This window comes from Lotus japonicus, chromosome 3 (assembly GCF_012489685.1).
Source record: "Lotus japonicus ecotype B-129 chromosome 3, LjGifu_v1.2".
Taxonomy (NCBI): Eukaryota; Viridiplantae; Streptophyta; class Magnoliopsida; order Fabales; family Fabaceae; genus Lotus; species Lotus japonicus.
Genome location: NC_080043.1, coordinates 9,747,116 through 9,808,063, shown reverse-complemented (window position 1 = coordinate 9,808,063; position 60,948 = coordinate 9,747,116). Strand labels below are relative to the sequence as shown.

The window sequence follows — 60,948 nt, the reverse complement described above, 5'->3', positions numbered from 1 at the left end:
TACGTAGGCATCCAGCCTTGGAAGCTATTTGTCGACGGTTCCAACCATAAAGATGGAACCGGAATTGGAATGTTCATAATATCCCCGCAGGGCATCCCCACGAAATTCAAATTTAGGATCAAGGATAATTGCTCAAACAATGAAGTTGAGTATGAGGCGTTGATATCAGGCCTCGAGATCTTGCTAGCTCTGGGGGCAAAGAACGTTGTCGTAAAAGGAGATTCTGAGTTGGTGATAAAGCAACTCACCAAGGAATACAAGTGTATTAGCGAGAATTTAGCCAGATATTATGTAAAAGCTAATAATTTGTTGGCTAAATTCGACGATGTTGGAATAGGTCACGTTCCTAGGATAGACAATCAAGAAGCCAATGAATTGGCGCAAATCGCATCAGGGTACATGGTTGATAAATCTAGACTAAAAGAACTAATTGAAGTCAAAGAAAAACTAAATCTCTCTGATCTCGACATCTTAGTCATCAACAATATGGCACCTAATGATTGGAGAAAGCCAATTGTCGATTATTTGCAAAACCCTGTGGGTACCACTGATAGAAAAGTCAAGTATAGGGTTATGAATTACGTCATCATGGGCAACGAACTATTCAAGAAAAATGTCGACGGAACCCTACTAAAGTGTTTAAGCGAAGATGAAGTGTTCATAGCAATCTCGGCTGTTCACGATGGGTTATGTGGTTCCCATCAGGCAGGAATCAAGATGAAGTGGATCCTATTTCGACAAGGAATGTATTGGCCTACTATCATCAAGGATTGCATGGAGTATGCAAAGGGATGCCAAGATTGCCAGAGACATGCAGGAATACAACATGTGCCAGCAAGTGAACTGCATTCGATCATTAAACCATGGCCATTCAGAGGGTGGGCTTTAGACTTAATCGGCGAGACTAACTCATCTTCTTCTAGGCAGCATAAGTATATAATAGTGGCCATAGACTACTTTACCAAGTGGGTAGAGGCAATTCCTCTACAAAACGTCACCCAAGACACGGTGATCGATTTCATTCAGAATCACATAGTATACCGTTTCGGGTTACCTGAATCACTCACTACAGGCCAAGGCACAGTATGTGTAGGTCAAAAAGTGGCATCATTCGCAGAATCTTGGGGTATAAAACTCCTAACCTCGACTCCTTATTATGCTCAGGCGAATGGCCAGGTAGAAGCGGCCAACAAAACATTAATCTCCTTAATTAAGAAACATGTTGGCCGAAAACCTAAAAGCTGGCATCAAACTTTGGGCCAAGTGCTTTGGGCTTACAGGAATTCACCTAAGGAAGCTACCGGGGCAAGACCATTTCGACTAGCGTATGGCCAAGAAGCAGTGCTGCCAGCAGAAGTGTATTTGCAGTCATGCAGAATTCAAAGGCAAGAGGAAATTCCAAGCGAAGACTATTGGAATATGATGCTTGATGAGTTAGTCAATCTCGATGAAGAAAGATTATTGGTGTTGGATACCCTTACCAGGCAAAAGGACCGCATTGCTAGAGCTTACAATAAAAAGGTTAGAGTTAAATCTTTTATGCCTGGTGATTACGTGTGGAAGGTTATTTTGCCGGTCGATAAAAAAGACAAACGTTATGGAAAATGGGCTCCAAACTGGGAAGGCCCTTTCAAAGTCGAGACAGTGCTTCACGGTAACGCTTATTCGATTAAAGAATTAGGGGGTAGAACTCGACAGATGACAATAAATGACAAGTACTTAAAAGCGTATAAGCCAATGTTGCATGAAGTAAACATCGAATAAGGAAAATAAGGAAAAGATTGCCAAAATCGAATGTTTTATTAATTAAAAATGAAACATTACAAATATGGCAAAAAATTCTAAAAAGGAGGGTTGGCCCTATAACTATTATATCTAGCCCTTAGAGGCTCCATGCGCCTCAGTACATCTTCTTGTTGGGTTTCCAGTCGCGATTTCCCCTGTCGAAGATCCAGCTCCTCGCGGGCAGCAATGGAAAGCTTGTCAACCAAGACTTTCAGAGCTCCCATACTCTCCTCAGGGTCCACTTGATCCAGAGCAGCCCTCAACTCGTCGAACTCCTCCATCTTCTCATTAATTTGGTGTTCAGCAAAGAACACTCGAGCAGTGAATTCCCGGTGTTCTTCATACAGAGGCACCGCTTCATTCAGGAGTTCCAGGAACTCCAGGAGAGGATTTTTCACGGAAGCAATGATATTCCGCTCCAGAAGTTGGTTGATGAGCCCAGTAAGCTCTTCAGCCAAGGAGAGAGAAGAATGTAGCTCCCAAAACAAATCCTGATCAAAGGCCAAACTCCGGATTTGATTAAGAAGACGACGGCTGGCCATAGTTGAAGGAGTTTGTGGAAACAGGAAGGAAATTCTGGAGAAGTTACTGAAAAGAAGTAAGGAGGAGTTTGAAGAAGTTACTGAAGGGAAGTAACAAAGAACGCTCTATTTATAGTATAACAACAAAGGATTACATTAATTAATGGCGATCAGTTGCCAACTCTTCATCTTATGGTTACAGGCCACGTAGATTACCACTACCATCGTAAATAACTTTGGCCTTTAATGGACAAAGACTTTCACTGAATCAAGAAAACGTGGTGAAAGACTGCAATAAATTGGCCTATTTCCCAGAAATCAAGCGACGACTACACAAAGAGTGCGATGGAGTTTGAACGGTGCAACGACAGTAAATAGCCGTCAGAAAATGAAACATAAATGCGTAGTGGAAACTGAAAAGACTTGGCAAATTAAATGTCAAATTATAGGGCCTAAGTGCCAAAAACATTGTCGAATAAGTACATGAGATTTGGCATCAAAGGCCATAATCAAAATGGTGCAATCATTACACATTGACAAAGGGAAATCTTAAAGCAGAGATTTAAAAGAATTCAAGCGGTCAGCAAAGGTAGCAATTTTGGCATCGAGATCTTTCTTCACAGCCTGGTCGATCTCCAAATCCTTGATAACCTCCTTCGTCGAGAAAAGCAGAGCTTTGGACTCCTTGGTCAGCGTATCCAGTTAGGTCTTCACAGCAGGTCCCTCCTCAACCAAATCAGCCCGTTTCTTCTCCAACCTAGCAACCTCTCGACGGAGCTCTTCGAGTTTGGTGTCGACATCAGATATGCCATCTGCAATTAAAACATTCCTGGTAGTGAATTTCTTGAAGTCTTCTTTCATCGCCGCAATCTGAGCTTTACCAGAAGATACTTTAGCTTCCTTGAGGCTAACAGCTTGGCCCACATCCTTGGCTTGATGAAAAGTGGCTAAAGCATCCATCAAAAAAGATTGAAGGTTGGCCAAAGCAGCAGTCTGGCGAGAATCAAGCTTTTGACCAAGCAGGAAGACGAGCAATTCCTTAGCAGTATGACCCATTTGAGAATCAGCTCGAATCTGGTCGAGGAATCCATTGTCGAAGACAATAGCTTTCAGCCGACCCAGGCTTTCCTCAATTTGCTGGAGATTGGCAAGTCCACTGGATTGAGCAGTCTCAGCAGTAACATCAGCTTGACGAGGCGGAGAATCCCATTCCAAAGTGCCATCGAGAAAGCCATCCAAAGCCGCTAGGGGGTCTTCTTCAAACAAGATGTCAAGCTTCTCGCTAGACACACGAGATGAAGAACCGCCCTTGGCCTGAGGCGAAAGTTGCACAATAGCGGTCGTTGACTTTGGGGGAGGCATGGGGCTAGCATCCTTGTCAGGAAGAACTTCTGCTCCACGAATGGGAGAAGTTGCACCTTGAGTTTCCTACAAAACAAAAAATCAGAAAAGTCAGCCAAGGCCTCTTTAGTGGCCCCTTTGGTAAAATAGGATGCCCATCCAAGGAACCACCAGAACGTGGAAAAGTTATAAGGGTGAATGATTACCTGGCGAGTAGACCCTTTGGAAGGGCTTGAGTTGGTAGAGCTCTTGGAATGGTGAGGAGATTTATGACCAGATTTGCTCCTAATCTTCCTCCTCCCCTCAGATGTCGAGGTCTTTTTAACTGAAGACGCAGCCTTAGGAGGCTTCTCGACGCCCCCAACTTTGGATTTTGCAAGATTGGAAGCTGGAGAATTTTCACGGGATGGAGGATTGGAAGTGGAATGCTCATGAACATCAGCCTGAGAAAAAGAACAAAACTCGATCTGATCAAGAAATCACAAACTAAAATGCTGCAAAGTATTCTTGAAAATAAGAAACATGCCTGAATGGCGGCGTCGCCACCACTTCCCTTGCCATAGATTTCAGGCTGAGCATCAGCCACCAATGTAGAAGCCTTGCTGGTTGTGGAAGCACCAGCCCCTTTGGCCTTCTTCTGGCTAACCGAAGCAGCAGGCTTAGCTTTCCTCTTTCGACCCTATCGAAGAAAATATTAGTCAATATTCCAAAAAAGTTAAAAGGAAAAGGAAGAGCCGCGAGGAAAATACCTTAAGTTTGTCAGCAAGGCTGACATCATCGTCCTCATTATCATCATCCTCAATCACGACTGGCTTGTCCTTAGAGGAGTGGGCCACCGGGGAAATAACTTGAGGAGCCGGTTGAGTAATGAATTCAGCTGCAAACGGAAAGAAAATTAAGAGGTAAAATAGCAAAGTCAAGGCCAAGTCGAAATATTACCTTGACCAATACGCATGTTCAGCGATATGTGGTTGAAGATTTCGACGGGCACATGATACGGAAAGTTCCATAAGTGGTACTTAGTCCAAGTCACTCGCTTTCGAGGAGGAAGAGCTTGATTGACTAACACATTTATATTTACATGGTCAACCCATTTGGGCAAGACCGGCGGAAAAGCCAATGCAAACCTACTCGTAGGCAAAGATGGGAACCTAAAGCCAGTTTTTCGAATAACAACAGATAGACCTTCCTCACCAGGAGGAATAACTAACTTGGATTTTTTGGCTTTGAATTCCCATTTTTGCCTTAATACTTGAGCTGCTTTCGCAACCGTATCTCGAAGGCGAAGAGTTGGATAATATACCACACCAAAGAACTCTTGAAAGGATCGGATTTCTGCCAGGTGCATACCTTTGGTCTTCTTGAGGTCCTGCTTCTGCAAAAGAAAAGCATCTGTCATGCATTGAAGACAATCTACGAGGGGCTTTGAAAGCATTAGTGGCATAGTACGAAGGAGCATAGTTGAAGGGGCTCAGGTTGAGAAGTTTCTTGTTATAAAAATGGACAGTCGTGTCAAAAGCAGGAGCCTTTTTGATAGCCCCGGGGTATAAGACAAGGCTCTTGTCAAACAAGGTGTTGGGCAAAGCTTGGCTAAGCCCAAACTGTCGAGAAACCAACTGAGGATTGTAGCCACACAAAGTGTAGTCACTGCTAGCAAAGCCTACAGTTAAAACCTTAGGCGAAAGGATGGTCCTCCAGAGTGTAACATGATGTTCCGTGGACAACGCAGAGTCACACGTGTTAGGGTAAGAATTCCTCAGCCAGAAGGGGCCACGAACAGCCTTGCTATAAGGAGAAAAACTAGAGCGATAATGCTTCAACTCGAGAAACATGGTGAAATATTTTCTGAAGTCAGCCTCAAAGCTCGACGCATCATAAACCGAAGTTAGGGTCTCGAGCCTGTGAGCATCAATCCTGGTGTTAGAAACAGCTGGGGGATCGTTTTGTACCGGCAGGAGAGGTTCGAAGACCGCGTTCAACCAAAGTTGAAACAACCAGAGAGGTCCAGCCGCATTCAAAGAAACAGTCTTGGTATTCCGAATATCCTCGACAGCTTCATTCAGCATTTGATAAAGGTTTCCAAGAACAAGCCTAGCCATGGCAAGTTGTCGACCCTCGTGGAGCAAGTTGGCTAAAGGTAAAAGCTTGGCAGGTATACGCAAAGGCTTGGTACAAAAAACATAAGCAGAAAGCAAATACAACAAGAACGCGACATGTTCAGCATTAGACACCTCACCACTCTCGACATAATGGTCCTTAATGAACCGACCAAATGAGATGTTGTCAGTGGGAATCGAAATGGGGTTGGCAGCTGCGGGCGCGGAGTGATAATCATCACCAATAGGCCATAATCCAGTGATGGCAGCAACATCCAGGAGGGTTGGGGTAATCATGCCAAAGGGAACATGAAGGCAATCAGTAGACCTCTCCCAAAAGTAAAGCGCACTCAGTAGCATAGCAGGGTTATACGAGATTTGGGATCTCGACAGTTGAATCAAGTCGAGAATCCCAACATCCTTCCAGTGTTGCCTCTTGTCTTTCGCAACCCTATCTAACCATTTGAGGTAGGCTTTGTCGTTAGCAGAGGGGTTAGGAGGAGCTGAACGAAAGGCCCGTTTCGGGTCATTGAGAAATGGCATGCGATAAGAAGGTTGGAAAGCCAAAATGAGCTCTTCTCCTCTAACACTAGGGTGAAAAGATTCGTGTTCCTCAGGAAGACTATTAGGCCTATCATGCTTCACTACTTTCAAAGGACCCAAAATGGCGCGTAAAGTACCATTAACAGAGAAAGGAATGAGTACCTGGGATTTCCAGATAGCTCTCTTCTCCGCTTCGTTGGGGGGTTCTGGGATTGCCACGAGTTTGGATTCATCCAGCTTAAGCTCGGTGGCCAACTGAATGGTCTGCTCAGGGTTGGAAGCCATGGAAGAAAATGGAAGGTGTTCTGAAGAAAACGGAGGAAGACGAAGTGAGAACTCTGGAGAAGAAAGTTGAAAGCTTTGTGAAGAAAGTAAAGCTTGAAGAAAAATGTTAATGGGGTATTTATAAGCAGAGATGCAAACGGACCTCAGGCCGCATTATGCCTCAATTTATAAAATTTGGAGTCCAAGTGATTATTTTATTAATTAAATCATGTCATTGCCCAGCTTTTTGACATAGACGAAATCATGGCCCTAAAAAGGCTATAACTGTCAGCTAGTGGAAAGTCATCAGACGTTATGACTACTGATTGGACCTAAGGATCGAACGGTCAAGGGCACAAAGTATTTGAATCGTTGAGATTGAACGGGTGTGATAAAAAATGCTTGGTGTCTTCAAGCTAAAGCAGTCGACAACCAACATTTTTGGGGGGCAACTATAGAGCCAAGATCTTTAACGCTACGATCCTCGACACCGGTGTCAGGAAGATGGTTTCTCGACAGAAAGGACCATGATGGGGCTTGAGGCTCATCAAGTAACATCCCCCAAAGTCAAGGAAGTAAGGGAAAATTCGACAATTCGACAAACTCAGCGAAGGAAGCAGTTACCGACTGGTGGGCAATTATCAAAAGGACCCTGAATCTAAACTTCCTTTAGTCGAACTAAGAGGATATTGGTTTACCAAAAACCACCGTAAACACTAGGGCAGGTAGATGATGTTATATTTATATTTTTTTAATTTTTTAGTACTTTAAATATTAAATAATTCGATACTTTCAAAAATAATAAATGTATTAATATTACATTTAATAGTTATTTATAACATTAGAATAATTAAAAAAAGTCAATTGTTACTTTTTTTAAAAATAATTATTGTATTAATTTGACAATTAATGGTTTTTAATGACATTAGAACAATTAATTAAAGTCAATAGTAATTTTTCTACCATTAAGATGTAGGCTGACAAAGTCTTTTTTTTAATGATTATGGTTATTTTTTATACTACACAAAATATAAAAATTTGAATGTAATATATTACGTATGATATAAAATATAGCATAAAAAATTGATATCAAATTGTCTTAAATGCATAGATTTGGAAATTAACTTCAAAATTTTATATTTTATATTTTTGTATATACATCTAGAAGATTAAAATGATTTTGGTATATTTATTCAAAGCATAACAAATTAGAAAAAAAAGAGGAATTAGAATGTAAATAGAATTCGAAAAACCTAAATAGGTGATATACGTATTTAAAAAAGAAAAAAAGAGAGGAAATATGAAAATGTCTGATTTATGCCAATAAAATACCCTTATTCCATCCGTACATTGCGTGATACTAATATTTATAAAATTCAATCAAAGTAGAAATATATACGTTTTACAATTATTAATTGATATAAAATTAATTTTTTTTGGATGACAATTTTAACCAAACTCATTGGTATCCGCCCGAATTCAATCCGATTTGACGGACAAAATCCGAGTTGACTGGATTTGAGTTTGGGTTTGAGTTTTGCCCGTTACTGTAGCAGTGTATGAGTTTGGGTTTGGTATTAGTTAAATTCGTGCCCATATCTGCCCGAACCCGAACTCAAAGATATTCGAATCATAAAATTACAAAAAAACCATCACACACACACATATATATATATATTTATAAACTTTGTTCTTAGTGTTTTATGATTAATTGTACTTTTATATGTTTGAGAAAGTAAATTCTAAGCTATTATTGTCTCACTTTGGTGATGGATGATGATGATGAATATTATTTATTTTTATTTTTTTCTATGAATTTCACTTTTTTTTATGAAATTAGGTTTTGGATCGGATTCTGGGACATATTGTTATTTCACGTAAGTAATAGCTTTGGGTTTGGGTTCCGGATTTACCCGAAACCCAATGGGTTTGAGCATGGATTACATTTTATCGCCCATAAGAGTTTGGGTTTGGATTCTGAGATTTGGGTTTGGATTTAGTAATAGTAAAACTCGTACCCGATCCTACCCGTTTTCATCCCTACTTAAAATATATTTTAGTGAAAAATAATAGTTTCATGCCAAATTGGTGCCGACAAGGAATCGTCTATATTTATTTTGTTGTCTTCTTCCGGAACTGCTTGCCATTGAAAATAATATTTTATGTAAATATTTTATAGTATAGCATCATTTCATAATTTTTTTTTGCTACAATTTTATAATATATTTTATATTTTATATATTTTATTATATTTTAATATTTCCATAAATTCTATTATTATTTATTCATATTGAGATAAATAAATATAAAATTGTGACATTCATTTCCAAATTTAAGAAATTTAATGCCACCCTATTAATATCATGACCTCAGCAACTAGTGCATGTTCTTTTGTTGTAAATCTCATCTCTATCTCTTCATCTTTCTCTAATCTTCACTATTGCTCTCTCAATTTATATCTCTGATACAAACGGCGTTTGAGTGATTTTTGGCTGAATACACAATGGGAACAAAGGGGGATTCTCCAATCATGAATGTGTTGATTGGATGGTTGAGGAAGCGGTCTAAGAGAGTGAAGATCATTTTGGGGGCATTGCTTTTTATTTTTGCGCTGTTGGCTCTGAAGTTCACTGTTGAAGATACAGTCCATCTCTACTTAGTCTCTCGAATAATTCATTTAGCAGGGATTATTGTTCTCATACACAAGCTCTTTTACCGCAAGACCTGCTCTGGTATGTTTTCTTTTCAAATAGCCACAATGGTTAATTATTTGAGGAGTTATTTACCTTTATGAATTTAATTACTTCAGTGTAATTTATGAACTTTTCTATTTTTTACATTTAGATAGTAGAGAAATTAAGCTCAACACATTATTTAAGTGTAATCAAGAAAATTGAAATTTATGTTGTTATAAATTTAGTGTACGTTAAGATTGTGTTTTAGGTTCATTACTCAACACATTAAGCGTGTTAAAAGTGTTCATTACAAATTTACAATGTCAGCTACGAGTTGATGGCCTTTAGCTTCATATTTTCATTTTATACTAGAATGTGGCGAGTCTAAAGAAAAATTATCTAATTGTGCTTTCAGGTTTATCACTTAAGACCCAAGAGATCACAGCTTTATACCTAGCTTCAAGAATAGGTTTGAGCTATTTGATGGTGGGAAACATCCACACTGTGCTAGATTTCATAACTCTTGTGTCCACATTACTTGTTATATGGGCGATAAGATTCAGGTTTAAGTCATCCTATGTCAAAGAGCTTGATAGCCTGAAACGATCATTAGTGGTAAATAAATAAAGTTTATTATACACTATATCATGGAATTTTATAGCTTAATAAAAATTCGTATCATCAATATATTATGTCTTATTTGAATATTCATAACATTTGAAGTTTGATTTATATTAGTTGTAAAGTTTGTTCTCATCAAATTTTCTCTATCAATAATATATCTTTTTGCTGTAAAAAAATATTCTTTAGATTCCTTTCTTTCTCTATAGACACGTCAAATGGATTTCTGTTTACTTTTTCTTGAGGTCTCAAGCTAGTGTGGGCATAATGTTTATCATTTTCATTGCATCTGCAGAGAATAGAAATAACACATATTGATTGTGCATTTTAGGTGGTTCCTTGTGCAATCCTTGCAGTCCTAATCCACCCATATACACCTCATCCTCGCTTATCTCGAATCTCATGGGCATTTAGTGGGTATTTGGAAGCTGTTTCAGTTCTTCCTCAACTTCACTTTCTGCAAAATGCAAAGGTATATCCTCTAGTCTTTTTTAGTCAATGAAAATTTCAATTCCTTAAAGAATATGTTGCATAATTCTGGTATTTGCCAGATAGTTGAAACACTCACTGGATATTATGTATTTGCTCTTGGGGTTTCAAGATTCTTGCAAATGGCTCATTGGATTATTCAGGTAATGTCAAAATTTTCTCTATATAGTTTCCTATAATTCCTCCTATATTAAGGTTGTCATAAGCATGGTAGTCAGTATCGTGCGTATCGTACGATACGTATCCCGATACGATACGAAAATCAACCAAATGATACGTATCTCATGAACGTATCTTTTTGTGTTCGTATCGTGACCTGTATCGCACGTATCGCATGAGTATCGCACGATACGTATCCCGATACGATACAAAAACAGTTTTTCAAATGTCGTTTCATCTTACTCTCCTGGAAATTAGGGAGTGGGCATTTAATTTCATTAAACATTAGTAAATTACCCTAAAAAGTGATGTTTTCTTTGATTCTTTCACCCTTTCACGTTCAACTTCAGCAGCCCTTTCACGTTTCACGTTCAACTTCAGCAGCCCTTTAATGGCTTGGAAGTGATGCTGATTGGGGTTCTGACCCTGATGACAGAAGGTCTACCTCGGGTTCTTGTGTCTTTCTAGGTCCTAACCTTATCTCTTGGGTGGCTAAGAAACAAACTTTAGTAGCTAGGTCCAGCACAGAGGCAGAGTACCGTAGCTTGGCTAACACTACTGCAGAACTCTTGTGGGTTCAATCTCTCTTGACAGAGCTGAAGATATCTTTCACTACTCCCACTGTTCTTTGTGATAACATGAGTACAGTTCTTCTGACTCATAATCCTATTTTGCATACGAGAACAAAGCACATGGAAATGGACATTTTTTTTGTGAGAGAGAAGGTTCAGAACAAGAGTCTTTTAGTGCAACACATCTCAGCTGAACATCAGAGGGCTGACATTCTTACCAAGGCACTTCTCCCTACTAGGTTTCTGGAATTGAGAGACAAACTGAATGTAGTTGACAAGTTACAACTAGTGTCACCTACTTCAGTTTGAGGGGGTGTATTGGAACTAGGGAGTGGGCATTTAATTTCATCTCTTTGATGTTTAGTACTTTAGTTTGGCTTATGGCTTGGAATTAGGTTAAACTTGAACTTTGCGAGACTATTTTTCTACTTATGACTTGGATCTTTGATTATTTTGAACTATATTTATATGATATATTAGTATATTATTTAACTTATGACTTAATTTTTTTTGTGTCCGTATCTTACGATACAAGTTACGATACGATACACAACACGGAATTAGGGTCTAGCGATACACGATACGTATCTCGATTTGACTACCTTGGTCATAAGCACACATTTATCAAAAGTGTCGTTTGCATTTTAAATAAAAATGAAACATCAACTTGTAATAGTGGTTTCATAAATTTTGTTATTTGTATCAATTCACTTTATACTTCTATAACTAACACAATATAAAAACTATTATGATTTGTTTAGAAAAAATGACAAAAAAATTAAAAATAAATATTAACTAATTATTTTTTAAATTGCCTTCATGCGTATGTGTGCTTGTATGAACTTATAGTTAGAATGTACGCAAAACAATGCAACAATGTTAGGGAAAGCGTTGATTGTGTTCTAGGGAGAACAAATGCATTCTGCATATTTTGTTTGTGAAGTTTGCTTGCAAAAAGAGTTGTACATGTCAAATAATAGCTTGTCCAAATACTTAATAAGAGAGTTAAAAAAAATACTCCATGATGACTTAAGGAGCTATATCTATTATAGACTGCAAGGATGACTTTTTTTTTTTTTTCATGAATCATATCTAATTATTTCTAGTTTTTTATTTTTAGAGCTATGAAAATCCAGGGTTATACTTTTTTATGATTGAGAATGGAAATTTCTGGTTCGCGGCAGCATTTATCGCGGAAATGGTTCAATCATTTATCTTGGCAGACTTTTGTTACTATTATATGAAAAGGTATTTACACCAATTTATTTTATAGACCAAGTCTTTCCTATTCAACATGTTTAAATATTAAAATTATTTGATTTTACATTTTTATTTTCTTAACATATCTTCACCCAAACTTAATTGCTTTTATTAGCATTCTTAAACGCTACTGTTAGGATAGCTCAAGTGGTAAGAGCTGAGAAACATAAGAGTTGGGTAGGGAGAGATTCAGGGATCAATTCTTAGGAGGTGCAATTTATCTTTCCGATGTATCATGAAGAAATATTGATTTAGTCGATTAGTTGATGGTTAGTTAGTGACCTGATTACTAAAAAGTAAGTTAGTTTCTTTACCCTATATTTACTCTTTTATAAAGTAAGTTAGTGGCCTCGGCTCTTGCCCTTGCCTTTGGTCCAATTGTTTGTTGGGGTGCGATTGAGGTGTGAGAGGCGAAGCACTGTGCGTACGGTTTATGGGTATTATTGTAATCTGAATTATTATTATCTTTATATATGTTTGTAACACTGTAATTCTAGGGTATTCTGAATCATAATCAGTAAACGGAACTATAACTACTCAATAATCACAGACATAGACAATTTGACCGAACTGCGTGATTAATATCTTATATTTTTCTCTCTATACTCTGATCGGGTCTGTATTCGTGCTACTGTTTCAACAATAACAATCATACTGTATTATATCTACATCTTTTTCAATCATCATGGATATTTCCCGAACCTTATTTTGTTGTCAAACCAACATTGTTAAGTGTTCAAGTGACAAGTAAATTTTTACATCACTGCCTCCATCTATCACCACTTGTCCTAGTGAATTCACTCTAATAAATATTTACATATTTTCTACCAACACCAGTCCATGCTAACTCCCTTCTTCAGAGGTCCCTTTGATGTTAGAACAGCAAGATATTGGCCCCTAAGTCTGATCAGGCTAGTAGAAACAACATCACATTACCAATTGCCATGATTCAAAACTTGACATCTCAAGCTAGCAGTAAACATCAGTTGCATTATTTTCTTCCTCAGGATCCTCAATCGTGTTCACTGCCACCGTTAGATTGCAGATGTGATTTCTCACCCTCTTTAATTTATCACCTTCCTTCAACGTCCTCACCCTTGATTTCTGCAGCCATTTTGCTTTTTCAGCCCTATAAGTCTATAACCATACCTTAACCTTCCCAAGATGTGTATTCGTTGTTGCCTCAATTGAGAAGTACTCGGTCCTTCTTCCTCCATTTTCACTAGCACCACTTGTAGTTCTTCCTCTAGCCCTTTGATTATTATATTTGTACCAGCACTATAATTTCCCATCCATGTCTTTATATGCCATTTCAATGTTTTTTCTCTGTGCTTCTTACTGTACCGTGACTCTGTTTCTACTCTGTATCCTGTTCGGCTTTCTGTTTTCCTTTTTCTTTGTTCTTGAGTGTCTGCATATGTAATTTTCTAAAAACAGTTTTTAAATAAAGTTTTCAAAAACTGCCATTAAACATTCCGTCCATTTTCAGTCTTTTGAAGAGTTTTTTGTGAGAGGCAAATGTTAGTTGATTGTTAGTAAATTAGTTCATTCATCAGGATTTGAACCCTGACTCTTAAATACTCTTCATTTCCCTTAGCTCACTTGCTACTTTCTTTCTTTGTCCCATATTATTTAGTAAGTTTATCTCCCTAAAATATAAGTCACTCTTCATTATTTATGAAACATTAATTACTTTTTGACATATTTACCCTGATATTTAATAATATGAAAAATATAATGTGATTTGAAAAAGTTTTTGACTTGAAGAGATAAATTTATGGTAATCTAGGAAAAACAATAAAAACTTTTATAAGTTAATCTCTTTTGTAGGATGATAAAATTGGAAGGTAGTGTATAAATTACTTGCCATCTACTTAATAGGCTCTATGCTTCTCTCGACTCTCTCGATAAAACCAACATCTTGATTAGATACTGAAGTGGAGATTGAGATGGATAAGAATAGGACTATGAGTAGGACAATAACGCAACACATGAACAAGGAGGAGGACTGAAAAAGACCTATGTATATGTCAAAATTATTAGAGGCATTGAAAGTAGAATTACCTTATAATTATTTGTTTCTATTGTTTGATTCTGAAAGTATAGTTGATTCATTTATGTCATGAGGTGACAAAATCGCATCAATAGGAGACTAAATGGAGAGAAAATGTTTGAATCTGAAAACAAGTGCACATAATGGACTTGTGGATGGGAAGAGAAAACGGAGAGAGTGAAAATGAAGAAATTAAGTAAAATATTATGTGAAGATAATGTAAAATGGAAATATTTTTGTGTTAGAAAACCATTACTCATATTGGCTTTGTTTTTTTTTTTCTCAGCTTCATACAGGGACAACTTTTAAGGAAAATGCCTATTTAAGGATATCGATTTGCTGGGGCACAATGTGCTAATTAGTAATTATGCACATAAAAAAAGTTAGAGGCTAGTTATCCTTCTATTTGCTAGTTATCTTCATATATGTAAGATTTTATTCTTTTTCCGTTTGAACTCTTTTTATTATATGCAACATAGATTATGTTTTATATATTGTTTTAAAATGGATTATTGACGGTGTTTTATATATGGTTTTTGTGGTGTATAACTCCAAATAACTGCTGGTAAGAAATATCTTCCGATTCGCTAAGAAAGTAAGAATTAGAAACACTCAAAATAGCACAATTTGGTATGGATTGAAGAGGTTCCCAAATTGTGTTTCTCTTATTGTTGTCTCATGTAATTCTCTCTATGGCCACTTAACTTTTTCTTAATATATACTCCAGTTAAAATAAATAAAAAACACTAATATTTGGGTCACTGGTTTCCCAACTAAAAGCATTTGTCCTAGAAATTGAACTCGTGAGGGAAAAACTTGTTTTAAGTAATGTTTTTAATTCCGAGTAGCATTATTGGCATTTATACTTTTGGGTGCAAGTAATAGTTCCAAAACACAACAAAATTTCTAAGGTCATGTAGCGCCGTCATTGTCACTGCCCCGACCACCTCAACGACCACCACGTCCACCTCCCACCTCCACCTACCACTGTCACCCTCTAACACTATCAATGTCGCCATTATCACCAAAACCACAATTTCCACCACTAGTCACCACTGCTGCCACCTCCACTTTTTTACTGCCCTCGCCACCACCACTGCAGCTACTATGTACCTCCACAGTCATCGCCGCCCTCCACCACTTCCACGGCTACAACTGTCACTACCGTGACCATCACCTCCACCACCATCACTATTGCCCCCAACACCATGACCGTCACCATGTGACATCCACCTCGACCACCATCGTCATCAACACCATAGTTGTGAAAGAGATTTTAAGTTAAATATGTGACTTATATGTAAATGATAAAATATAGCTATTAATGAAAATTATAAATTAATTTTTTTTGGTAGTTGTAAAATATAGAACTTAATTAATAGATTTCATAAATTTAAAATCTAAACAAATTACACATAAAGAAAAAAGTATATTCATGAAAGAGGCACATATATACAATCCTTTAATAAAGGAATAAAGACCCCACAAAAAGAAGGACAGCCAAATGAGTTAATGAGATTCAACCTAGCCAAACAACCACCAAAGAAGAGAACAATTCAACCCCTAAAGCCAACAAACCGGTTCAACTTCGAAGGAAAGCTAACTGTGACGTCCGTACTCGAGATGAAAGCTAGGGCCTATTAGTGTAGTACTTGACTAGAAATTTTAAACTTCTTCTTTATTATTCAAATCATTAAAATCAACATGTCTCTAAATTACGGCTCCAATAAAAAACTTTCTGTAAACATTTCAAGTACAATTAAGAACCAAACTCTATGGAACACAGATAGCTACCATAGCTTAATAACTTCAGCGCAAAACGTACAATACTCGACCTACACCCATGATCTTACCCTACGTCTCTGAGCAGCACAATCTTCATCAGTGTCCACTACTAATAAAAGAGGAGATAAACAACAAGACAAATAATATAACGGTGAGAGGCAATTTAACACAATCATTTCAGAGAATAATATAACATAAATGAGTCACACATAAGCAGACATATCATGATCAGTTCCACCTAAATATCCATATTGATCAGACATAAGAATTATATGGCTTTGCTCACAGAGCCAAAAAAAAAAAACCTTGTCCACGTGACCAAGGCAACACATTGGAATCATCCTTGCTAACAGAGCCAAGGAAATCAGTTGTGGAGCTAGGGAACATTTATCAAAACATGTCTCTGGTCACGGATCCAGAATGACACATAGTTCATAAGCTTGCCCACAGAGCCAAGGAAAATCCATAAGCATTACCTTGCTCAATGAGCCAAGGTAAATCTATAAGATATCAAGATAATTATTGAAACTCCACCACCGTCTCTGCTTCTCGCAAGCCATCCTCTTGACGGTCACTCTCTCATGGAAAAGAGAGTCCAGTTGAGCTTGTAGATGCTCGTTGTGACGCTGAATATCATAAATATTGTTTATCATCTTCACTCTATCCTCCTAGGTCCCCACTAGAGGTGGTGGTGGCGGTAGAGGAAGTGGGGAGGAGGTTAATGAGGCGAAGAAGGTGGAGGCGACGGTGGTGGCGGTGGCAAAGGTCTCCGAGGTTGCTGCACCCCCAGAACTGGCCTAGCATGGCCCAGATTTGCTTAAACGGGGTCGCGTTGCACCGGTTGCACACCTACCACCAAGTCTCTATGGATTTGAGGACGCAGCTGTGAAACGCGCCGCTGCACCGCATCTGACATGATCATATTCACGTGATTAAGGAGTCGTTTTACCAATCTCCGCAGACGATGTCAATTGTTTTGCATAGAAACAATAGTGACGGTAATAGACCGAAAACCCTAGCGGAGGTAGGGTTATGTAATAGCTTATCCGCCTATGTCATAAAGGGTAAAAGTCGCCCCTCGAGATACAAGTATTCCCTTATATAGAGGTGTACAAAACTATATAAATAATTAACCTAATTTGGCTATTGGGCCTCATCATTATAAATAGGGGTGTATAAAACTCTATAAATAACTCTATAAACAACCCTTACAAAACTATACCTGCCATCGAACGGTCCTTGTCTAATTCTTACATTCCGGCCCATTCACCCACCCCCTATATGCCTCGTCATCTTTGCGATCTAGTTCAGCAAATAAACAATATAGGCGGGACCTCTATTATGACGAGGGGTCTTGTTCATATATATATATATATATGAGAATGTTAACTTACTCCCACTTGATTTTATGAAGGAGTAAGTTAGCAAGCAACACCTTTTTATTTGGACAAAAAACTTCAACCTCCTCTTCTTTAAACCAAATTCAAATGAAGGTTAAATTTGTAATTTAATATTAAATATTTTAAATTAAAATCTTATTTTCTCTCTCATCATTTAATTTTGTCAATCCCTCTTCGTCTCCACCTAGTTTTTCTCTGATTCCCAATTCATAATTTCTCCATGCTTTCCCATACACATCTGAAGAAACAAAAATGGTGCATCAAATTAACCCCATTAAATCCATGTTATACTTCTCCATGTTATATATTTCCTTCCATTCATTCTTTGAATGTATGACCTCATTGTTGTTTAGAAATGATTAATCACTTATAAATTTTAGTTTTTTTTTTTCAAATCTCGGCCGTTTTACATTAAAAATAATTTTTAAAAAATACTTTAGCTAAAATATGTTGTCTCATTAAAATTAAACTAATTAAACTCGCAAATATTTTCTTTTAAATATTTTAAATTCATAAATACTTTTTTAAAAAGGTTGGAACTTTTTTCTCTATTTTACGTTAACCGTAATCTATTTTATTTCGAAATACAGATTTAATTTAAATCTTTTAGAAGTCACTCTCAAAATAATCAAGAATTTGAATATTTTCATATTTTCTAAAAATACAAAAAATTAATTAATTTCTAAAAATTAATTCATAAATGTAGTTTTTTTATAAATTTTAAAATTAGGTTTTTTTACAAATATAGATATAATTATTAATTAATATATAACTATTTTTGTTTTGATATTTAAATAATAAACTCTAATTGAGAAGAGTGTTCACATCTCCTTTTATCCTATCAATAATATTTTTTTTGAAAAAAAATAATGTTCTTAAAATAATTTAATATATATTATTTTGATCTTTTCTCTTAATAAATATTGAAGTCATGTTATTGTTAAATTGATTATATGTAATTATATTTATATTTATAATTACTTATTTTCTTATTATTCTAAAAATTTAATCACTTATCTTAGAAATTGTACTCTTTAAGTATTTTTATAATATTCAATAAATGTAAAAATATTTACATTTACCAATATATATTTTATATTAGAAAACCTAACATTCATTTCCAAATATTAGATATTTTATTCCACCCCATTAATATAACCTCATCCTCTAGTGCATAACGCCTCTCTATCTCTTCAATAAAAATATTTTTCTAATCTTTAGTTCTTTACTAGTGCTCTCTCAATCTAAATAACTGATACAAACTGTGTTTGAGTGAATTTTTGCTGAATACACAATGGGAACAAAGAAGGATTCTCCAATGATGAATGTTTTGTTTGAATGGTTGAGGAAGGGATCTAAGAGAGTGAAGATCATTTTGGGGGCATTTCTTTTGGTTTTTGCAATTGTGGCTCTAAAGTTAATTTATAATCCGATCTATTTCTTCATAGCTTCTCGATCAATTCATTTTGTTGGGATTATTGTTCTCATACACAAGCTCTTTTCCCGCAAGACCTGCTCAGGTACGTTTTCTTTCCAATTTGTCAAAATGGTTAATTGCGATTGTTAATTATTTTGCTAGATAAACCTCATATTCATGTGCATATGAAAGCCTAGGATTTTTATTTTAAGTTATGGGATAGGCTGCTTAGTTTTTATCTCCCTTTCACCATTTGAAGGAGAGTTATTTACCTTTTAAAATTCAATTATGTTAGCAATGGGTAACGTGTGGAGGATACATAGTTATATACTCATGAACGCAATTGTGAGGTTAGCATTCGTAATTGGTTTGATTTAATTGAGTCAATAAATCAAAATAATTGATTTGATCTGATTTAGTTAGTGAATCAAACTTTGTTCTATAAGAATTATTATTTTGATATGAATAAACTATCCATCTATTTTACATATATTTAATTATTTATGGACTTGATGGAAAAACACCTAGCAGGTTTTTTTTGTTGGGTAAGCCAAATTGAATTAAAAGGCACAAGGGGTGCCACCCAAGTACAACATAAAAACAGAGGGGGAATACAGAAGAAACAGAGAAGTAATAAAACAAAACAAACCTAGCAGGTTATTTGATTGTGTTCGCCCATCTAAATTGATGTCCAAAAGTAAGACGTAGTTTTCTCTTTAACCCTTCTCCAACATCTCAGTCTAAGAGGACACGGAGTCTTCACATTTAGTTGCACCACATTTAGATTCAAAGTTGTAGTCAAACCAAGCACTATCCAATTTAATAACATTACCACTCCTAAGAGAGTTGTAGTCTTCAACCATGTCATCATCAGGACCACCACTGCTATTAGTATCAACTACTTCTTTAGTTGAACTATTATCAATTGGAAGTTCATTTTCCTCATTTCCAATATCTTTTATTGCATATCCCTTATAATATTTTGGAAGAGGTACAAGATCCATATTGATTCGAAATTCTCTATAGCTAACTGGCTTATCACCCTTCTGAATATGTTCAATAACTTCAAAGAAGACAACATCATCCATGCTTCTAATAATCTTTTTTTCAACAAGATCCCATAGTTGTCCGAATTTTTTGTTTCCATTTCTTAATAAGATGGTTCCTTTCGATTTCGAGTTGATTTTTATCTCTTATCTTTCGGAACATGAGCAAATGCTCTATATCCTAGCACCTTCAAATGGTTGTAGGATACATTCTTACCTGTCCGAAAGTCCTTTGGAACGTCACTATTCAACAGAGCCAAAGGGAAAAATTTAAGCCTCTGAGTGTCTTCTACATGTACACCCATCTTTAATTTGTGTCACTGCAACTCTGTCCTGCAAGCTGAGCCATCCAAGGCTATGCACCACCACCAAAGGCAACAAGATGATAGAAATCTAATTTCAATATGAACAATAAATGTCATGATAAATGAAATTTTTTTAAAGAAATAATAAATCAATAAACAAAAAATAATACAAATTACACTAAATATTCTAACACATGTGAGTCAACGCGGAGCTTATTTTGTTGAGAAATATAAGTGTCTTATTTTTTTTGAAAGTCAAAAAATATATATAAATATAGATAAAGTTGAGATACATCATCTCTCAACATAGATACATTAATCAAGTCAAATAATACTGACAAAAATCTGGTCACTACAGTAAAGTAAAGACCCTCCAAACACCTCTAGAGAAACTACAAGCAAACAACTCGTAACGATTACACCCTTAGGAGAGGTGCTATTAAAGCCGAACACAACGATAGGTACAGTCATATATTTCACACGATACTTACAAGAGAGAACCACCTAGGTAGTGCAAACCACAGGACCCACAAAGAAAGACCCACAACGTAACGCCATAAAGAATATTACTCCCTCCGTTCCAGAAAGTTTGTTGTTTTGCACCATTTTTTAATATACCAAAATATTTGTTGTTTTAGAAAACCAATGCATTTTTTGCTAATTTTTTCCACCTCTACCCTCATTTAATACATTTTCTCTCACTTATCACCTTTCATATTAACCAACCACAAGTCTTCTCTATTAATTACATTATTCTCTATCTAAGTATAATTTAATAGTTGCACATCATACTAGTAAAATTAAATAAGAGCAATCTAGTCAAATTATGCTATCAATAATTGTTTTTTTACTCTTTGTGCCACAACCTTAAACTACAAACTTTCTGATGGAGTATATATTTACTATTTAGTATGAGTTGAGAATGGTTTTTAATTTGAAGTGTTCATTGAAATGTCAACAGTTACTTGATGACCTTTAACTTGTTATTTTCGTTTTATACTTGCAACTGACGAGTCCTAAGAAAAATTGTCTAATTCTATTTTTCAGGTTTATCACTTAAGACCCAAGAGATCACAGCTTTATCCCTATTAACGAGATTAAGCTTTGACTTGTTGATGGTGGGTAACATCTACGCTTTGCTAGATTTCATTACTCTCGTGGCCACGTTACTTGTAATATGGGCAATAAGGTTCAAGTTGAAGTCATCCTATGCCAAAGAGTTTGATAGCTTGAGACGATCGTTTGTTGTAAGTAAAATTTTGTGATATAAGAGCATAATATAAAATTTTGCATCATGAATATGTTAGGTTAGGTCTAACTTTACTACCCATGATCCGAAGTTTGATTTATAATTATAAATTTAGGGTGAGAGGGATGGAGCCTCAATACAAGGCAGGAAAAATTTTAGGCTTAAAGAGAATTTACAACAGACTTAATTTTACCTTACCTTAAGGGGATTATTGGAGGCTCAAACCTACAATATGTTTGATACAAAATCCAATCATTATATATGTTATATAAGTTTCTTTAAAAAAACAAAATCCAATCATACTCCACCAACCCTTGGGGTTAATCAAGTTATCTTCAAACCTTATGTAATAACTTCTCTGTTTTAATATTTTGAGTGAAATTTATAGTTTCATACTTGTAGTTATTATTATGGTTGTCAATCTCTAGATATTACCTAATCTCGTGGAGGGGAGGTAATCTCGTAACCTAATCTCGTAAGAGATTACCTCGTGCAAAAATAATACTTTTAAAACTATAATAATAATTAAGTCACACTAATAGCACTAAAAATTATCCAAATTATCCAATAATGACAATTAAAACCATGCATAAAATTACCAAATGTCAAAATCTAAGGTACATAAGTCATAACAAGTTAACAAAACATCAATACAAGTTAGGATAAACATAAAACAAGAACAAATAAGTCACCAATCATCCAAATTTAAAATCCTATAACACCACCGACTTTAGGACAACTAGAATCATCATCTCCATCATCACAATCAAGTTCTTCCTCAGATGAGATAGACTTAGACCCTCCAACATTAGGATCAAGGATCAAATTCTCATTGTTGTCTTGAACTAATTCAATGACATCCAAAGTATCATCATGACCATTAATCTCATTCTCCTCTACATTTACCTCTTTAGTTATCCATTCATCATCAGATTGGATTTGATCAAAAGGAGGAGGAAGCCGCGTCGGAGGAGGACGAAGTTGCGCCGGAGGAGGAAGTTGTGCTGGTGTTCGCGCGAGAGGATGAGTGAAGGCTCGCAGAGATGAGAGAAGAAGGGGAGAGAACGACAGAGTTGAGTGGCAAGAACGACATAGATGAGTGAAAACCCTAATTAAAATTTGTGGGATAAATGACTGAAATATTTTTTTTTGACATAATAAATGACTGAAATAGCACTTAACAAAACATTTTTTGACATTTTTGACAAAATAAGCTAACCTCTTGGTAATCTCGTTATATTACACGAGATTAAGAGATATCTCGAGGTATCAGCTGAGATTTGAGAAAACAGTTACTACGCCCCCGTTAGTCTCGTTTTTTGTACGTGTGATAAAGGTTTTTTCCTCGTTGTTTGTACTACTTTTGGCTAAACCTTTATGATTCAATCATAGTAAAGCAGATACGGGTTTATCGTCCTCAGGGATTGTGTGAACATTAGTTCCACCAGTTAAACATTGATCTGAGCGGATACAAAGATGTTGGATAAATTGTTTTTATGGTTTTGAATATAAGGAAAGCGGTAAAAGAAGGTTTACTGAGGTAACAAAGAAGAAAAGATATTTAGAATGCATTCTCATAATCCTCTAATTGCTTTCAACTCAAACACTTTTGCAATGGTTCATTTCATTTACGATGCCGAGAGTTATCCACCTAACTATCCCTAGCCTAGGTGAATCTATCAATTGGAATTCCTAGATGTAATCCCTTACCATCTAGACAGCCCAAAAGGAACAATACAACTCGAATTCTCTCTCAAAGACATTCTCAATGACCAATTTTTCCTAGAACAAGGTACCATAGGCTTGCAAATCTCCGTTGTCACCCCGGAAACTCCTGTTAGAACTCAGAACCCCACCTGTCACGTGGAAATCCACTATTGCTCCTACCCAAGATATTCTTATTCTATGACAACTAGTTCACTAAGTGGTTTCTCTCTTAAACCAGACCCACAATTATCTCCCGATCTCATGCTAGTGCATAGAAATCTAACCCAAATAATCAATACTTGAAGCGAAGAAAGCAAAAACCTAAGACATAGGTGTCTACTTTCATTGATCTAAGCATACACAACCTCATATCAACCTCTCGATCTATTTATAAACTAGTGCAACTCTTTTGATTATCAATTGATTGGTTAGAAACATGAAGTACAAAGAGAAACACCATACATGAAAGACTTCCACTTACATCAATGAACGAACTTAGAACAATCAAAGAGTCAAGTAATACAATCTAAATACACAAATAGAAAACAAAAGCTACAAGGGAAAGGGAAGAAAGAACCGAAACCCAAGAGGATACGAAGGATCCACGGCGATAGAAGCTTTCCCAAGCTTTCCATCGCCTCCGAGAGGTTGTCACGGTCCTTCGGCGGTCGCCGCCATGCTCCGGAGCTTCAATCCATCAATCCTAAACCCAGGGACCTCTCCTCCATGAAGCCCAGCTCCCTTGCTCTGTTATGGTGCCAAGATGGGAGAAATTCGAAGAGGAAATGGAGAGATACCCACAAAAACGTGTTCTGGCCCTTAAATAAAAGTTGAATCCGTCAGAATGGTGCTAAGTGCCATTTTCTGGTGCTAAGCGCCCTTGTTACTTCCCCCTTGGGTTTTCTCCACCGCCTTTGGTGCTAAGCGCCACTTTTTGGCGCTAAGCGCCATGGTCTTTTTGCCATAATGGTGCTAAGCACCATTTCCTCGTGCTAAGCATCAAGCCTTCAAATCTTCATTTTCTTAATTCCAACTTGGCTCTTCCTTGAATTTCTTCCCTACATCAAAACTCCAAGTTAGAACATGAAATTATTGATATTTTCTCTATATTTATGCTAAAGCTTAATAGGTACTAAGTTAACTCGTTTGGGGAGTATAATGATAAAAAATGCAAGCATACAAGTCAAATAAGTGCTTAAAATGATATCTAAACATACGTAAAATGAGCACTTATCAACATGATATCGTAATCTCGTAAGAGATTAATTAAGATATATCTTTAGAGATTGCCAACCATGATTATTACTAAACAACAATATTTTTGGATATTGTTTGGTGGTTATTATAAGATTGGGAGTGTTATGATAAATAATTTGATAAAGATATAATACATTAAGAACCCTATCATGAGAGAACTTGGGTAAATAATTTAAAGGGGCCGTCAAATTAATTGGCTACTACGAAGTGATAAATAATATATTTATGGAAATTAATATTTAACATAACATAGTATTTTTTTTATTCATCGGAAAACATAATATAGTATTTTTAATATTATAAGAGTATAATAATAAAATAATTTTAATTTGGGTTGAATATGAAAAAATAGAAAATTATTGTCCTATTCTAGTGAATTCTAAAACTAAACTTGGCCTTTATGACATGTTTTACACATAATGCTGGATAGGATAATGGATAAGGTTTCTTTGTCATATTATTTGTGGGAAGTTTATAAATTTATAACTTATACTAAACAAATATATACAAAGATTTTGAATTATTAGTTTTTCTACAAAATTATCATTTGGTAAACAATTTATCTGACTATTTTTTTATAGGCAAATTTTAGATGTGAGTAATGTTAATAAATTAGTCATCGTCACGGTTCGAACTCTAAACTCTTCATCTTTCATCCCACGCAACCCTTATGTCGTCCCTAACTCTTATCACTTGAGCTATCTTTTGGGGACAGTTTATCTGACTAATAAAAGCATAGGTTATTGTCTAGGTTTCAACAAAAGCAGCGGTTAATTTAAAAATCTTCTCGATGACGTTTGGGGTGAAAATATTATGTACTCTAATTATGATTTTTATTTTTTGCTTTCTGTATAGACATGCCAAAAGAATTATCTGGTTTTTTCTCTTAAGGTCTCAAGCTAGCGGTGGGCATAATGTATATCATTTTTCATCGCATGCATATAGAATATCTATAACATCTACTAATTGTGTATGCTAGGTGGTTCCTTGTGCAATCCTTGCGGTCTTAATCCACCCTTATTCATACCATTATCACTTAAATCGAATCTCTTGGGCATTCAGCTCGTATTTGAGAGCTGTTTCAGTTCTTCCTCAACTTCATTATTTGCAAAATGCAAAGGTATGTCTTCAAGTATTATTTTTTTTTATAAGAAGTTTTAATCCTGAAAGAGTATGTTGTAAAATTTTGTTATTTTTAGATGGTTGAAACACTTACGGGATACTATGTATTTGCTCTTGGGATTTCAAGATTCTTGTTATTTGCTCATTGGGTTATTCAGGTAATATCATTTTCCTCTATTTAGTTTTCTAAAATTTCTTATATATTAATATTTATAAGCACACATTTATCAAAAGTACCGCGAGAATTTTAAATAAAAATGGAACATCAATTTGATAAAATGATTTCACATATTTATTATTTAGGTCAATGCTTAGCATCCCCTGTTTTGTCTCTGTTTGTTTTTTCCTCTTTTCTGTGTTGCCCCTGTTTTCTCCTCTCTTCTTGTTTTCTCTCTTCTTGTACTATACGCGCGGCACACCTTTTGCCTATTAATATAATTGTGGTGTATAAAAAAAATAAAACATATTTACTATATATATTTAGGTCAATTTATTTTATATTTATGTAATTAAAACATATATACCTAATAACTAAAAGGATTTATTTAGCAAAAGTTATAAATGTTGTGTATCAAGTGTGAGTAAGTCTCACATTAGAAGATAAAGATAAGTTTGAGTGTTTTATAAGTGTGAAGACCCATACACTTATTGCCTTAAGGTTTTGGGTGAAAGATGTGGTGTCTGGTCCACATATGGTTTGCTCTTTAGCCCCAATGTGGAGTTTTATCCCTCAATTTTAAACCATCTTCTTTCTGTGGCCCAACAATGGTTTCAGAGCCGATGGTTGTTTGACCATGGGCCTAGGCCTCTAAGACTAAAGAGCACAAGCCCAGAATGACGGCCTCTGAGGTTCTGGATGAGTATAAGCCCAACTTTCGTTTGAGATAAACTCACACTTGAGGGGGAGAATGTTGTGTATCAAGTGAGTAAGTCCACATTGGAAGATAATGATAAGTTTGAGTGGTTTATAAGTGTGAGAACCCATACACATATTCTTAAGATTTTTGGTGAAAGATGTGGTGTCTGGTCCACTTATGATTTGCTCTTTAGCCCCAATATTGAGTTTTATCTCCCAATTTCAAGCTATCTCCTTTCTTTGGCCTTTTCTTTGGCCCAACAACAAAAAACATAACAGATAAATGTTCACTAATTAATTGTTTACTTGTTTACATGTGCATGCGTGCTTGTATTAAGTTGTAATCAGAAGGCTTATAAAAAAAGTTGTAATCAGAAATATACTAAAAAAAAAAATAACCATTCTATTCTACATATTTTACAAGTGATGTTAGCTTGCAAAAATAATTGCACTACATTTGTAGTTATTCTCCTATATATCATTGCATTCTTAAGGAATAAAATTATAGAAAAAGCAATTTTTAGACATGGTGTAGCGATCATGATTTACTTTGTACTCTTTGTTAAATAATAGCTTGTCCAGATACTGAACAAGGGTCTCAAAATATGCTATACACTATATATGTGTGTGTATTGTAGACTCCAAAGATTGGTTTTTGTTTTTGTTCAATGACATTCGCATTTCCTACAAATAGCAATACATAAAATCATGTCTTATTATCTCTAATTTTTGTAGTGTTATGAGAATCCAAGGTCATATCTTCGTCTTGTTGAGAATGGAAGCTTATGGCTCATCATATCTCTTTTGTCCGAGTTGGTTCAAACATTCATCTTGGCAGACTTTTGTTACTATTACATGAAAAGGTATGTAAACCAATTTTGTTTCCACTCCTAGACCCAACTAACTAGTTTCAATTTTTTCAATCTATGAATATATATTATTCTGTTCTGAATTTGAAATTTTCTATCAAATTTTACACACTTAATTGCGTTATTATTATTCTCAGACGCTAGTGTCAAATAAACTTTGTTATGTTTTGGTACTGATAAATTTTCACATCAATGTCTCCATCTATCACCACTTGTCCTAATTAATGGAATTCACCTCGAAATTATTTACACGTTTTCCAGTTTCCACCAACATCATGCCAAATCCCTTCTTTAGGGGTCCCTTTGATATTAGAACGAGATGTTTGCTTTAGTTAGATCGGGTCATCATCGATTTATATTATTAGAGGAATGGAAATTTTATTTTAGAGAGAAATCAACATATTTAGTGAAATTAAGGTTGATGTAAGATAAGAAAGTATGCCTGCAAGTTTTATCCATATTGATAAATATTGGATACTACAGTTGAGATTGAAAGTGGATAAAAGAATAAGAGTAGTGGGAATATAATACAACACATGAGCAAGGAGTATGATTGAATTACCTTATGTACATGACAAAAATGTAGAGGTTTAAAAATAGAGATACCTTTTTTTAAATTTGATTCTGAAAGTATAATTCATTCATTTATAGCGAGGTGAAAAAGTTGAATCAATTGTGACTAATTGGAGAGAAAATGTATAAAAAGAAAAATGGATAGGAATGGTGGCGAGGATCACAAGAGATGATTATGTGGTGTCGACCTGAATATTTCAGTGATTATAAGGTGATATTAAGGATATGTGCCCTGAATAAAATTGATATAATATAAAGGACTAAGTAATCTAATTAATGTTGGATTATGTAAAGATGAAAGGAGAAAAAAAATATAGGATTAAAAACAAATAAAAGAGTTTTATGAGGTAATAAAATCATAAGTATGTTATTTAAGATTTCTGTTAGGATATATACTATTTTCTTAAGTCAAAAAGTTACACAATTAAAAAAAAAACAGGTGCACATAATGGAGTTGTTGATGGAAGGAGAACAGTCAGAGTGAAAATGAAGAAATATTAAGTAAAAAATTATCACAAAATAATTTAAAATGAAAACCTTTTTTATTTTGAATCATTACTCATATTTTCTTTGGCTTATAAAAAAAATAATATTTTCTTTGCTTTGTTTCTTTTTTTCCAGCTTCATACAAGGACAACTTTTAAGGAAAATGCCTATTTAAGGATCTCAATTTTCTAGTGTACAACGTGCTTCTAAGAATTAAGAACTATAAATCTTGAGGCTAGCTATTCTATTATTTGTAGCTCATATGTATAAGCTATTACTCTTGTAAAACCGAGGTATTTTTGGAACTAAATTATTAGTTATGTTATCAGTTTAATCATGATAAATGTTATTAAGTATGGGTTGATGTAATTATTATGCCTTATGTGTTTTATATGTTTTTTTTTGTCAGCTTCTGTGTTTTATATGTAAGATTATATGCTCATGACTAATTTTAAATCAGAATATCATACCATGGTATGATTTAGAACGATATCGTTAGATTCGTTCACTTTTCTGAAAGAAGTTCGAAAATGACGTTTCATCATAGGAACATCACAAAAACCCGATTTAAGTTAGAGCGGGAATCTGAATTTTTCTATATCGATGACGTATTTGTGATTTGGAGAAGATTGACTATAATATCAATATGCATTCGTTTCGAAGCCTAGGAAAGTTTTTGGCACGCCACATAAGTTTTGTAGAAACCTCGACGTGAGGAAAAAGGGTTAACCGAGTCCTTTTTAGAGATTATATGAACAAGATATGATTTCTTAAAATGTCGAGTCATTTTTAAATTGTTAGAGTTCTCTTTAATTAAATAAAGGATAATACTTAAAAAATTTAATAATTAATAGTTAGCATTCGAGTAATTTTTACAACTTGGTTTGAAACCTATTCAATCCATTTATACTCTTTTTTTGGTCGTTCAAAAAAAAACTCTTTTTTGGAGTTAATTGTTATGGTTTCGGTTGTGGAATGGCGTGATTTACCATATATCTGGTTGTAAAAAATGATACTCACTTAGGAGAATATTGTTTCTCATATGTTATATTGTTATTTAATCATATCTTATCATTTAATTATTTTTCTTAATGATTTATTAATAAATATTATTTTTATATTTAATTAATTTAAATTTTCAATATTGTTTACATATAAATATATTTCTTTGTTTTGTTTTAACAAAAAATTTATGTCTTAATTTATTATTTATTATTAAAATTCTAAATATTTTAATTAATACTTAATAAATTAATTTTTTATAAGAAACTCAAAAGTTGATAATTAATATTTCAAGTTTTTTTTCTGATAAACAAAAGAATTGTATTAAAAGGGGACACAAGGGGTGCTCCAACCCTTAAAATAAGAGAAGATAGGGAATGAAGAAGAAAAGAGTAGGAGGGAAAGGTATATACAAAATGAAAGACCACACACTACTACAACTGCAAAAAACAGAATGAGCACCAGCTTACAGAACGCAAGCCTTCAAATAACCTCCAAGCAAGCAAGAGGCTGCGTTTTCCATTCAATCAGGGTAAGAGAATTCAAGTGTAAGTGTTTTTTCTTATTTTTTATAAGAAACTCAAAAGTTGATAATTAATTTATATAATCGTATTAATTTTTAATATTTTAAGAAAATTACTAGCTTTAGATAATACTAGTACTGATCTCGCCTCATGCACGAATCTAATGGAACAGGAGTACTTTGTAGGCATACATCAGACATTTTCATATTTCCTCTCTCGTTTTATTTAAATACGTATATCACTTATTTAATTAAGTTTTTTTTTCCTAATCCGAGTTACATTCTAATTCATTTTTTTTCTTTCTAATTTGCTATGTTTTGAAACAATATACCAAAATCATTTTAATCTTTCAGATGTATATACGAAAACATAAAATACAAAACTTTCGAGTTAATTTCCAAGTCAATCCTTTAAAACTATTTAATATTAATTTTTTATGACATTTTTTATATCATTTTGAACGTAAGATATTACATGGAATTTTTTGTTCTTTTTTATATAAAAAATAATCATAATCATTTAAAAAAAGACTTTGTCAGCATATATATTAATGGTAGAAAATTCACAATTGACTTTTATTATTTATTTTAATGTCATTAAAAACCATTGAATATCAATTAATGCAGTAGTTATTTTCAAAAAAAGTCACAATTGACTTTTGTTAATAATTCTAATATTATTAATATCCATTAAATGCAATATTAATACATTATTTATTTACAAAAATCTGAAATTATTTAATATTTGAATTACTAAAAAATTAGAAAATACAAATATGACATTATCTATCTACTAATGAGGGAGTGATATTTGTCGGAGTTGACTCTTTTTGTTTCAAAATAGTACAAAGTATAACATTTTATCTATTTAATATATATAGAGAGAGAGAAAGTTAAATTAATATGAAATCGTAACATTCATTTCCAAATATAAGATATTTAATGTCACCGATTAATATAACATCATCACCGTAAAAAAAAAAAAAAAAAAACCTCATCCTCTAGTGCATGTTCTCTTGTTGTGAAACATCTCTCTATTTCTTCAGCAAAAATATTTCTCTAATCTTTACTATTGCTCTCTCTCGATCTATATAACTGATACAAACTGTGTTTGAGTGAATTTTTGCTGAATACACAATGGGTACAAAGAGGGATTCTCCAATGATGAATGTTTTGTTTGAATGGTTGAGGAAGGGATCTAAGAGAGTGAAGATCATTTTGGGGGCATTGCTTTTGGTTTTTGCGATTGTGGCTCTAAAGTTCACTATCTATAATCCGTTGCATTTCTACATAGCCTCTCGAGTAATTCATTTTGCTGGGATTGTTGTTCTTATACAGAAGCTCTTTTCCCGCAAGACCTGCTCTGGTACGTTTTCTTTCCAGTTTGTCAAAATTGTTAATTGCGATTGTTAATTATTTTCTAGATAAATCTCATCTTCATGTGGATATGAAAACCTAGGAATTTAAATTTAAATTATGGAACAGGCTGCCTAGTTTTTTATCTCCCTCCACCCCTATCACTATTTGGAAGGAGCTATTTACCTTTTTAAATTCAATTATGTTAGAAATGGGTAATGTGTGGAGAATATATAGTTGTATTCTCATGAACACAATCGTGAGGTTAGAATTCATAATTGATTTAATTTTATTATATTGAGTCAATAAATCAATATAATCGATTTGATCTGATTTAGTTAGCGAATAAAAAATTGTCAGTTTGATTCATTCTATAAGAAATATCATTTTGATATGAATAAACTATCCACCATTGGACTAGATGGGAACACTCCTAGCAGGTTATTTGATTGTGTTCGCCATATACCGACGGCTACGAGAACATGGATTAAGCTTTTTGCTTATGACCACGCTTGATGACCATGCATGTGTTTATATCTGAATTCTTTATTTCCATTTCTTAAGAAGATGGTTCCTTTGGATTTGGAGTCGATTTTTAATCATTCACCTTTTGAGAACATGAGCAAACGCTCTATATCCTAGCACCTTCAAATGGTTGTAGGATACATTCAATTCATACCTGTCCGAAAATCGTTTGGAATGTGACCATTAGACAAAGCTAAAGGAGAAAATTTAAGTCTCCGAGTGTCTTCTACAAGTACACCCCTCAATGTGTTAATGTAGCTCTATCCTGTTAGCTAAGCCATCCAAGGCCATGCACCACCACCGAAGGCAACATGATGAGAGAAACTTCATTTCAAGAAGAACAATATATGTCAAATAAATGACAACGTTTTAATGAAATAATAAAATAATAAAGGAAAAAATATGAACTACACTGAAAAATCTAGGACAAGTGGGTCAACCCCAAGCTTATTTTGTTGAGAAATATAAGTGTCTTATATATTTAGTATAAGATGAGAATGGTTTTTTGCTTCCTTACTCATACATTAAGTGGTTCAACTTTTGATCATACATAAATTGAAGTGTTCATTGCAATGGCAACTAACGAGTCCAAAGAAAAATTGTCTAATTCTATTTTTCAGGATTATCAGTTAAGACCCAAGAGATCACAGCTTTATCCCTATTATCGAGATTAAACTTTAGGTTGTTGATGGTGGGTAGCATCTACGTTGTGCTAGATTTCATATCTCTCGTGGCTACGTTACTTGTTATATGGGCAATGAGGTTCAAGTTGAAGTCATCCTATGTCAAAGAGCTTGATACCTTGAGACGATCGTTTGTGGTAAGTAAAATTAATATAAATGCATTATTTAAAATGTCGCATCATAGTTTTCGTTTATTGTTTGTGCGTCGGTCCAGAAACTCTGTAGCTAATCACTTAGCTAAGAACTCCTCAAAGTATCTCAATAATGTTTGGATTGAGGAGGTTCCCCCGGATTGTGTCGGTTTGGTTGGTTCTGATGTAACTGCCTCTATGACTTCTTGATTTTAATGCATTGGTTCCACGTTCAAAAAAAAATGTCGCATCATGAATATGTTATGTCAATTTGAATACCCATAACATTTGAAGTTTGATTTATAATAATAAACTAATTAGGACAGGATAAGAAAAAATTTCATGCTTAAAGAAAATTAGAACAGACTTAGATTTACCTTATCTTAAGGGGAATAGTGGAGGCTTGAACCTACACTATGTTAGATATGAGATGCAATCATACTCCATTCAGTTGGCCCCTTGGGTTTAATCAAGTTATACATCAAACCTTATGTAATAATTTTTTTTTTAATATTTTGAGTGAAATTTTTAGTTTCATAGTTGTAGTTATTACTAAACAATATCTTTAGATATTCTCATGCACATAGAATATCTATAACATCTATTAATTGTGTATACTATAGGTGGTTCCTTGTGCAATCCTTGCGATCCTAATCCACCCTTATACAATTCATTCTCGCTTAAATCGAATCTCTTGGGCATTCGGCACGTATTTAGAAGCTATTTCAGTTCTTCCTCAACTTCATTATTTGCAAAATGCAAAGGTATGTCCTCAAGTATTTTTTTTATATAAATATTTTAATTCCTGAAAGAGTATATTGTAAAATCGTGGTATTTGTAGATGGTTGAAACATTTACGGGATATTATGTATTTGCTCTTGGGGTTTCAAGATTCTTCCTATTTGCTCATTGGCTTATTCAGGTAATACTGTCATTTTTCTCTATTTAGTTTCCTATAATTTCTTATATATTAAGATTTATAAGCACACATTTATCAAAATTGCCGCTAGAATTTCAAAAAAAAATGGAATATCAATTTGTTAAAATGATTTCATATTTTTTTTATTTGGGTCAATTCACTTTACATTTATGTAATTAAAAAATGTATATCTGAAAACTATAAGGATCTATTTAGCCAAAGTTACAAAAACACAACCCTTTTTTGAAGTTGCCTTACCTTGACTCTGTTTTTGTAGCGTGTGGCTCTGTTTTGTTGCTCTACTGTAGGCTGTGTTTAGTTCGTGCTTTCTTTATCTTTTTGCTTCTTCTAATTTTCTGTTTGCTGTATTCTGGGCTTAATATATAGGGAGAGCTTTTGTTCCCTAGGTGCTTTTAATTCAATATTCTTTTTTCAAAAGAAAAAATGTTCACTAATTTTTGCATATGCATGTGTGCTTGTATTAAGTTGTAATAAGAATATACTCAAAATTACTTAAATCACCATTTTATAGGATTTAGGGAAAGGGTTTGATTGTGTACTACACTAGTTATTCTCCTATACATCTCTCTGTATTCTATTAAAAGTCATTTTTTATGAGTTTTTTATCCAAAAATAGAAGTCACTTTACAATATATATCTATGCATCATTAAAAAAATTCTTCATGTTTACCCTTATAGCATTTAATGAGTTTTTCTACTTTCCAATATTTTTCATTATTTTTAAGGTCATTTTCATTTATATCTACTCCAAAAACCTTTCGAAACTTATATTTTACTGGTGGAAGGAGGTTTTCAAGATAGTGGAACATTAAAATGGAGAGAGAAGTATATGAGATTAATTGAATTGAAATTGCTATACTTTTAAGTTTTAAATGAAAGTAATTTAGGAAAAAAGATACAAATTTATTGTGACTAACTAATTCAGTAATTTTTTATCCACAAAAATTAGGTAAAAGTGAGTTATAATAGACGACGCATGGAGTAGCAAAAAGTCATTCGCATTTGCTACAAAGCCTGGATACCAGTACATTAAATCATGTCTAATTATCTCTAATTTTTGTAGAGTTATGAGAATCCAAGGTTATATTTTCTTCTAGTTGAGAATGGCAACGTGTGGCTCATTCTAGCTCTTTTGTCAGAGTTGGTTCAAACATTCATCTTGGCAGACTTTTGTTACTATTACATGAAAAGGTATGTACACCAATTTGTTTCCACTCCTAGATCTAGTCCTTCCTAATTAACTAGTTTCAATTTTTTTCAATCTTTGAATATATATATATATGAGGTAATAAAATCATAAGTATGTTATTTATATACTATTTTCTTAAGAAAAAAAGTTACACAATTAAAGAAAAAACAAGTGCACATAGTGGAGTTATTGATGGGAGGAGAACACAAAATGAAGAAATTAAGAAAAAATCATGACAAGTAAGGTTTTAATGAGACACACACTTTAGTCTCAAAGAGCTTGGGTAGGGTTGGTTTTCTCATTGATTATTGTACTCTTGGAGGTTTCTCTATTAATAAAGATATATATCTTTTTTTGTTGTAAATATAATGAAAACTTTTTTTGCTTTTGAATCACTTACTCATATTTTCTTTGCTTTGTTTCTTTTTCCCCAGCTTTATACAAGGACAACTTCTAAGGAAAATGCCTATTTAATTAAGATCTCAATTTTCTGGTGTACAATGTGCTTACTAAGAATTAAGCACATAATATAAATCTCGAGGCTAGCTATTCTACTATTTACAGCTCATATGTATGAGTTATTACTCTTGAAAGATCCAATTATTTTATGGAATTAATTTATTAGTTATGCTATCAGTTTAAGCATGACAATATAGCATAACAAATGCTATTAAGTGTGAGTTGATGTGATTACTGTTTCTTGTGTGTTTTATATGTAGAAATATGTTCATGACAAATTTTAAATCAAAATATCATGCCATCGTATGATTTAGAACGACAGCGTTAGATTCTTTCACTTTTATGAAAAGTTCAAAAACGACGTTTCGTCGTAGGAACATCCCAAAACCCTGACTAAAGTTAGAGCGTGGATTTGAATTTTTTTTTTATATTCGTATGATGATGTATGTATGATTGGGAGAAAATTGACGGTAATATCAATATGCATTCGTTTCAAACCTTGAGAAAGTTTTTGGCCCGCCACATAAGTTTTGTAGAAACCTCGGCGTGAGGAAAAAGGGCTAAACGAGACCTTTTTATAGATTATCAACGAGATGTTATCTCTTAAAATGTCGAGAGGAATCCATTTATGTGTTTAAGTGTTTTAGGCAAAAAATGTTTTTGGGTCAGAGCTGAGTCGGACCTCTAGGAAAATGTTCAATATATTTTCATGACTCAAGCTCGAGATTAGCAAGCAACTGATCTAAGATGAACGAGTGACCAACACGAGTCGCAAAAAATTGATTTGCGACTTGACGTTACATAAAGTCAGGTGAATTGACTAATTAGCAATATTACCCCAATTCCCTTACTAAATCACGGGTCTTAAGGAGGTATAATGAAGAAGAATGTAAAGATTTGATGAAACCATATTAAAGAAGTTTAAGGATATTGTTCGTAGATAAACCATATAAATAGAGGAGTGTATGAATAATATTGTTTGCAGAAGAGTGTATGAACTTACATGGTTGTTGGTCATGACATCTAGCTTGTTGCGATACCACGTGATTGGATACTTATTTGAACTCCACTTGTTCAAAGGATAGTCATTATATATATTCGTTTAAATGACAGAAGTGTTGAAATATGTTATTATGAATACATTCATACCTTCCTTCAAGAGGGAAACCGTTTTTAAGAGGTGGCTCTTTCAGGCCTATACACAAATTCTCGCTCATGCCCATAACCGAAGTAGAAATGTACATCCATTAAGTTCAGCACAATCATAGTTCATCGTCATACACATTGATCAATTCAGATATGTCAACACTACTAATCCCCAGCTATAGATCCACATGTAGCTAACTCTTATAATAATGGCAAGTACCTCAACGATACTTCGCAACCAGTGCTACCATTAATTAGCATACGTCCCAAGAAACGAAATATGTATGCACAAATGAACCGCAACAACGACTCGTCAACATTAAGTTTTTTTATAAGTTCGTCATCATCAAGTTATATCATGTGCATCGTGAAAATTGTCATTTAAATAACTCATTTTCATCTGATTCCCGCGTCTTCTCTAGTAAATGGTAAATCGTTGGCTTCTGATGATTGTATGCAACCCCAATAATTGCTCTTAGGTCGATCTTAGGCCAAGCTGCAATGCAACACCTTCAAAGGTGATGGTGCACCTATGAAAAAGTTAATCACGTTCTCTCGAGTCATTTAACATCACCGTCCCAGTTGGCACAAAACACCCCACTTTGACAAATATTTTTCAAAATGAATTCTAGAGGCCAGCATGCATTACACGAGCATATTTCATGTGTTACTCTCTCGGGCTCTAGAATTCCCATACACGTCGACGTGTCGCTTTCGTCAACGAGTCCCGCCCCACCGCAAGTACAAACCAATCAATCAGCTACCCAAACGTCGTCGTGTCACCATCACTCTCTCCTCGGCAAAACCTTCCCACCCTCCACGTTTCACTTTCTCCAAACCCCACCTTCAGCAGAAAATGTAGGCCCCACCCCCACACGTGTCAACCTCTCCCACACGAGTCTCGAGATTCAAGCAAAAACTAGAGATTCGCGGTGTGACAGTAACGCTTCCCACCCACGTGTCACAAAACCCAACCCTCTTCTGCTTCCGCCACGTGTCCCCTCTTCACCCCTTCCCATCAGAAAACGACACGTGGCAACACTCAGAACCTTCCAAGAACACCAGCATTAACGGTGTGAATGCAACAACGTTACAGCTTTCAAATTAACGTGACCTTACGTGTCACAAACCGCCAACCCCTATCTTCTCGCCTTCCGCCACGTGTCCCACGCTTTTCCTTTTTCTACCCCGCGAAAAAAATAAAGAAATTCAGATTACGTTACAATTTCTCAGCAAGAAAAAAAAACATTACCTAGTGTGTGTCATATATGAACCTGTAGCGTGGAGTTTCAAGGTAAAGTGTAACAACTAACAACATAACAAACGATGGTGGAAGTTGAAGAGATTGAGCTGGATTTGGGATTGTCCATAGGCGGAACTTTCAGAAAACCTATAGATAATCCCAATTCCAAACCGGTTTTGTTTGATTTGGATCCACGCAACGATCATCGCGTGGATTCAGCTCATGCAAAACCGGTTTTGCGTGAGGCTGCGTTGCGGAGGATGGAGGAGGTGAAGAAGAAGCTAGAGCAGAAGAGGGGAGTTGGAGAGTCCGAACCGGAATGCGAACCGGCGTGTAAGAAGGGAAAGACAACCGGTTTTCTCGACGGCGGCGTGACGGTTTCATGGACGACGCCGTTTTGCGTGCAGCAGCAGCCGTACGCGGCGACGGTGCAGTACGTGCCGTTAAGTAACGGCTTGGCGTTGCCGTGTTGGGTTGCGAACGAGAAGAATGTGGGTGGAGGGGTTGACGGCGTTAAAGGTGGAGATGGGAAAGCGAAGTCTAATGGGTCTTCTAGGTGCAGTTCCTCTGCGGTTTCGGATTACCAATGTTCTTCTCGTGAAGGTGAATATTTTTTCTTTCATTTATTATATTCAAAAAAAATTCTCCTTATTTAATTATTGTTTTTTTTTTCTTGAAATTTTAAATATTATGTCCAGTAATTTTAATAATTTTTTTGAGGTCATTTTCATGAATGCATGCTGAGAGGGTTCATAATCCCTGTAATTTTAGCGAAAGTAGCTATTTCTCTCACAATTTCTTTGAATTAAGATTCCAGTTATTCAATTTCAATGGATGAAAAGAGAAAGATATAAATTTTAACATGAAATTGAAAAGGTCATGTGAAGGTTTCACATGATCAGCAGTATTCATTCTATGATGAAAAGCAAAGCATAATTAAATTGAAAAGCACAGGCTGTTTCTTTTCTGGAATTACCGTAGCCATCAGATTATTCTACTTTATAGGCATACTTCATGCTTTTGAGATTCTATTGCAAGCTTTTATTGTTCTTTGTTGAGGTTTCATATCCATCAAAGCCTTTAATTTTCAACACTTAAAAGTTATTTCGCTCAATTATTTAATTGCACTCTTCAATCTTGATTTTCAACCTGTAAGCAAATGTTAAGGACTAAACAATTGTGTATTTTCTGATCCATATAGTGAATGTTATTCTTTTCAATAATATTTTGTTTAATTCCTTAATCAGTATACTTTAGGACATTCATTATCAGGACAATTTATAACAATAGCCATTTGTTTTTTCAGATGGTGGAAGCACAGACAGCCACAGCCATTCAGCTAATTCTTTGGCAGAACCAACTCAATTGAACAGTTCCAAGGAAGCTAACATCAGAAACCAACCTGAAGAAAGTGATTCATCTCCTCCGGTAAAATCCCAACAATATGGCAACAATGTACAAGAAGAAAAGCAATCTGTGAGGCAAACTCAATCAAACGTCGTCACGCGACCCGAGCCAGTGAAACTCAGGGAAGAAAATGCAGAAAACAGAAAGACACTTTCAATGCCTAATAGTAAGCCTCTTTCTAATGAAAATTCAAGCAATGGCACCTTGAAGGAGAGCAAAGATGAGATATTGGGAAAGCCACCATTACCAAAGCCTCTGTCTCAGGCTTCTTCCCTTCCTCAAATGCCTTATGTATCAACTAAAGGGAATGGACCAAATGGGAGAACAGTTAATGGGTTTCTATACAGATATACAAATTCTGAAGTTAGCATTGTTTGTGTCTGCCATGGAAGCACATTTTCACCTGCTGAGTTTGTGCAGCATGCAGGGGGCACAGACATCACTCACCCTCTAAAACACATTACTGTAATTCCTTCTGCTTTTGGGTGATCTGTTTTAATTTGTCTACAGCTTTGTGTCTCAAGAGTCAAGACAATTGGAGAATAATTTGATAGCGGGTCAGTTAGCTATGTTATTGTTATGTTTAGGCAGAGAAGAGTATATATTTTGGTTATAGGAGAGTTTCCTTGTCTACTACTACTCTAATTGTATTAATAACTAATCTAACTCCATTGGTTACACGTTTGATGTTATGATTTTTGCTGGATTCAATTTGGTGTTCTTTTATTTTTTTCCCTGGGGGAAAGAAAAACTATTTTCTTGTTCTAGACTACCTGTTGCGTTTTCTACTTTTCTTTTCTATATAACCTTTTTTACTTCCTTTTTTTTTTTTGGAAAGCTCGTAATACTTTAATCTAAGAAAACAAAGTCTACAAATAGAGCTGCATGCACTTTTTTTTTTTTTGGTCAAAGGTGAACATTTCATTGATAACATGGGCCAGACCCATAATCCAAAAGGGTAGTACAACTGCTTGGGCAAGCCCACAGAGAATTACAAATCAGTTTCTTACAAATAGAGCTGCATGCACTTGGATGTCCCGTTTTGATAAATTAGCCCTACAAGGAAGAGAGTGTGGTACGGAGCCCACCTCCACAAGGCCCAAGAGAACCATCATTAAGCCAATAAGGTTCAGGGACTAGTAGTATTTTTATTTCTGTTATTCCTAAATAAATGGGCCATTAATTCTATTAGCCCAAGTTTTGCCAAGTATTTTATAATTAGGTTAATTGGTGCACCAGCACACTATAGAGGTGCAACCTCCTTATTTACTTAGGGTTTCCTTATTTATTTAATTGCCTAGACCTTATAAGTAGCACGTTATAGCTGCTGAGAATAATAACCAGAATATTGAATTTGCCTTCTTCTTCTTCTCTTTTATTTTCTGTTTATGCTAGGTAAGAGGATAACCTCTTACCATCTGGTGCTTTCATTCTTTTGATGGCTCCCTCCCCAGAAGACTTTGCTGGGATGTTTGCTACCATCACGGAGCAACTCTCCTCGATGCTCCTTCGGCTAGACCAGAATGATACCACTGTCCACCAGTTATCTTCACAGGTTGCACAACTGTCTTCTGAGCAACCCGCTGCACTGGCGCATAATCCTACTCGCACCGCATTCACCAACCGTGCGGATCACACCAGAGCCTTGAAGCTCCAACTTAATCAATTTGAGGGCACCGACCCGGTGTCTTGGGTTTTCCAGGCTGAGCAGTACTTTCAGTTTCTCCAAATTCCCGGGGATCAACGTTTGCATTTGGCGGCTTTTTACATGAAAGGAGAGACTCTTGTATGGTATCGCTGGATGCATACAAACCGCCAACTGCTTTCCTGGGATGAGTTTGTTCGCAATCTCACACTCCGTTTTGGCCCCTCGGATTTTGAGAATCCTCAACAATCCCTATTCAAGTTGCAGCAAACTACCACCGTCGCTGTCTACCAGACCCGTTTTGAAAAGCTTTGCAATCAGGTTGTCGGTCTTTCTCCTGAGATGTTGCTTAACTGTTTTATTTCAGGTCTGCGGGATGATATCAAGAATGATTTGAAGCCTTTGCGCCCGTACTCTGTATCTGATGCCATCGGTTTGGCCAAAATGTTGGAAGAGAAAGTTGCGTCCGCCAAACAACTTCCATCACGCTTCTCTCGGCCGGCGACGGGACACAACACATTTACTCCTGGCGCCCGTCCGCAGTCTCAGCCCCAAACCGGTGCCACCTCCACCGTGAAGGCGACACCGCCCTTGCTGCCACCCCCTTCACTTCCCATCAAGCGGTTAACCGGTGCCCAAATGCAGGAACGACGTGCGCTGGGGTTGTGTTACAACTGCGACGAGAAGTTTGTTGTCGGCCATCGTTGTCAACCACGACTTTTCTTGTTGATGTGCACTGACCCGGAGGACGATGCCTCACTTCCTGAGGACATCCCTGCTGATCCGACACCTCCGACGTTCTTGCACTTGTCCGCTCATGCTTTCCAAGGTCTTCCGAACCCCAAGACGCTGACTTTTCAGGGTGCTGTACTTGGTCATGCGGTTTCCGTGCTTTTTGGCATTCCATCTCATTAAATTTATCATACTGCTTTAATGTAATGCACAACAATATTTATCATTAATTTATTTTCATGACATTATTAGTGGGAATTTCTTCTCGAGCACAAACCTAACATCACTCTTAAGATCAACCAATCATAAAATGGAATACACATTTTTTTTTTGGTAAAAAATATACACATTTCAAAATTATGAAAAACAGGGTCAAAAGGTTTTTTGGGTCATATCTCCTTTTCTCCACATTTCTTTTCCTCCTTACTTTATTTTTGTTCTTCTTCTTCTTCATACTAGTCCATGACCTGTTATAGACTAGTATTTGTACCTCTAGTCCATTGCAATCCTTTGGGTATTTGTACCCGGCTTTTGGGCTTGTTTTGTTGGCTCTCACTAAAACCCATATCAAACCTTTCAACATGCAATAAATACTCCTCTGATCTCATTATAAAAAGACTGATTGAACGTCTTTACTCATTTCATACAATAATAATATGAAAACTACAATTGCTCATATTACCATGTATGAAACAAGTATGAACTTTGACAAAAAAAAAACAGGTATGAAACAAGTAAAGAGGGTAAGCTATGGGTACCGACTACCGAATTTTGTCCGAGTCCAATCTTTTTAATGTCAATTTTAATCCTTGTATTTTAATTCTTGGGTATTTTAGTTTGCATTGCTGGGTTGGTCTCTCTTTCAGGTGTTGTGCGGTTTGATATAGGATCCTTGGGTGAACTTGTCGCTGTTTTTGATTAAGGACCTCTTTCCGTTAGTGTAGACGTTAGGGATTGTGGGTTTGTTTGTTTGCTTGTGGGGGGTTTTTAAGGTTTTGGAAGGTTTTTACTGTCATGGCCGAGCTTGGTTACTGTACCCATGTGAAGAGGGGTTGTTTCTCAACATTATCTTTATAGGTGAACCTAATATGCACCAGTTTTAGGTGGTGTAATTTTACACCACATACTTTAACTGAGTATAGCAGGTCAACACATTATTTTTTTTAAGAAAAAATATCATTAAAAATTTGTCATATATTAAATATCTTTAAAAAAAATGCCTGTTATAGCAGGTTAAAAAAAGTGGTCTAAAATTAGACCACTTTAAAAGTGGTCCACATTAGGGGTCACCCATCTTTATATATATATTCATATGTCGTTTTCGAAAAAAAAAATGCATTTAAGGCCATAATACATTACTTGACATATAACAAAAATAATTAAGGCTGAAGTTGAAGATTTGTAGAAAATGTAGATAATGGAAGTCAATATATTGTAAATTATGAATAATTCCAAACATCACACAAACAATGAGAGAGAAAATACATATATTGTATATTTGGTGCAATTAGCTATAAATTCGTGATACAATGATAAACTCCAGTAACACCATCAGCATATAAATTCTTTTGATTATCCATCATCAATCACAGTCCTCGACATCTGTGAATTGGGGAGCATCCACGATTGTAAGGATTAGCTGGTATTCTCTTATTACTATTGCCTTCAGATATTATTTTACGTCCAGTTATCTTATCCATATCTATATATTTTGTTTCACCGCCATGAACGCTATGGTTGAGAACAGCCACACTAAGAAGAAGAAAGCAAAAAAACCAAGCTTTCATGATGGGGTTTGGTGAAGGAGCCTAAAAGTGTGATGGGTTCCTCCTAATTGTGTTGTATTTCTCGTCTTGTGTTTGCAATTTTGTTCAATACATCGAGAACATTTATACTTTCTCTTTTACTCTTGGCTGTCACAATGAAGATAGTTTAGTTTAAATTAGTGGTGGAAAAGAGTTTGTTTTTTTTTTTGCAATATACTTATAGAAAAAAATGGTTATAATTTCCTCATTTTTATGGTTAAATCTAAAATTCAATTAAAATTGGTTTTGAAGCGCTCTGTTTTGTTTATTGTTGGTCTACAACTGAAATCTCCTCATGAAATTGGTGGCCCTAAAGCAAAGAGAACAACAAAGTCCCAACCTAAATGAGTTAATTAGCTGTTTTCTCAGGAAAAAAATGGTAAAACTTTGTTATGACACATCTTATTTCTTGAATGATAATATTTGTCATATATAACCCAAACTTAAGCAATCATATGATCCATACGTAGCTTAGAGCTTAATTACTACCTTCCTTCCTATAACACTCTTTAGAGATATTTTAGTGTCTCTTTATATAAAAGATCCCTACTAAATATTTAGAAAATACTATTAATAATTTATACTGTTGTATTTTGTAATGAGATTAGTTTAATTTTATGCACTGACGGTATAAAAAAATTTACACAGTCATTCAATCACATCCTTCTATTTCCTATTTTAAATATCATTAAATTCAATCATATCCTTAAGTAGGAGGTACAATTATTTATCACTAACCTGTTTTCTATTGACTCGCAGATTAACCGAAACTATATAATGGAACTTCGATTCTTTCTTTTCTTTAGAACTTCACTTTCTCCTGAACTTGCGGGTGATGCTGACTTGATCCGAGGTAAGCGTTAGCTTTCGCATGGAGAACTGGACGCCTACCATTTCCGAGTAGGATATTCTTGAGTTAGTACTTCTCGCTTCCTTCCATGAAGTCTGTAGTGCCACATAATTCCCATGCACTCCTTTAAGGCTCTTGGTGCATATAGGTTTCAAGAGTTCTTCTATAAAAAAAATATTGGCATACTTTGGGGCATGAACTCCACTACATGGTGGCTGACGCTTTTCTGGAATTGCAAGGCAGATCCAACTCTTCTATGAGCCTTTGTAATGTGGCATAACAAATTATAACTAAGGTGTTGGTGAACAGGTTCAAACCTCTCGTAGCCGAACTTGTGGGCCCTCTCCAAGGAAGCTTCATACCGTCAGGACGGGGTACGAAGGACAACTTTATTCATCCTCAGGAGGTTATGCACACTACTCATACTCACAAATGAGGTAGAGGGCTCGTGGCTTTGAAAATTTACTTGGAGAAGACCTATGATCGAGTTAACTAGGACTTCCTTCAGGTTACCTAGTTGTTGACCTGATCATGTAGGAAGTACACTCTGCTAATATATCTATGGGAAAGAATGCAGGACACAAGAAAATGGGAGTTTGAACTGTGTCTTTGAAAACAACCTTTTTGAAACAAATATTCGTTCTTTAGAACATTTTCAAAAGAGTGATTGTGCAACATAAAAGATATGAGTGAATATAAACTAAAGCATGTAAAGCACACAAGAGATTTATCCTGGTTCACCATAAACAAATGGGCTACGTTCAGACTTGGTATCCACCAAGATTACTCACTACTTCAGCCAAATTTTAAGGAATTCTCCTTCACAAGTATTATCAAGGACTTTTAATTTCCTTCACAAGTATTCTACAAGACTTCTCCTAAATCCAAGAAATGGTTTTTCTTCTACTTAGATTCTCTTCAAAAAGAGAGATGTAGAAAGATTAAGATCTAGAAACTCTTTAATATTGATACAAGAGATGACTCTAAAGGAATACTAAGAGTAATTCAGTGAGTTGATATTTAACGTGTAAGTTCTTTGAAGATGAGAGTATTTTTTATTTTGAGACTTTTTCTCACTTTTCAAATCTGACTTCGTTGGTCTTATTTTCTTCAAATATTCAAAGAATAAAGTTTATTTCACACCTCTAAACACCTCCACCTTGTTAAAATAAGAAGAAAAGAGATAGGGATGAACGATAAGTTGTGTCATGTGATAGGAAAAGATGAGAGGGATAGGAAGATTGACTTGTATTAATGACAATATTAATTATTTTATATATATATATATATATTTTTTTTTTACTTTACAATTTTTTATTATACATACAATTATAATATGAAAGATTAAATTTAGTAATTGTTGAGAAGTCTCACATTTACTAGAGATATAGACAAGATAGAAAAATTTAAGATACTTGTTGTGAAGCCAATCCTAACCTCTTGAGCTACGCTTTGGAGTACAGTTAGACCTCTCAAATTCTAATTGTAATTATAAACATAATTGAAAATAAATACAAAAAAAAATAAAATGAAACAAAGTAATATTTAATAAATAAAAAATATTCAAAAGTATTAAATAAAAATATTTAAAATTTATTTTTGTTAATTTTTTAATATATATTTAATGATTTTTTTTTCGAAAGCATAAAGATATATATTAAGCAAAAGCTTTGGGAACAAAGCTCAAAAGAGTACAGGGTAACAAAAGTGATTAGTATAGCAAAAAGCTAATCACCTAAAATAGAAACGCCAACCCCAACCCAAAGACCTGAGATAGAACGCCCCACAAAAAGAAGCCTCGTTCAAGAATATACAATGGAAATTCCCAAAATATAAGCACCAACCTAAAAGCTAACCTAAAAGAGATGATCAACCTACCAAAAAAGATAAACTCTGATAGACTCCAAAAGGTCCTATCCCAATCTGCGCGAGCTAATTTGAGCCACAAGACCTTGAAGAGCACACTCGTCAGAGCAATCATAAACCATTCCACACCTTTTCCCCATAAGTAAAGCGCACCTCGCCCTAGTCAAAACGCCTTTAGGGTCACTACCCTCAGGCTCCAAAAGCGCCAATTCATTACCCATGACGGCAAAATCTTCCACACTATCCAAACCCTAAACCCTATATTTAATGATTAATAAATTAAGAAATTATTTTTATTTAAAAAGTAAAAATTCAAGAGCTTTTATTATAATATTATACAAATTAATTATTAAATAAATATTTATATATGATAAAAATATTTATTAAATTTTTTCTATATCCATTTGTATATATATGTATATATACATATATATATATATATATATATATACTAAATAAGATTTTACTTAGATAGTATTGATGAGTATTTATGTCAAAGAATCAAAATATACAATTAATGATATTAATATGTATATTGTTGGTAATAATAATTAATAAATAATAAAATATCAAATAATGAATTTGTTTCTATTTGAATTATAAATTTATATAAAATTAATTATTAATTATTTAGATAAATTTTCAAATATATTAAATGATTGTTATTCTTATCAAATAATGAAATTACTTATTTTTTTTTTGGAAGCTTTCAATTAAAATATTTAGTAATGAAAGAAACTTTGAAAAAAATTTAATTCCTTTAATGATAATTCTAATTGTATTAATTATATTCATACGAAAAAATTCACAAGTTTCAAATAATTAATAAAAATATTAATACTGAGCCATATAATTAATATTAAGTCATTAATATTATAATTTTTGGTTATTTGAGATTGTGAATACTTTGAATCCGTATATATTTATTTATTAATTATTTATTACTTTTGTTTATGTGCCCCTTATTTCTTCTTCACACTATATAAGCAAAGGTTGTCACCATAAGAGAAGAGTGAAAACACATAGACATCTTCAGAGGTCAGAATCTAATTAGTCTTGCCATTTGATCAGAGACACAGACAATTTAGTCATACCTTTTACAAGAGATTGAGATCAAAATGGTATGTAGGTTCACCTTGATACTTGTAATTTAGTACTTTCCTAGGTTTTAAGTTGTTGTAAAGATCATGGATGCATTACATAATTACTAACAAATGTGGGTTAATGTCATAGAAGTTGCAGTCCCCATGTCAATGCAGGACACGTCTAATTCCATTTAAGTTGTTGTCACAATTATGGTTGCTGACCGCAATTTAAACCCTAGTTTTGACACAGTTCATGACATGAGGTTTAGATCAGGTTTTAATTTTTTTCACTAAAAAGAGTTCCATTTTATCTCTTTCATTGCAGGACATGTATTGGGTTTGAATGTTGTGGTCTCTCTTCTTAATACTTCTTCGAATTAAGGGTAATTTTTATTTTGACTTGTGTGATTTTGAGTATCCTAAACTATTTATCTTTATCCTTCTCACTCTATAGATTTTCTCTCCTTGTACTTGGTCAGATTTTGTTGTGTGGTTCGAGTAAACATGAAAGGACAAACTCTGAAACGAGGACGAGAACACAAGGGAAAAGAAAAAGTTGCAACGAAAGAAGAAAAAATGAACACTGTAAGGAAATTAAGGATTATGTATAGTACTAATGATGACCCTGATGCTACAGATGAATCAAGTGATGATGAGATTTTGATCAAAGATGATGGTTCTAAGCGGATAGTCAAGAAATATTTGGTTCCAATCAAATCACATGCAGAGAATTCTGTACTTCCACAACCGGATGTGGATGTCAATTCAAAAAATGTTGTAGCTGCAGTTCCTACTCCTTGTTCCAGCAAGATCAAAAAGAAAAAAACGAGCAAATTCAAAGGTGTTCGCCGAAGGAAATGGGGGACATTTGCAGCAGAAATCCGAGATCCAATTCGAGGGGAGAGGTTGTGGCTGGGTTCATATAAGACTGAACAAGAAGCTGCTATTGCTTATGTGAATAAGAGGGAGGAACTTGACAATGAATTAGCTTGGAAAAAGGACGCACTAGCTTCAAAAGATGCCAAATAGAGTTGTGAAGAAGAATGTTCTGAAACCGGTTTATGGAGAGGATAAATCAATTGAATATGAATAATATATGGGTGTCTAGAGACATTTGTGAGTAAGGATAGGAAGAGAGATACATGATTATAGATCTGATGCGATATCAAAAAATAGATAAAGAGCAAATGGATGTGATGTGATATAAGCAAACTTGCAAATTTTGTTTTAATAAAAAAAATTCGATTATATCAAATGACGCGCTTAAATCATCAACATAATTAAGTTATCTGAAATTTAAGCTACTAACTCATTGCCCGATGGGTTCTCTGGTCCTTCCAGGAGATTGGTGTCGAAGGGAGATGCAGTGGTTGGTGAGGGGCCCTCTGTGGTAGGCGAGGAGGTTGATGTGCTCCATTCTCCTTCTCTGCAGTTGCGGCGGCGTTTTCTGGTTATGTGTGAGCGTGTTTGATTGAAAGCAATTCTGGTGTTTTGCCCTCTCCTCTCCCGGCGTGTTGGATCTAAGCGTTTATTCCGGCGACCCACCTCTCCCATCTGTTTTGTCGACATTCAGTTTAGGGCCTCCAGATCTGTAGTTTGGGAGTTTTCTTGGCGTGCCGCCACGGTGGATGTCTCGTGGTTTTTCGGCTGGTGGGTTACTGTGGTCTCGTTCGAAGGTTGTTCGTAGGGTGAGGTTTCGTTGTGGGCAGTGTGCTGTGACTTTTTGTGCTTTCTACAGGTTAGGTTGTTGGCTGCTTGTGCCTGATGAAGTTTCAGAAGCATTGTTGAGTCACTGTTTGTGCTTGCTCGTTTTATGCTTTCCCTTTAAAGTTGATGCCCTGTGCTGAAACGCTTCTCCTCCAATATTTAGATGGACTCTGTTTTTGTTGGGTTGTGTGGCTTTTCTCTGCCACACCTTGGTCTCCGACAGATGCTCCTTCTCCTCGGTCGTTTGCTGCTTGATCCGGGTTTGGTCCTTGTCGATCATTTGGGTTCTTCATGCATTTTGTGCAAGTTATGAGTTTATTAGGTGCTGGTTTTTTTTTTAAGTAATATCTTTTGGGTGCATCAGAGCTTTTGCTCTTAGGTTTTATGATGTAATATTGGAGGAGATTTCTCACTTTTGTGAGTTATGTGTGTACAATCAACTTTTTCATCTAATAATACTTTTGCTTTCTAAAAAAAATTATCAATGTAATTTAAGTATTTGTTAGTAGAAACCTACCAACTTAATGTGATTTTCGAGTTTTAAGGGATAAATCTCATTGCTGTTAGCTATGAGGATACATTCGGAAAAAATTCTCAATTATAATTTAAGTTGTCATATGAAAATTTAAGTCACAAGTGATACACAAATTAAAATTTTATATCATATTCAGAACAAAAATTTAGCAATTTGAATTGTCAAATAAGAACACAAAAAATATTATTTAAGATTGAATTGATCATATTCAAACTGAGTAAGACCATTATAGACGGTAAAGTTCTCCCTACAACTCGATCTAAAATAATTAAAGTATTTAACTAATTTAAACTTTAGACTAAGTAAGTCTCATCGGCATTAGAATTTACCTGTTGAGGTAATTGTTGAAGGAGTTGAGCCAGATTTTCTCTGACAAGTGTGCTTGCTTCAAGTTTTGGTCTGCCCAAGTTCAAAGTTGTTCTTCTCCAATAATCTTGATGGTGAAATTTGCCTTCACACTTCATTTGGAAAAGGAAAAAAAACCTCGTCCTCGTAGTTCATCTAACGGTGTATGCTTGAGTATCCATCGCATAGTCACGTTCCAAGTAATGTTGTTGTGGCTCTCTTATTAAGCTAGCATGTGAAGTGTTATCCATCTCTGAAAAGGAGAACTTTCCTCTTAGACGACGTCAAATGTTTTTCCATGAATGAGATAAGTAGACTCTCCTCGTATTTGGTGGTGGTGTGCTACCTCGTATGACTTTGCTAGTGCGGTGAAGCTGCATAGTCACAACGAGGGGTGTACTTGCAGAAGACACTCTATCACTCAAGTCAGTGAAAGAGCAAAGAGAAGATCTCTAGACTACAAAAATTTTTGAGTATTTCATAATGGATAAAATGTTCTATAAATGAAAAACTACACTTGTACTTATATGCTTGAAGTCCATCATCGTTGTCTCTACAAGTCTATACGTCCATGTCAATGGTCTTCTGAGTGCAAGGTAGGCTCTAGGCTGCCTTGCTTGTTTGTTATTTCTTAGGTCATTATGTGACTGATTAGCCTTTAGCTAGGAAGAGTTGTTCCTTTTCTGAGTCATCTAGTCCACCCTTACGATACTCACATGGTAATGAGACATTTGGGTCAGTTGATGCTATTGGCTTTTTGGTTCGGCGAAATTGTTAATGATCGTTGTCACAACACGACGTTGATCCAACGATGTTTATGTCACACGACCTTCATTCTGTCAAGGGTCACTACCCCTACGCCCAGGAAGCAAACGAGGAGCTCGAAACCATCATCACATTGCGTAAACACCCTTAGGACTACCCATTCGACTCTTAAGTAAGCTTGTACTAAGAACTCAATGCAACCTCGACGTCCCCTAATCCTTTCTCTGACTTACTTTACTCTCTTCATTCCCACCAACCCCACCTGTCATACTTAGGCGTTGGTATCCCTTCTCAGGTTCCCCCTAAGCGTTGCTCACGGTGGAGTTCTGCTCGACCACCATCAAAGACCCCAACCTTCTTGGAGGCTGTTGTTGTCCCCTCAATAAAACTCCTAGAGTAATTTAGCCGGATTCATTCAATCAACACTAACAAGTCTCTATATCTTGTTTCTCCCTTCTCCACTCTTTTGTTGCATGTAGTTAATTCCTTTAAAAACAATATCTGAGAAGGGCAATATGGTAAATCTCTCATGACCCTCTATCAATCACCTAACCCATCCTATTGGTACCACCTGCTGGCCTTTTAAATAGGGCCATCACATTCATGGCCATTGAAACATTTGAACCAAACCGAACTACCATCACAGGACACAAACACAAACACACACAAACACAAGCACAGAGGAACACCACGTTCACTCTCTCTCCTCTCTCTTCACACGATCACTCACGCCACCACCCTACCATACAACACAAGAAAAACCACAAGGGTGGTGGTAGATGCATAATTAGCTAACAAATTCAGCTAATATATATATGTCACACCACCACCACCATCACCACCTTCTCTAGCAACACACTGCTTTCTCTAAGAGTGAGCAACAACAATGGCTTATAATATCATGTGGGTTTTTGTTCAGGTACAACATTTCGCCAGAATTTGAGGCTAAAACATGTTTTGACTTTTTTGTGGGTTTCTCTTGAATTTTGGTTTTGTCGGTTGTGTGAATGTGTGTGCTTTGGTTTGTCTTCTTCTCTGTTACCCCCTTCCAAGAAAAAGGTGGTAGGTTGATGGGGTTGACTAGCTGAAATATAGACATTTTGGAGTTGACATCATCAAGGTACTTCTGTGGGTGATTTTTTTTCCTCTGAAGTTATTGGTATGTGAAGTTATAGGTGTATGAACTTCCTTTTTATTAAAAATATCACTGTTTTTTTAATCATTTTTCTTAGTTTATTGTGAGTTGGTTTGGTTGGTGAATGGTACTTTATGCTATGATAAATTGGATTTCTGATTTGGGTGGTTGTTGATAAAGGCTTACTCTCTCTGGATAACTTTGGTTGAAATTGTATGGTGATCAAGGTTTGTCTGTACATGTATTTGTTGATTTATGTATTGGTTTGGCCAAGGTGGTCTAAGCCATGAATGAAGGGATAATCACTTTGATTACATTGTATGGATGTGTGTGTGTGTTTCTATCTATAGGTCAAAGCAGATAAACTGTTAGCAGAAACCTTCTATTGAGATACCTGAAGATGGATCAGAGGCCCAAGTCTAGCATCCAATTAGTGAAGCCCAATGGTATCGGCTGAGGGCTATCGTGTACAGGCAGAACGACCATAGGCATGAAAGGGGAGTTAGAGAATTGATCAAGGGAGGATCCAGGAAATTAATTAGAGAAGGGCTGGACTAGAGAGGGGCTGGACGAGGGCAACAGAAGACTGACTGGGGGAGAGAGGTTTTCCATGTATAAGAAGGGGAGAGTGAACGAGAGGGGGTCTTGCTTATTTGTACTCTGAGGACTAGGGTTGAATCATCTGGATTCAAACTTGGTCTTTGGAAATTTCCATTTGTGAACACCTACATTCTTTGATGTTAGTCTTTTGATGGTGTCTGCTTATTTTTGGCACTAGCTGATACTTTATTGCATATCTTTCTAAGATTCCTTTAACCATTATACTAGTTGACTGATAGTAAATACATGATAATTAAACAATACTGTTATTCCTTTATTCAAGTTCATACTAAATTTTGAACCTTTCTTAATTTGTGCTAGGTACTCTGCTTTCTCTTTTGAGGAAAGTTGGTACCATAGGAAGTTAACCACTGTGCTCTGATAACTTGGTGAGTAGACTGGACCCGAACTAGCAATGGTAAGCTTGAGGAGGCGCAGGCTTTTGGGTCTATGCTCAGGTAAATGGTGGATAACATAGTATTTTTCATCTTTTAATCATTGCTTTAGCAGTTTTTATGAAACAAGGTAATATATGCCTCTGTTGGTCTTGTGTCTGCTATTAGAGTTGAATCCTACATTTAATTGACATTGTTTACTAATTTGATTGGGCCTTTCCAGGAGACAATTCGTTTGTCACTCCGCTTCCTCTATACTGTGAGAATCTAGCTGGTGATGAAAATTCAAGTCAGCATGGTAAACCTAAGAGACAGAGTGAACAAGCTGTACTTTCGGATATTGCAAGCGTCCTAGACAGTGTATGAATACAACTACTACTAGCAAAATATTGTGAACTTCTGTTTTGATGCTTGATTTACTTTATTTAAAGATGATGTCTGAGGTTATTGGTCTTCTTGATGCCTATTTAGGTATTCTTGTATTTGGTTCTATATTTGAATGACTGAGGTATCAGACTATCAGTATCATTCAGACATAATTTAACTAAATAAATTATACACTTCTCTTTCTTTTATATTTTAATTTATGGCTGCTCTTTACTGTGTTCTCCATCATTGAGAATGTTTAAATGCTTTCACTACTCTATATTGATATACAGTCTCTTAAATTCCTATGCTGTAAGGTCTACCACTTCATTTTATCCTTTTTTGCTCATGTTTATATAATTCTTTTCATCCCAAACTCTGAAAGTGTACATTCATTAGCATGACAAGCCCCTAGATTCATACATAACAATTTGCATTTTATGTTACTTAACTGTTACTCCCTTTCGATAGTGAGATTTGATATTCTCCCTGTAAACAATAACAGTGAAAAATCTATTGGCCAAAAGTATGTTGTGAAATTGAACATTATGCAAATAGTTTTTTGTCTTCTCCTACTGTTCAAATAAACTTGAAACCTTTTTTCATCAGTCCATTGTCTGAGCCTTATAACTATACCTCATTAAAGAATAAAGAATTAGTTCACAGTGGTTATTTGTCCTATCTGCATTCTTAGTGAATGAAAAGGCATAAAATGTAGCTTTCACAGTTTTAACATGAAAGAGGTTTACAGATTAAACAAGATACTGAACTTCTGGCTATCTGAGCTTTCAGCCTAGTTAAACCCTTTGGCTTCAAGCATGTATGTTACATTGCATGCTTGGAAAGAGATATTTCTGGAAGAATCAGTGTTGCTTGTGAGAGCAAAAGTATTGACCAAAGGAAGGAATGATAGGTTTTTCCTGACCTGCTGTTCTATAAAGATAGAGTTCTTGCATTCTTATGGTTCCTTGGATATTTGTCCTTGTGATCTATATTTGCTTTGATATAATTAGTAAAACTCATAAGATGCTATTGTTCACTAAAACATTCTAAATTTATTTGCATCAAGTATCAACTGGTAGATCACTTTGCATTAATTGAACAAATGTATCCATAAATCAGGACAGATTTTTGTCAAGTTGATAAAATGTGAAAGTTATTTATCTACGATTCACATCTTAGATAGCCAGGATTCCGTGCTAAAACTCTTCTATTTGTGTTTCCCAGAATACCATTGTGAAAGATGAATCAGGATCATCAAATGCATCTGGTTCCAGCTCGTCCAAAGAGCAGCCTAGTCAACAGAGCATAGGTTTGTTGTTTAAGAAACAGATCTTTCTTTTATGGCTGGGAATCTTTGATTTTAGTTTATAATGACCAAGCTGACGTCATGTTATTTCCTTTACCAAGTGTTTGTATTGTTATTTTCTTTCCATCTCTTATTTACTTTCCAATTCCATCCTTTAATTTAATGTATTCACTACTTGTGTTGAATGCACCAAAATTAGTAGACATGATGGGAAACTCGTATGAATTTAAATCATGCAAAAGAATGGAATTTGATGTGGAGTTAAACTTAGATAATCCTACTGTTTTAATAAAATTACTTCAGAAAAAATAGACATGTTGAAGCCAGTATACTTGATTCAATTGTTGGAGATAGTTTATAGATCAAAGTGACGTAGTGGGCAGTGTATTTTAATTTCATAAAAAGAGAAATTGCTTCTATTGCATTTAGAATAAAGAAGAATCAGTCTTTCAAAAAATACGCAGATGCAAGAAGAAAATTTTCGGACATTTTTTTACTGATGTACCTATATGTATGTCCCTTTCCCTGATTTGATATAGTCTTCCCATTTTCTAATCTAAATTAAATTTCTTAACTTGGAGTGTACCTAATATGACTTTGTTTATGGATAATGTGTAAATTCTTTTCCATAGATTCGGATTTAAATATCTGAAAGAGCTTATTTAATTGGAAATTTACTATAATTTGTTAATTCATCATCTAACTATCACGTATATGACCTTTTAGATATTAACTGCAATGATGATATAAACTTAACTGAAATCCATTGTTTTGGAATATCATTTATCACAAAACCCTTAGTGTGGATATCCTGTCATTTTGCATTTGTGACTACTTGCATAGTTGCATGTGACCTTTGATTTTGTTCTCCATTTCTCTTTTTTTTTGTCATTGCAAGTTGTGCTAAATGAATGCCCTCAAATTTCATGGATAGGCATCAGACAGTGTGTCATGGATTAATTGCCATCTTGGAGTCGAATGTTGAAATTAATTAAATCATATGCGTACTTGGATGCAGCAGACATGCTTTTAGAGTCTACTTATCCCTATTTTGTTGTGGAGAAGCATTGGATTTTCTGTTAGCTTTGTATGGTTATATTTAGCTTTTACCAATTTTAATCTGCATTTTCCAGAGCCTCCTATTAAACGCAGAAAGCGGCATTCAAGAAAACCTATACACAATCAAGAACCGTGCTTAATGAGAGGGGTCTATTTCAAAAATATGAAGTGGCAGGCAGCAATAAAAGTGGACAAGAAACAGATCCATCTAGGGACTGTTGCTTCGCAGGAAGAAGCTGCTCACTTATATGACAGGTAGTACTTTGCGTTAGAGCATGTTAATATTGACAATGGAGAATATGCATTTTGTACAGACTGTGTTTCATAAGCTGCCAACTTACCTACTTCTTCTTCGACGACTTTCTGAATCCCAATATGTACATATTTCAGGGCTGCTTTCATGTGTGGGAGAGAGCCCAATTTTGAGCTGCCTGAAGAAGAAAAACGGGAACTGCGTAAGTTCAAATGGGAGGAATTCTTGGCAATGACTCGACAGGCAATTACCAGTAAAAGTAACTTTTTTTTTCTCCAACTATTTCACATCTTTTCCAAGACTTGATTTTCTTGAATTTTCACAGTTTTTCCCTTCAAAATATTCTAGAACACAAGGGAAGGCATAGTCCAGGACCGCGTAATAGGATTGAAGAACCTTCATTGCACATAGGTGATTCTAAAAGTAAGCAAGTAGCGAATGATTTCTCTGGTAGCGGATATGCAGAGCAAGAAACTGCAATCTCTGGAAATACATGATTGAAGAAGGAAATATGAGGATGGAACATCCGGTTCAAACAATTTTAGTTATCAGATCAATTTTCATTTTTATTATCCTTAAGATACGCAAAATACTATAGCCTAAACCAATAAATAGCATATGGACCAGTTCATCAAACTACGAAGCTAATAAAGAATCAAAGATACATTTCTTTATTTTACATTTGGTTTTCTATGTATCTGAAGTTAGTGGAACATATTGTAGTATTATTTTTAAATGGATATTTTTTCAGGCAGTTAATTATATTACCATATTTTCCCATGACATTGTGTTCACTCTCCTTGTACTTTTTTTAAGAGGGGTTGTTTCTCAACATTCTATATATTAATATATGTTTTGCTCTCAAATAATAATAATAATAATACTTCAATGTTTTAGGATATTAATGTTCATTCTTATTGAATTTATGGACCTATTGTTCGAGATGGTGTATATGACTTCACCTTTGTTATTTTTTTCTCAAAACTCAATTTTTTTTTGTCAAAAGACCGGCTCATGGTCAAGAAAAGAAGTCCTAATCTAAGACAAACCTCTTGAATGAAACTCTCATCCTTACAATCCTTAGGAGGATCATCTAATATGTGCAAGCCAAAATTCAGCTCATTTCAACTACTCTATTTGATTCTCATAAAACATAATAATAGCACCGGATTATGATCCTATTATATGAAAATTCTCTCAAGTTTTTAATTTTGAAATGCATTTTTAACCAATTATTTAATTTTTATCATACAATATATATAAAATAACAACCTATAATTATTCAAAATTTAATTAGTAAAAAATCCTTAAATTAAAATACTGCGAAATAATACATGATATAGTAAATATAATATTAACCATCGAATTTTTATATCAGTGTCTCGATCAAATGACAATTTTGCAAAAAAAAATAAAAAAAATGAGAATTTAGCCTAATTGGGGGACAAAACCCCACACTGCCTCTACCTTCTCTTCACCAAGTCTCAGTGTGAGTGTGCAACAGCATAAGAAGCAATTGAAGAAATGGGTTCTGAGAATCAAGGAACCCCTGATCCTGATGGAGTAGAAATCAACGCTTTGCCTCCTTCACCCTCATCTTCATCAAATTCCTGGACAACTCGAATCTTCATTCCAACCCTCCTTGCAGGGCTTGCTGGTGCTGGAACTGGCTTAATCTCAAAGCATCGAAAAACTCTTGGACTTGCCAACGTTTGTGCCAGCTACGCTGCTAATTTCTCCATTGTTACCGGTTGCTACTGCGGTATGTGTTGGATTTCATTTTCATATGTATGATCCATTGCTTTTAGAGCTGTTTGTCATAACTGTAGCTGATGATGGTGTTGTTTGCAATAGATTATTGTTGGTACTGTTTTGTCTGAATTTTTGGATCATTCTCGTTTTTATGTCACATTATCATGTTATAGGAGAAAAACAAAACTTTCATTATGGGGAAATGCCATTACCTGTGCAGAACTAGTTTCTGCCCTTGTCTCTTATAACACACTGCCATGTTTTTAAGAAGATTGAGACGATCCGAAGATGTTTCGTGGCTGTAAAGAGGGAGAAATGGCCGATTTTTTATGATACTAACTTGAACTTGCCTGACATTAGTTTGTTTAACCCTATGCCTCCTATCTAGTAGTGAAAGAAGTTATGTTGTCCTATAGGATGCTGCCTCTATATACAAAGTACCCTTTTAAAAGAACTCTTACATACCAATGCACTCCTACACGATTTTGCCCATAAAACTATGTTCTTGATTAGTTGGGGACTTGGTGTTAGTTGAAAGTGAAACATTGAAGTTTAGATACTTGAGGAGTCACCGATGTAGTTTTCTAATCCAATTTTCTGGTTTTAGCTGTAAAGCTTATGGATTTTGATGAATCAGAAGCAACATGCCTTTCTGACTATCTGGGAAAATGTTCTTTAGACGTTCTGGTAATGATTGAGAAGAGTTAGCCACTAATAGGGTTTGCTATTTATGATATTATTCGAATTTTTAATAGATATTATTCATTTAAAATATATTAAGGGATTGAAAATCAATTCCTCTAACTCATGAAAAAGTTTTAGAGAAGGCAGAGAGAATGTAATGACCAATCAGTGTGCAACAGATGAAGCTCCAGTGATTGAAGGAAGTAGTAACAAATCTTTAACAGTGAGTGAAGTGTGTGGATTAAAGGGTAATATAATGGTCGTTGAACTAATAGATTGGATTTGGATGGACGAACCTTGTCCATTGCTCATGAGATTAGGATCTGATTCTGAACCAGAGGCTGAAGTACGTTCAGTTAAGGCAGATGGATCATGAGTAACACGGTGGGTGGCTTCCGAGTCTGGGTACCACATTGTCTGGTCATTAGTGGATGAAGGACCAGCAAAAAATGCTTGAGTCAGTTTCTGATATTGCTGACTTGTAGGAAGCTGAGAGGAACTCTGTGAAGCGGTCCAAATGTGACTTAGCTGAGTGAGCTTGGGTATGATGAGCCTCGTGGACTAGACCCAGCCGGTGGGGGGACAAATTGCTGAGGATAACCCCATTGTGGTGGACGCATAAACCAGGGATAATAAGGTGCCCAAGCTCCCAAAGATGGCTCATTGTGGTGTCCCCATTGGGAGCAAATTTGGCACTTGACTTTCCTTCCACCTCTTCCATGGTTGCAACCGCTGCTACAACCATCGGTAAAGTGAATGCCGCCGCTGTGACTTCGGGATTCACCACGGCCAGCAGAGTATGGTGACATGTGCGATGTGTATTATGAGAAGGAACCTGTTGACTAGAAGTTCGCATTTGACACATGTGCGAGCTCCACCAAAGCTGTCTCACTGAGTTGCTTCTTCCTTGTGCTTTCCAGCCTAGCTTCACGTGCGATAATCATCACTTCAACCTCAGAGATGGTGCACGTAGGTGAGCGATTGTAAACAATTATCATGAGAGAACTTAATTCCTCAAGTAGGCCATCGAAGGTTGCTTCTAGGTGGTCACATTGAGGAACTAACTACTAACTACTCTGACTAACTACCCTGCTAACCACCTTTAGAGTTTGGTAGTTGCCAGTTACAAAACCCCAACAGAATGCTAACCAACACTGGAGTAAGTTAGAGGGTCTTCAGGATCAGATACAGGGTTATTATCCCCTGCTACTCTCCTCTTCCTTCTAACATAGACCTTCCTAATTAAGAGTCAATACTTATCAACTACCCTCCCTTCTTTTGAATTGAGGCTTTGTGATATTTGATTTTATATTTGGACTTCATCTGTCAATTCCAAGGGTTCAAATTCAATTCGTCTAAAAGGGATATAAATATACATACAATGATAAAAACACAACTTTAATTTGTATTAAGTCACATTGTGTGAATGTCTTTTATGAAAGTAATGACGGAGCAGGCACAAATGTAGAAATCATATAATTATTTTGGATTGAACTGGATTAGTTGTCTAACTTTTTAGGGGCACGTGAATTTGCGATTGCAACTAGAAAAACAGGACCTGAGGATCTATGGAGTTCTGCAATAGCGGGATTTGGATCTGGTGCTCTTCTAGGGCGTCTGTACGGTATAGTTCGCTTTTTCTCCTCTCTCATGCAGCATACTTGTGATTTTTGTCAGTCACAAGCCATCTTGATGATTTACGTGTTTGTTCTTGACATGATCTTTAAATGTTATCTTACTTTTCTTTGTATTAGTATGATATATTTGCCGAAACTTAATTGTACATCATTTATCGAATTTTCAGGACCATGTAATAGCTCATGTCCAACAATTTAGACTGAAATAACCTTGGGTGATGAGTGCTATATCATCTTTTTTTTTGTCCATTACTGTTGCTGTGTTTTTTGTTGTTTGATTTTTTTTCTTAACTTTTTTTTTCTAATGATTCAAACATTGTCATAAGTTTCGCATTAGTACCTTGTTGAAAACAAGTTTCACTAGGGTTGTCATAGGCTGCTCATGATAATATAAAGTGATTGATTCTTTTATCAAGAAAATGAAAAGAAAGAAAGAAATTGGCTGTATTGTAACACTTCCGTTACATGAAGCAAAGAATACTCTTCAATAAGGTATCGAGAGCAGTCAGGTGTGAAACAATTAGCCCCTATTTGTAAAGTACCCTATTATTTCAAATACAATTTTGCTGACCTCCTAGATTACCAGCTAGTTTTCAACATCTAGCTTAGCATAAAGTTCTTAAAAAATCAAGATTACAGACTAATTGTCTATTTTCTGATGGATCAAAAAATTGTTTATAAAAAAATGAGTAATATATTTTGATGTATTATTGCTAGAGTTACTGTGAGTCTGTGACCTGTGCAATTGCACGGGTACCTTACTAGCTAACCAAGTAAAATGAAACTTTAACTTAACATCAGAAGTGGAACTTGACTAACTTCAGGTGTTCTTGGATAAATTATTTAGGAGCACCAAAGTTCAAACCCTGGGGAAGATAACTGTTGAGACCCCTAGTAGGTATAATTCCAAGAGTTAATCTCACAGTGATGTCTATGGTGAATTTCTGCAGATTATATCTAAATTTTGAAAACTGAATTGCTTGTTGGTGAAGTGCATTAAAATAAAATAAAAATGCTTACTTTTGGTGATTGATAGACTAAAAATGTTGCAAGCATTAAAAAGTTGTTTTTATTTTATGGCTTTTTAGGAGGTCATCTTGGAGCCCTCCGATACTCCGTGATCTTTGCAGTTGTGGGGACTTCAGCAGATTTTGCTATTCTGAAATTGAAAGATGTTATCAGAGATCAGAATAAAACAATATATCAACATATAGAGAATTCAAAGAAGAGTGGAAATTTGTTAAGATTGCCAGAATGGTTCCCGATTCGAGTACTTGATGAGGAAGCCCTTGCTGAAAAACGAGCGCAGGAAGAGCAGTTCCTTGCCCAGAGGGCAAGGATTCGTAGCCTGAAGGAAGAAGAATCTTG

General features: G+C 35.2%; 8 protein-coding genes across 13 annotated transcripts in view; all 8 read left to right on the top strand.

The window, feature by feature from the left end:
* Positions 1–1,419: 1,419 nt before the first annotated feature.
* LOC130743570 (uncharacterized) lies at positions 1,420–1,764 on the top strand. Its single transcript, XM_057595816.1, has one exon. The coding sequence runs from the start codon at positions 1,420–1,422 to the stop codon at positions 1,762–1,764; it is 345 nt and encodes a 114-aa protein (XP_057451799.1).
* A 7,196-nt stretch (positions 1,765–8,960) lies between these two features.
* Positions 8,961–14,843, top strand: LOC130748891 (uncharacterized). The gene is made up of 6 exons (XM_057602145.1): positions 8,961–9,282; positions 9,641–9,840; positions 10,178–10,318; positions 10,398–10,478; positions 12,187–12,314; positions 14,666–14,843. Exons 1-6 carry the CDS (start codon positions 9,054–9,056, stop codon positions 14,703–14,705), a joined length of 819 nt encoding a protein of 272 aa, XP_057458128.1. The 5' UTR covers positions 8,961–9,053; the 3' UTR covers positions 14,706–14,843.
* Positions 14,844–18,858: 4,015 nt separating this feature from the next.
* LOC130749293 (ER lumen protein-retaining receptor A-like) lies at positions 18,859–28,626 on the top strand. Its single transcript, XM_057602630.1, has 6 exons — positions 18,859–19,084; positions 21,380–21,579; positions 25,525–25,665; positions 25,745–25,825; positions 27,259–27,386; positions 28,587–28,626. Exons 1-6 carry the CDS (start codon positions 18,859–18,861, stop codon positions 28,624–28,626), a joined length of 816 nt encoding a protein of 271 aa, XP_057458613.1.
* A 2,346-nt stretch (positions 28,627–30,972) lies between these two features.
* Positions 30,973–35,451, top strand: LOC130749456 (ER lumen protein-retaining receptor-like). The gene is made up of 6 exons (XM_057602815.1): positions 30,973–31,342; positions 32,478–32,677; positions 33,295–33,435; positions 33,513–33,593; positions 34,675–34,802; positions 35,235–35,451. Exons 1-6 carry the CDS (start codon positions 31,114–31,116, stop codon positions 35,272–35,274), a joined length of 819 nt encoding a protein of 272 aa, XP_057458798.1. The 5' UTR covers positions 30,973–31,113; the 3' UTR covers positions 35,275–35,451.
* A 2,160-nt stretch (positions 35,452–37,611) lies between these two features.
* LOC130749795 (ninja-family protein 4) lies at positions 37,612–39,766 on the top strand. The gene is made up of 2 exons (XM_057603164.1): positions 37,612–38,251; positions 38,955–39,766. The coding sequence occupies exons 1-2, from the start codon at positions 37,732–37,734 to the stop codon at positions 39,542–39,544; spliced, it is 1,110 nt and encodes a 369-aa protein (XP_057459147.1). The 5' UTR covers positions 37,612–37,731; the 3' UTR covers positions 39,545–39,766.
* Positions 39,767–47,542: 7,776 nt separating this feature from the next.
* LOC130743569 (ethylene-responsive transcription factor ERF117-like) lies at positions 47,543–48,067 on the top strand. Its single transcript, XM_057595815.1, has one exon. The coding sequence runs from the start codon at positions 47,543–47,545 to the stop codon at positions 48,065–48,067; it is 525 nt and encodes a 174-aa protein (XP_057451798.1).
* A 2,927-nt stretch (positions 48,068–50,994) lies between these two features.
* LOC130745364 (ethylene-responsive transcription factor-like protein At4g13040) lies at positions 50,995–56,290 on the top strand. 6 transcript variants are annotated; one of them, XM_057597554.1, is made up of 8 exons: positions 50,997–51,309; positions 51,444–51,510; positions 52,447–52,583; positions 52,744–52,880; positions 54,114–54,198; positions 55,329–55,509; positions 55,645–55,766; positions 55,856–56,290. In XM_057597554.1, the coding sequence occupies exons 3-8, from the start codon at positions 52,541–52,543 to the stop codon at positions 56,002–56,004; spliced, it is 717 nt and encodes a 238-aa protein (XP_057453537.1). In that variant the 5' UTR covers positions 50,997–51,309; positions 51,444–51,510; positions 52,447–52,540; the 3' UTR covers positions 56,005–56,290. The 6 variants fall into 6 exon arrangements, with proteins under 6 accessions (XP_057453540.1, XP_057453537.1, XP_057453534.1 ...); XM_057597557.1 differs by lacking the exon at positions 51,444–51,510 and having other exon boundaries at positions 50,995–51,309; positions 55,645–55,750; positions 55,833–56,026; XM_057597551.1 differs by lacking the exon at positions 51,444–51,510.
* Positions 56,291–56,945: 655 nt separating this feature from the next.
* The window catches only part of LOC130745365 (uncharacterized), a 4,242-nt gene continuing 239 nt past the window's right edge, over positions 56,946–60,948 (top strand). The window contains exons 1-3 of the mRNA XM_057597558.1: positions 56,946–57,269; positions 59,463–59,567; positions 60,669–60,948. The exon at positions 60,669–60,948 is cut by the window's right edge and continues 239 nt beyond it. Coding sequence (XP_057453541.1) covers positions 57,032–57,269; positions 59,463–59,567; positions 60,669–60,948 — 623 coding nt within the window. The 5' untranslated portion in view covers positions 56,946–57,031. The remainder of the gene's footprint in view (positions 57,270–59,462; positions 59,568–60,668) is intronic.

What these genes read in the sequence shown, in the direction of transcription:
- LOC130743570 (XM_057595816.1), top strand. Translation starts at nt 1,420, where the DNA reads ATGATGCTTGATGAGTTAGTCAATCTCGATGAAGAAAGATTATTGGTG.
- LOC130748891 (XM_057602145.1), top strand. Translation starts at nt 9,054, where the DNA reads ATGGGAACAAAGGGGGATTCTCCAATCATGAATGTGTTGATTGGATGG. An exon ending in ACTTTCTGCAAAATGCAAAG is followed by an intron (nt 10,319 to 10,397) that starts GTATATCCTCTA and finishes GGTATTTGCCAG; the next exon opens with ATAGTTGAAACACTCACTGG. An exon ending in TGGCTCATTGGATTATTCAG is followed by an intron (nt 10,479 to 12,186) that starts GTAATGTCAAAA and finishes TTTTATTTTTAG; the next exon opens with AGCTATGAAAATCCAGGGTT.
- LOC130749293 (XM_057602630.1), top strand. Translation starts at nt 18,859, where the DNA reads ATGGGAACAAAGAAGGATTCTCCAATGATGAATGTTTTGTTTGAATGG. An exon ending in TTCCCGCAAGACCTGCTCAG is followed by an intron (nt 19,085 to 21,379) that starts GTACGTTTTCTT and finishes TCTATTTTTCAG; the next exon opens with GTTTATCACTTAAGACCCAA. An exon ending in ATTATTTGCAAAATGCAAAG is followed by an intron (nt 25,666 to 25,744) that starts GTATGTCTTCAA and finishes TGTTATTTTTAG; the next exon opens with ATGGTTGAAACACTTACGGG.
- LOC130749456 (XM_057602815.1), top strand. Translation starts at nt 31,114, where the DNA reads ATGGGTACAAAGAGGGATTCTCCAATGATGAATGTTTTGTTTGAATGG. An exon ending in TTCCCGCAAGACCTGCTCTG is followed by an intron (nt 31,343 to 32,477) that starts GTACGTTTTCTT and finishes TCTATTTTTCAG; the next exon opens with GATTATCAGTTAAGACCCAA. An exon ending in TGTTACTATTACATGAAAAG is followed by an intron (nt 34,803 to 35,234) that starts GTATGTACACCA and finishes CTTTTTCCCCAG; the next exon opens with CTTTATACAAGGACAACTTC.
- LOC130749795 (XM_057603164.1), top strand. Translation starts at nt 37,732, where the DNA reads ATGGTGGAAGTTGAAGAGATTGAGCTGGATTTGGGATTGTCCATAGGC. An exon ending in CCAATGTTCTTCTCGTGAAG is followed by an intron (nt 38,252 to 38,954) that starts GTGAATATTTTT and finishes TTGTTTTTTCAG; the next exon opens with ATGGTGGAAGCACAGACAGC.
- LOC130743569 (XM_057595815.1), top strand. Translation starts at nt 47,543, where the DNA reads ATGAAAGGACAAACTCTGAAACGAGGACGAGAACACAAGGGAAAAGAA.
- LOC130745364 (XM_057597551.1), top strand. Translation starts at nt 52,541, where the DNA reads ATGGTAAGCTTGAGGAGGCGCAGGCTTTTGGGTCTATGCTCAG. An exon ending in GCCTAGTCAACAGAGCATAG is followed by an intron (nt 54,199 to 55,328) that starts GTTTGTTGTTTA and finishes TGCATTTTCCAG; the next exon opens with AGCCTCCTATTAAACGCAGA. An exon ending in ACAGGCAATTACCAGTAAAA is followed by an intron (nt 55,767 to 55,855) that starts GTAACTTTTTTT and finishes AAAATATTCTAG; the next exon opens with AACACAAGGGAAGGCATAGT.